The sequence below is a fragment of the Triturus cristatus genome, chromosome 6 (assembly GCF_964204655.1).
Source record: "Triturus cristatus chromosome 6, aTriCri1.1, whole genome shotgun sequence".
Classification (NCBI taxonomy): domain Eukaryota; kingdom Metazoa; phylum Chordata; class Amphibia; order Caudata; family Salamandridae; genus Triturus; species Triturus cristatus.
Window position 1 is genome coordinate 1184924279 of NC_140589.1, and position 72089 is coordinate 1184996367.

Below are 72089 nucleotides of genomic sequence, written 5' to 3' on the forward strand. Positions count from 1 at the left end.
AAATCCAACTTTTAAAAAAAGTTATTTTTCAGGTGCATATAGCAAAAGGACAACTTTACAATTGAATAGGATTAATAATAAATATTTTAAACCCTGGCTGAATTATTTCTGTAGCTTTCCCAAAAGCTAAGTTAGCAAGCATAGCACTTCTCATACAATCAATGACAGCCCTTTACACTGCGAATCGCTTGGGGGTCTAGTCTCTGGAGGACCATGGCCACACTAAATACTTGTTCTATAACTCTAAAATACTATGTATCCTACCTTATGGGCTACAATGTTTAACTAGGGGTGAATTAAATCATTTTAAAGTAGGGTTCTTTCCTGCCATGAAGGTTTTTTTTGTATAGGTTTGCCTTCAGGTACAAGAGCTGCAGCAGTCAGGCTACACATGTAGCTCTGAAGCAGTGGTAGGGGAGGGGCAGCGGCCAACCCCACCCCTCCGCTCTTCCAAGCGGCTGGCATGCGGCGACGCACAGGGACTGCCACAGGAGGCAACGTGTCTAGCTGCCCCACTTGTCTGAAGCATTGTTTTTCCTAGTCATCCTAGTGGATGGCACAATAGGTGCCCCAGTCCACAGGTGACATTTAACTATCCATGCTAGTGGTGTATTTATTAGAAAATTAAACCTGTCAGCTGAGGTTTAGCCAATGTTACCATGTTTTATGGGTCAGAGCACCTACACTGGGGACTGGTAAAGTGATTCAGTGTGCAGAGATCAAAAACCTAAAAATACCAGTCATCAAAAACTAAGGGGAGGGGAATCTTTGTCCCACAAGGGCTTTGGTGCATTAAAAAAAAATGTATTACAGGGCTGATGTTAATATTGCATATAATGGGATTATGCTTAACCTGTTCCTCTTCTTTATCAAAGTTGAACTTACTGGTCAAGAAATCATAAGTCTTTAATAGAATGACAGTGGTATTATATTTGATGGATATATGAGTTGTAAGACTCCCGGGAAGCAGGACCTTTATTTCTGGTTCTTACCTCTGGAAGGAAAACATTGTGGTAGCCATTTATACAAGGATTTGGATGGTCACTATCGCCTGTAGGCAAAAACGTAAAAAAACGTCACAGGGTCTTAGGAGACGACGATTCTAGGTCTTTAGTCAATTTTGTATCATCATACTCATTGTAAGAACAGATTAATTGTAGCTTTATCTGGTTCTTTCGAGTTGGCTAACAGAGCTATTTCTAAGTCTGTTAAATTTTTAGGGCCTGGAAGCAAGAGTGAGCGCCAACCAGCTCCAGTCACTAGGAGAGCTCTTCTTTGGTGAAATTAGCAGCAGTGTGTTTTGCCGGTCTCACAGTTGACAGTTATTAACAGGTTCTTGGAACAATCCCTAACTGGGCCGTTCATTTCTTTCAGATTTTAGATACTCAACTGTTTTGATTTGCCCTGCTTGTCAAACCCAATCAGGGGTTGCTGTTATCTGAAGGTTCACATTTTTAGATAAAAATAATTCTTTTCTGTGCCTGTTTTAGGGCTTATTTCCTCTGTTCTGTGATATTATGTTAGCATAATTCTTTATTTTCTGGCATCTGTCAGTCTAATTCCACAATTCTCAAAAACATTGCCAAGGATATAATTACTAAGTAGTGATTGACAATAGTAACCAATGATGAATCCATAACTTCACTGCCAGTAGTGGTGTTCAAAAGAGATAGAAATGAGGTCTTTGCTTTCCATGCGATTAAGGCGTGGAGTTAGTTCACCAGTTTACCATGGTCAGCATTTTGCATGGTCTCTTCTCCAACTCGTTGCCTGCTGAGTTGGTGCTTCCTGGCCATCATCCAATTCTGGTTTACAGTTAAGATGAATAACTGGCCTCTGTCACTGTTACGGAGGATCGAGGATTGGGCGTTCTACCCTCAGGGAAGGGGCAGACCTAGCTGCATGGCTTCTCGAGGCCTAGGACATTTTTAAGATATGTATGAAAGTGGTCAGAGATAGAACTAAGCTGTTATGCAAAAGCACCCTGGAACATCATAACCTAGTAGATAAGCACTGCAGGCTACACCTTTAAACAACCCTTCCTCAAAATGGGATAGTCACCCCAAGACACCTACCTTCCTTTCCAGCCCAATTCTCTATTGAAAACCTAGGGGACTCATAATAGATTGTAAGAGACTATATACAAACATACACAAGACTGACTTCAGAGCAGCCCTGTGAGTTAGTCTCCAGCCCATACCACTTCAACTAGCCACACTACAGCAACAAAACCTGCAGACTACAAAAGTAGGCATGCTGTTGAATGATCATCATCATCAACATTTTATTGTTTGATTAATTAAAATCTTTACAATTTGTACATTTGAATTTGCTGTTGAATGATTTGCCCAACAATGGTGCCAATCTGAATACTCTGGCATAGCCCAACACTGCAGATTCCCTCAAACTAAACACTCACCTTCGCTTTTCTTCCTACCGTGATGATCACATAGTACTGCATATCAGGAATTCGTAACAAATCTTTGTTAATCTAAAATCTGTTCAGACTCTTAATAAATTAGCGTGGTCCACCTTAACGCAGCAACCAACACACAAACGGGACCTAGATTGTTCTTGTTACAATTAAGATTGCTGCCAAGGCCCCTGTGGAGCTACCTTTTGCTGATGGCATCTCAAACATACATCTCACACCTATCGTTCATTCATAATCGTTTTTTACCATAGTGAAAAGCGCTGCGACCCATAAGATGATAACTACACTTTGATTGTAATTGCACATGATACGGAAACACTTTCAAAAGAGTTTAAATTCTAAAACACTCTTCCAGCTACACACCCTACATAGTGCATGGTGCTGCCTGTTCAGGCAAATATTTCAACCCCCTTATCAAGTGGGGTAAGCGGCAAGCGCCATATAAAAAGATACAATACTTGAAGCTGCCTCAGCTGTCGAGCATTGGCAGATCAATTAGATGAAGTGACTACTGCTGGGATAGTGTAGATAGATAGTGAACACACTTGGTTTCCCGCGTCCCGACCCCAAAGAATACATTACTTAAAAATAAATTATTAACCCCCCCCCCCCCCAATATATCAATACAGTAAAAGAAACATTCTGGCTGCTATAGAGTGTACCTATTTCAGTATTGGTTGTAATTCAACCAGACTTCGCCTGTGCAATACGTGGGTTGGTATTTTATGCAATTTCTAATCATCTGCACTGTGCAACATGAAATCAACTGGCAAAAGAGAAACGTTTCTATTTACATATTTCAAACTACATTATTTCAAGGTCAAAGCTTTTATTTATAATCCATTAATCAATCCACCTGAATATGCGTTTGATCCATCAGCACTGGGTCTTTCAATTGTGCCACAGACTTCTGGAGCTATGCTGCACATGTGTAAAGCATGAACAGATGCTATCTCTGCCCTGGGCTTTCATATTAAGCCAATTTACTAGCTTTAAACATGCAAGTGGATGGAAGTATCAGCAACTGTGCCACACATTTGGCATTGCTTGTTTGATTCCTTCCACAGTTAGTAAGTGCCTTCTCAACCTCAGTCAAAATGGAACAGGATGAGGAGAGGATGTGGTCCGTCGGCTAGACTGCAGACTTTGGTGCTGGAAACCATATTGCCAATATTGGCAACACTCTTCAGTTCTCATACAGCAACATACATAAATAAACCCCAAGACACCTTGTTAGTGGAGAAAATTGCTGCAGGTTTATTTGCATAACAAATATGTCAACATGGTGGGTTATCTTACGAGCGATCCAAGGGCAGGCCAGCCCCTATGCCACCTGCTGAGCCAAATTACACGGTGGCCGTCGCAAATCGGTGGTTACCAATTTTGGGAGGGGCCACCCCTCCCATCATTGGACCGCCAGCCCACGGCCTTACTCACGCCCCCCAAAAGGTGGGCGGAGCATTCCAGGCAGCCCCGGTTGCTCAGACAAACAACCGCCCGTAGGACTAACAGGGCGCCGTCGTTCTTCCAGGGGACAACGCTAAGACATCCCTGGGTATCCTTGGCTTAGCACCCTTGTTGTGCTGCTGCATATAGTACCCTTCTGTACCTTGCAGAGTCTGGATCACCCTGTAACTCCTCCACAGCTCTGGGGGTGGCCACCGTCACAACCAGGGCCCCCCAACAAGGTAGGCATCTTTACCTACATCCCGCTGATTACTGGGCCTCTCCCAGGTCCAGCCAAAACAAGTCCAAGCCCATACAGGAAAGGGGGCCAGCATGTCCCTTCTGGACAGGTGCCCCCATCCTTTCTAAACTCCTTGTGGACTTAAGACTGATAAAACGAAAACCCCTTTTTTCAGGGATGGATGCATAACTTACACCAGGGGGAATTCAATTCTGGCAGCAGGACCCTCCTACCCAGGAAAGTCAAATCATTGCCTCCCAGCTGCCAGACCCCAGTGGTGAGAGGAGAGACACCACCCCCTGCCCTGGCTGCTGCTTCTACAGAAGCTGTTCCAGCGCCTGCACAATTACACCACCCCTCCCAGGGTGGCTTACGGACGGTTGTCCCCTTAAATGCCTTGGGATTCCATCGCCGCACCTCTTAGCATGTCCTGCTGAGTCTGCAACTCGAAGGGGGACCCAGTATACGTGGTCCCCGCCTTGCCCAGCCCTTCATGTATATGTGCCCCGGATGACCTAAAACCAATAGTTTAGTGTTGGTTCCATGTTAACATTGCCTGGCTGAAAAGCAATACATTTGACAAGCCACTCCTGACAAGAAGTGTCAATGCGGGAGGAAGTAAGAGTTAACAAGCCCGCCTTACTTCCTCTTTCACCCAGTTATCTGTGTATAGCACTTGTCGGAGTATGTCCATCGCATTCAGTCAGTCACTACCATAGGTGACTCCTTGCCCTCCCTAACTTCTGCTAGTATACCAGGGAGCATACAGGACAGTGTGAACCAGAGGGAAACCATAAGTATAAATACCTGCCCTTTTCTGTATACTGGGAAGGCCAAGTGTTCTTTAATACTTTGTAGCCCCATTTGTACTTAACCCAGAGGTTGCCCCAATATTTCAGTCCCTAGCACACTCGATGGATGACAACTTCCACAACCTGCATGGCTGCCCACCAAGGCTATAGGGCGGGAGAATTTGCATATGTTATTGTTACTAATCTCAATGGTACCCGTTTCATCGACCTCAGAGGGATGAAATGCTAAGTGGACCTACCAGGATCTGAACCTGTGACCAGAGGTCAAACCCAAGCCCCTTTCAGTTCTGCCGCTCCACATGCCTGTGAACTTGTAACCCAGGACAGACTTCAGGCCCCTTAACCCATACTTGGACATTCCTGCGCTAGAAACACACATCTAAAAGGCCTGCCGACCGGCTAACCACCAAAATTGCAGTCTGAATGTTCGCTGATAACTCCCAAGGAAAATTTGCTTAACTGAAGCAACTGGTAACATGCCATCAATTTAATCAATTTAACCTTAACCATGACTGCAAAATGTGCTCTCGTAGTTGTACGTATTAGTGCTCCATCCCCTCCATATCAGAACTATCAAGGCAACCCACACCCTCTTGGGAATGGCACCCTTAGCCCCAGCTGACAGAAAGTGCCTATTCGTGTGTAGCCCATAACCTTACGTTTATCACTGACGGTATACTAGGATTATGTTGAAACTCAGCTAGCTCTGCATTGCACCATCACAGGTATGTCTTTGCCTATTCAGTTTCAGGCTGCAATGTTTGATGACATTGCCAGCCCCAATCCCGGGCAAAATAAAACAGAAGGTTTACTGCTACCCCTGTGAGCCGCTGCCGGTACTAATGATGGTCCAAATCGCACCGGTAAACTAGCTGCTGTACTAAAGCAATAGGGGGCCATTGCAGCACTAATTAAAGTCCATGGCTAACCTACTCCCAGTATGGAAGAGACAAGAAAGGCTGGAAATTAAAAGCCCTTTGAGATGATCGTTAGATAGACCCAACAGGGAGTGATCCTGTGAAATAAGGTAGGGACCACCACACCCCGATGTGACTCAGCCCAGATTTATTTTGCCATGACCCCTACTAAGCCTTTAGAGATCACCATCAGCTACCTGCAGTGGCCAGGTGGCAGGCACCCAGCAGGACCTGCAAGTCCTATTTACTCACCATTATGTTTTGAAGGCTAATTAGTTTGAGTTCTCCTCTTGACAGCATCCCTTCTAACCACCAATGTTGAGTAACCACTCAAGACTGTTTCTTGTCCAAGTCATCCCCTTAGCCTGGCACTGTTAGACCAAATGAAGCTTTAGAAGCTCCCTCTACAAAGGTATATAAAGTATTGCGCCATTTGGGACACTATTACTTCATCACTACGTACGTTCAAGCCATGACAATACTGCCAAAGGTACCCCCACCTTAGTACCTGTTTAACCACTCAAATACTGAAGGAGGGAAAAAAAGATTACAAGTGCACCTTGCCTTGGACCTAAAATTAACTGACAAAGTAAGGACCCTCATGTGTGAAGCTGCTAGGATGGGTGTGGGCAAAATTTCACCGATTGTCATTTTGGGTCCATAATTGACTGTCCTAACCGTCCGGAGTACGTTAAAGGAGGCGCATAGGCACATGTGGGTAGTATAATAGTACCTGAACAGTCTGGTATGCCATGGCACTCAGCTATGCCCCACTAATTTTATCCGGTATCCCCAGTGCTAAGATGGAAAATCAGCAGTGGAGGTACTCTGGCCCAGAGTACCTGCTTGTATATAAGAAGAACGTATGTCAAGCCACCCGCCAGTCCAGTGATTCTGGCCTGTGCGATGGGCCTCTCTTAGCGTGGGCTCACATAAGGCTGCTATCTTTCCCTAGCCTAGTGCGCCACACAGAACTGGCTCACCTGTCAAGTTTCCCTCTAATTAAACAACCTGTAACCTTTGGACGCATTGCCAGTCCTAATATTGCCTTTGTCAAAGGAAGATAGTTGCCTAGGCAAATAAGCAACAGATATGGCTTCCTAGAGGGAAATTGAAAATTGCTACAGTACTGAATCATGAGACTGTGCAAGATCTAAACTGCAATTGCTAGAGGTTAATCTGTCTCCCACTCCCCCCTTACAACTTTGTCGCAGAGTATCTCCAGTGCGCGCCTGCTGCATGTGGGCCACTGCTGACACCCTTGACGCCCCAATCAATTGCACTGTTTTACTAATATTTTCCATGCAACACTCCACTCTTGGAAGTGCCTTTTTGCAACTTTTAATTTCCAGTGTACAACTTAATTGCGCATTTCCTTGTAGTATTTTTGTCATATTGGACCTTTTTCTTTATATACAACCCCCTCAATTCTACTTGTTTCTTATCTTGGAAGGATGAAATCCTGAGTTGGCACTGCCGGGGGTACAGAGAACATAACATACGTGTTTGTAAAGTGCACTTACGCCCAGGGTGGTCCTAGCACTGAATAGCAGCTGTTTATTTTTACCCATCTCCAAGGTACTGGTTTTTCATATTGCTGTATTCCCTTTCTACGTTTACCACAAACCATCAGAAACACCGTGGACTGGTCGCCCTGGGACCAGCTCCAGACATCTGCCTTCTTGTTAGCTGCAGGTCTTGGAAGCTGGTCTAGAACGTTTTAGTACATCTAGTACTATCATGTTAGACATTTTCGTATATGTACCACCCAGCTAAACTGTGCATGTTTCTTACTTTCACGAGTTGGCACAACTGGGGTTGCAGTGAACATAATCCCACATATTTGTAAAGCGCATGTCCACCCCCATCTAGGCACTGGATAACGGGTGCTTATTGTCGCCCAACTCAATGGTACTGATTTTTTTTTGGTGGGGGGGGGGGGGGGGGGGGGGGAAACAGCCTGCATATTCTACCTAGAAAAGTGTCTCAAATCGATTGTACCATTCTTTTTCCAATCTCAGAAGGATGAAAATCAGATCGGGATCTGAAACCTGTGACCATGAGGTAAAAACAAGATTCCTGCGGTGTTTGCCTTGCCACAAGATGCTGTTCATCTGCGAGATAACCACAAACCAACAGCCTGCGAAACTTGCAGCATATAATTGCCTCCTAACTGTGCACTCCGCCTTTTTCCCCTTGGAGCCTATAACTATTATTCATAGGTCGGTAAGTCAGTGTATAAGAAATGTTACATCAGGCAGGGGTGGGTTCACCTGTTCTCTATGCAGGTGGGCGGTATAGTTGAAGAGTACTTGCTCTGGGTCAGCACCAAACTCTGAATCTAATATGTAATGCAATGGGGCACGCAGTTCTTTTGACTGTTAATCGCTCCCTGTAAGCGCTACTAGCATTAAGAGGTCTCTGTCTGCATGTTACCTGCCCAGGTCAAACAGGATTACTTTAGAAGCCATCCTAGAGTCCTCAGATGATCATGCAACTACATTAGATGTCATTTTCACATCAGACATCATCAAGCTCTTGAAGTCATCAGCAAAGCTGAAAAGCGCAGCCTGATGATTTGAGGATGACTTGAAAAGGAGTATCTGATGACTTTAGTAGGTGTCATTATTCGTGATGATTTAAGGATGACTTGAAAAAGACTCTAAGATAACTTTACAAGCTGACATTGTTCCTGATGACTTTGGGCTGATTTGAAAATAAGTATTGGATTACTTCAAAGGTACTATTGTGTTTTCAATAAGATGTTTTTGCTTCTGGTGATTTTAACAGGAATTGCTTGTCAATTTAAAGAGCACGTCCACCACTTGGTTTCAGGTTTCCAGAAAAATGTAAACTGTTGTGATTGCAGATAAACGCAAAATGACATACAAGTTTTCTATTATACACAACTGAGCATACAATGTGCTTTAGCAAACTATGTACAAGTTAGAGGTTATTTTTTTAAAACATTTATTTTTGTCACTTTCTTTTTGTACAAACCAGGTCAAATAATCATCCACTGTAAAAAGATCAATGCCTAGCATTAACCAAGATGAACATTAGCCATTGTATGCATGGTCACTGAAGTTAAGGGACAATTAAGTATGAAAATATGTGGCAGAATAAACTAAATAACGTAACAAAAATAAATGCTACACATTATGCAATCACTGGAGGCACATTATGCAGCCGAATCTTTATCTAGCCATCTGATATTTGATGATTTCCACCGCAAAACAATACACCAAATGAGGGAAACAAGCATCCATCAAACAAATACACAAATTATGAAATATTTCATTGCAATCACAAATAAATGCAAAAACAAACCCAACATTTATCTTGTAATGGGAAGGTTTAAGTTTTCTAAAATCAATTGAGACCACCCATTGGCCATACTGTATTGTATTTGATGTACTTGCTCTGCTGCCAAATATAAATTTGAGGATACCAAATGAATTTTTAGCCTCCAATTTCATATTGCTGCACATTTATAAATACATTTTTGAATGTTCTGTTGTACATTTTGCTTCTATATTGATATACACTTTATTATTTGGCCAACATTACTATGTTTTATGAGCAGTCTAGGACCCCTGCGTAGGTGTCGCGGACACCTTGGTGTCCTTGGAGCACAGGTTAAGAATGCTTTTCAAGATGATTTCTAATCAAATGCACTATAAAAAGAGACATGCATGTAGGAGGACTTTCTAGCATGATTTGCCTTAATCTATTTGAAATCGATTTGGCATTTCTCTTACAAATTATTCATTTTCTGCCTCAATGTAAAAACAGTCACAGTTTTTCATTGATATCCTGCTAGCTGTGATGTTGTTATTTACTACAACCAGATAAACTGGTTCCCTGATGTCATAGGATTCACACTTCAGTGGAACCATGAGTGCTAGGTTAACAGACATGTCTGCCTGCTTACACTGAATGAATCTAGTCACCCTGCCATAGGCAAACACTCCAGATTCTGTTACATATTTTATTACACTTTGGTCTCACCTCTGAATACGAGTGTAATTTGAGCTGCAAACAAGAATATTACTTTGTTCTAAAAATATTTTGTTGTAGGCTACTACATTGGAGCTTAAAATATTAGTACTCTAAGTTACTGCTATATATTCATCCTCTGTTAAGCTGTAAGGGGTATGTAGAACCAACACTGTAAATGCAATTTTCAATTTTTAAGTATCGTCTGTTTCTCTTATATGAACACATACTCTGGTAGAATTGTGCCTCAACACTATCAGGAGGCAAATGATTTTCCATTAACACAGGTATTACTTGTATCATATTTAGTGCATCTAGAATTTGTGTTTCTATACCTACTGTACCATGCACATGTTGTAAACGGAAACCATTAAGATCTTCAGAAACAAAACAATTAGCAGTAAACAGAGGCCCTGCTGCTCTTACACTGTCTACTAAGTGGACCAATTGATGACCATTAATTGTCAAAAATCGTTTTTCATATAAATCCTTAAACAGTTGCACAAACAAAAGTAAACACTGTTCTGCTATATTTAAATCTTCCTTACTAATGTCATCATTTAATAGCTTATGAATTGCTTTCATAAGTACACAAAAGTATAAATAGCGTGATCTATCTAAAACATGTTTTAACACCGGCATTCTATAACATAAGAAAGTTTTGAAACTCTGAGGCCTTTCAATATGGTAGTTCATCAACAGACCTTGGAACTCTACTAACATCCAGTGTGGGTTTTATCTGTTTCAAATAGCCATTAACTACTTTGACTTTTTCATAAAAAGGAGTATGAATGATGCTTATATTTTTTAGTGAACCAGATGGTCATTATCAATTTCATAGTGCCACTACATACACCATGCATGTAATCAATCACAAATCCTCTGCTTACACAAAAATGTTTCAAAAACATGACCTTGGATCCCTCTTACACTGTAATCAGAAAGTCCACTCTCGATATTTGCTATTGCACTGTTTACATCTGATTTAGTACTATAGAGTGTCCTTGGTGGGCCTTTTGGGTTTTCAGCATTGTAAGGAAATACTCTACAGTGCCCTTTTCCTGACACAGTGACTTGAACCTCTTGTAGACATTGCCAGCACCCATTAAACTGGGTGTTTGAAACAAGACAACGAGCTGGTAAATCACATGTGATTGTCAGAAGGGTAGCGTGGCAAGTAAAACTACAATTGTTGTGATCTTTAAATCACACTCCACTTTCCAGCTGTGCAAGTTCAATATATAATGACTAAAAAAAGACCACATTATTGGCTTTTTTGCGGAAACCCAAATACCATATAGTAATATATTTTCACACAGTTTTCTTTGAGATGCAGGCAGCTCGTTTACCATTAAGTACACTGGCCACATTGATATTTTGGAAATTTTAAATACAGGAACACCATCTGTGTTCATTGCAAATGAAAGGCTGTTAGGGTTTTTCAGGAATCCACTCTTGAATAAATCCAAATACATTTCCCCATCATATACATCTTTCATTGTTTTTTTCTCATTCTTCATATAGTGATCAAATCGATGTTTCCTACTTTCCTCACCTTTTCTGTAAAATGTTTGCCTAAACATAGTCTAACTGTTCAATTAGGCTGTGCTGAATGAAATAAGACACTGAGTCACTTTGAATCAAATCTTTCATACAGTGTTGGTTAGGACAGGTCTGAGTGTTTTTATCAACATGTGTGTAGCAAATGGCACAATAGTAAGTAATATTTGGGGCCTTAACTCTTTTTTGGACATATTTGTGAAGGTGATACATAGTTTTGAACATTCTATTATCACGTGGCAAGAGCAAATAGATGAGATTCAGCATATAGCCAGCTGCCTCATCACTCAAGCGAAAACTAATAATAAAGCGACAAAGCAATAGTATGACCACCCCTAAGCATTTGTTGGAGCCCTCAAAAATAGGTGATGATTCATCTGTGGTATTAGTTTGATCAGAACAAATTTGAATTTCTTCGTACTCATTTTGAATGGTATATCCAACTTGATCCAAAAGTTGTTCCAAATCAGAATCCGAGTCATTAATTAAATCAGCTTTAAGCAGAGCATCCATTTCACCTTTTAAGCTGCTACAAAGCGTATCCCAAACAGCGTCAATTGGATGTTCATCTGTGTCATCTACTGGTGGGGTATAATCTGGTATTGCTGTACAGTTGTCTGAATGCAATGTACACTGATCTGCAGAAGGTGATGTATGAAGAACTATAACAAAAGAAAGTATGTCAATGTACATTTAGTGAGCAAAATATGTTGTAATTAGATTGTAAATGTATTATACGTCAGTAACCAATTACATTTTTCTGTGGCGGAAACTCAATGTGGGTTGATTAGGACCTTCATTTTTGCAAGTGATGTGCTTTCAAACTATATACTTTCATACATCGAATTGTTAATGCAAGCAGTATAAAAAAGAGTTTATAATTTCATACTGTACCTTTGGGGATGATGTCATCTGCTGTGTTTGAAGTCTGCAAGGATCCTTTTTTTACTTTCTTCGGTGCTGCATATTGTATAATGTTGTCATCTGCTTCTTCAATGAAATGTTCTGTCTACTCATGCAGAAAAAGGACCAATTAATTCAATTCTGCACTTGGTCACGTTTAGAACATCTTTTTGTTACTTCTAAAAGTCCCCCAGTTGTTGATCAATTCTTGTACCCACAGCAGTCATTATTTTGTGTCTTGTGTGCATTCCCCATATATGCATGGCTATTAGGATGGAACATGAGAATGAACAAATACTGTTTCGGTACAATAATCTCGAGTTGGTTGAGTGTGGTGGTATTGATTTGGCTTCATGCAAATCAGAGAAGCTGGTTTGGTGACTTATTATGTTAATAATTTATTCTCAAAAGTGAACATTATAACTTTGTGATCACTCCAAACTGAGAAACAGACGCACGTACACGCTGCCGGTTACCGAGCCGGTAAGATGGAAAGGAGTACTTCATAAGTTGTCTAAACAACTGACCTTTTTCAGACTGATGATTGAATGTCAACAATGAAAGTTCTAGGATATATTTTGGAGCCCTGAAGAAGTCCCGGAGCGGGACAAAACGTGTCTGCTATGGTCATTGAATTTTAACAAGAAATTAAATAAAGAACTACTTTGAACAAAAAGAAACTACTGAGGACTGGGAGTTTTTCAATGTGCACACAGACTGTTTTGATTAACTTGATACATTACTCAGTGCTGAACCTACTGTGTTTGTGTCAGATTAGGAATGTTCATTTCCTGGTATTTGAGTATATAAGGGTTTACTCCATGGTTCTTTGCACTGTTTTATTGCTCACATATTGTATTGTCAGGTGTGGAGTGTTATAAGCCTCAACCCTCTGTCTGTTGATATTAACTTTGTGATCACGTTAAACTTGCTGCACCATTTAATTCCACAACGCAATGCTGTGTCTCTGCAGAACATGAATTAGATGATAACAGTAATATATTAAGTACATAGCTAATAATGTAATTACTTACATGTTCCTTCTATTAATGGCCTGCCTAGCTAAACTATCACAAGAAAGAAAACAGTAGGGTAAAACAAAACTCATGCAGTGCAGATTATACTCTTTGCAAGGAAGCCTGTTTCACACTCTTGCCTCAACAAAGAAAGAAGAGACATCTGTAGCACTGTTAACTGCATCTTAGTTGAAAGTGACTGGTGTAGAAAGCAGACTTTAATAAAAATTGTCATTATAGAAGAGAGTGTCTCCTGAGGTTACTGACCGTTGAGTAAATCTGCTTTGTAGATTGAAGTGTCCTCTGAACAAATTTGGTGTAATGTTTTATAATTTGCGCTTACCTCTAATAACCATTTTTAGTATGGCCCACGTTTCTTTCCTTTTCCAAGTTGTCCTCCTTTATTCACTGGCATCATTGTTTCTGCTTCCAATAGTCTTTAAATATGGAAATTGAGCTGTGGTTCTTTCTCGCACAGACAATACTTTGACTCCCTCACTTGGTATTTTTTTATGATGTTTAACATCTCAGTTCAGTATTTTCCTGGCTAATCGAAGGCCGCTAAAAGGTATTTACACCCGACAAACATACAATGCTCTTGTAGTGGCGTTTTCAAGATTTACATTTGTCAGGAATTACTGATATGTCCCTTGTAAAGTGGTATATCATATACCCTGGCCTTGTACTTGCAACGTAATCTGTGAGCTTCTAGCACTGATTACGCCAATATAAAGTAGCCTTTCAAACCTGTCTCAGGTCTGCCATTGTAGAGGCTGTGTGTGCAGTTTATTGCAACTTCGACTTGGCATTTAAAGCTACTTGCCAAGCCTCAAAATCCCCTTTTATCTCATATGTCACCGCAGGCAAACCTTCGGAGCAGGGCGTCATGTAAATAAAGGACAATCAATCAGTCATTTGTTAAGCGCACTACATACCCGGAAAGGGTCTCAAGGCGCTGGGGGGGGGGGGGGGAGGAGGGGGCTCTACTGATCGAACAGCCAGGTCTTCAGTGTCCTTCTGAAGGTCAGCAGGTCTTGGGTCTGTCATAGGCTCAGTGGGAGGGTGTTCCATGTCTTGGCGGCGAGGTGAGAGAAGGATCTCCCGCTGGTGGTTGTTTTTCGGATGCGTGGGACGGTGGCGAGTGAGAGGTCGGCGGAGCATAGCTGGCGGTTGGGGGTGTAGAAGGAGAGCCGTCTGTTGAGGTAGGCTGGGCCAGTCTTGTGGAGTGCCTTGTGTGCGTGGATGAGGAGCTTGAAGGATATCCTCTTGTTGACGGGGAGCCAGTGCAAGTTTCTTAGGTGGGGGGTGATGTGGCCGTGTCGTGGTACATCGAGTATCAGTCGTGCCGAGGCGCTTTGGATGCGTTTTAGTCGATTGCGGAGGGTCTGTTGTGTTGCTGTCTGTTGGGGCTGTCTGGGTGTTGATACTTGCCCCAGCAATATTGGTTGAAGCTCATACCTGGGAGAACATTCTTTGAAGCTTATAGTAATATTCGTGCTGCCAGAGATCTTTGACAACTAAGGTATGTGCCTGCTGAAGTTTGGTCTGTGTATTGCCCGACATAATGTACGTGTTCGAGGGCTAGGGCGTCTTGTTGGAGTCCACAGTACACCTTTTAATCAGTCTCATTGTGTGATGTCGGGTGGTTGCTTGATAAGCATGTAATTTGTTCTCTTGGGAGTCATATTGTTTTATGAAGAGTGTAGTGATGCTGGGAGCTGGCTGAGGTCATCTGACCTGTTTTGGATGTGTGCGCACTGTTCTGACTAATGTGTTCTTTCGGACAACATGGTTCTTTTTGTTCCGGATGGTGCGTGAGAAAGAGATGGGACAGGTGTGATGGCAAGAAAGGAGGGAAGAAAGAAAAAGAGCAAGAAAGAACGCAAGACAGAAAAATGAAATAATCTGAATGAGAGCAACAGAGAAAGTAAACGAAGCACGTATGTAAATAAAGAGAAAGTCGGAAACAAATAAAGAAAAGTAGCATAAAAAGAAGATCCCAGGAGAGAAAAAGTAAAGGCTCGCTTGCAGCGCTCAGTGCAGTATGCCAATCATTTTACCCCCCACCAGTTTCAAATGTTACCAGGTGCCAGTGCATGGTTGTGCGCAATGACATAGGTCTGTCTCATGGATTGCAGTCTTGTTGGATCAGGAGAGGTGCTTAAAGCGCTACTCTCATAGCTGTGGAAGGCTACTGCCTTCAACAAAAGTTAAGCAGCACATGTGTGGTGGCAGGGGCAGCCGCATACAGTGTAGTGCTGATTACAAGTAAACAGGCTTTTTTAACCTGTGTCACTAGGAGTGAGGCCTGCAGAGTCACTCACCTTTTTGAAATTCTGTTACTCTGTGTGTACCTCACACTTAGCCTACCTCAGGTAGATGGTGAGTGCTGCGCAGTGCAGGAGTAGTGACTGCAATAGACGTATGTATGCTTGGGAAGGGTACAGGACAGGTATAGAGCAGTACTGTGTAGTACATGTATGGTCAGTGCATGTACTGAGGGTATGTGTGTTTGCCAGGAATACATCACATGAGAGTCCGCTCTGGCTGTACAGTAAAACCTGTTCACCCTGCCATACGCCCAGTAAAGGAAATAAAAGTTAGTTAATTTAAACTGGGCATTCCCAGACACGTTTGGAACTTATTTCAGAATTTTTGACCAGTCTGCCTCCTGGATTGGACCTTTAGATCTTCGTCCCATTTCTACCTGAACCAAGTCAGGGGAGCACCGATATCCGCTCTGAGTGCCTGATAGAAGCACATGATCGCTCTATGAGTGCCTGCAGATGTGCAAATAAGATGACCGCTCTGATATTTCTTAATCACTGCTATCACAGCCCTATGCAATAAGGACTGACCCCCGGCAACTCATACTCCAGCCGCAGGTCTGCTAATTGGAGCAGCACCCCTGAACGAAACAGACTGCCCACAGGAGTAATACCAGTGGCCACCCACTCCATCAACCCACACCAATCGCCACTGTGGGGTATTAGTTCCAGGCACTGCGGAGGTATATCGGGAGTATTCGAGCCGTGCAAGTGTTTTCTACAAACAGTGCATCCAACAATGCCTCATTCCCATGAGCGCTCTTGGAAAACCAGTGAAACAACTAGGGATTCAGAAGCAGGTGAAATAACTCCCAGGGCGTGGGAACGAATGGCAATACTGCTGGCCCGCGAATCAGGCAAGCACCTTTCCATGGGCCGTATTCTTTACCATAGCTTTGATCTCTAAAAGCGTAATATCACCGCCCAACAACTCAGCTTCCTCAAGGGTAATAATCAAGAGGGCCAGCGGTTCTAGAAAAGTGGCACTCCGATGTAGCGTTTGATATGGGGCAAGACCAGGTTGTAATCGAAAGGAATCCTAGCCAGATTTTCAACATCCTGCACTGGGTACAAAGTAATGTGTGGAGGTGGACATGCAACTCGTGTATACCCAAAAAGAAAAAGTGATCCCTGGTCATCTGGTGGGTGCGCCTCCATGAGTCAATGTATCCTCGCTGGAGCTGCCAGCAAACAAACTTCTGGGCCTGTCTGATAAACAGGGACTCTTGTAAAGGCAGGTGAGACCTATCCGGAGTGGGGTCCACAATACTATTAAAATCTCTGCTGCAGTCACGGTTATTCGGTATATTGGCATAGTGCCCTATACTTCCTTCTGGCAAGGTAGCTCCCCTGTACATTGCCTGACATTATATAGTCAGATGTAATTTATGATATAGCTTAAATGGAACTGTAACTTAACAAATATTGTGGGGTAACATAAAATGAAGCAAATTAGGAGGATGTCGGGGGACGAGATTTTTAGGTAATGTAGCGGAGGCGATGGATTAACAGGCGGTATAGGACAAAGGGTATAGTAACAAACAACCGCTGGCAGCAGAGTGCTTGGTCCATATCATGTTGGTCTTTTTCAGTTCAGTGCATGGGCTCAAGTTGATGAAACATAACCTTTTATCAGCACACTTCTGAGAGGTGGTGGAGCAAAGATGTTGTGACCATAATTGTAGAGGTGTTACAGTGAGACTAGCCTGTCTCTTGAAGCGAGGTCTTCAAAAACTTAAAATTAAATAGCTAAAAACATTCCAAAGTTAAAAATATTTAATTCCAAATTAATTCAACAGTGTAAGGTTACCCTCTGATGTATAGCACTTTGTATAAAACATGCTACTGCGAAACAGATTGTGCGACGGAAGAGATTGTAAAAACACGATTGCAGTCCTACATTGTCTAAAATTAAATTAGTTTGTTTTATAACTGACAATATGTAAATCTCCTCAGTGCAGATTAAATTAGCAAAAGAGCAAAACATGCATTGTGCTTTGTGTAGGGGAACCTTCACATAGACACACTTGCAAATTCTTAAAATAAGAACCTTGTACTGGATAAGCCACCAGAAAATAGGCAGTATTCAGCCTCAGCCTCATCAGAAAAGAATCTAGGATTGTTATTACCCAAATAAGATATGGTTCAGTGACGGGAGAAGTGCAAATCGTGTTATAGTTTGAGACTGTTGATTTTCCACTATACAGTCTCATGGCAGTACAACATGTGAACCTCTGTACACACAGCCCTGACAGAAACCTGTATATGTGAATCTCTGTACAGAGCTATATCTCCAGAGTAATGTGCACCTATGAGCCTCTACAGCTATTCCATGACAGGAACCTGTACCTGTGAATCTCTGTACACACTGACACCACAGGAACCTGTACCTGTGACCCTCTGTGCACACAACCCTGGCGCCACATGAACCTGGACCTTTCCGATACACTCTCCGAAACTAGAGTAATCCTTCCACCACAGCAACAAGAAATTCCAGTGCCCACGGAATCCTAGTAAAATTGCAGACTGCACGGTTGAGCTGCTTTATGCAGAGGAGACATCGGGATTACACACGGCCATCACTTACCTTCCATACACTGCCACTTCTACTCTGCATACAGTTTTTTTCCCCACTTCTCTCTGCCAAAAATACATGGATTACCTTCGAGGAGACGGCTCTGCTCGTTTCCTGTTGCAGCTGTTTAATTGTTCCGAGATGTTTTTCCCCGGTCAGAGCAGGAATCGGAACTGCCTACACTGGTGAGTTGTGTGAGTTCTGAGGGATCTCCACTCTTCATTCGAATTGGATGAGGTTCTCGGGATTGGCAACCACGGAGGCATCTGAATTAAGCCGGTGACCATGTCTTGCAATGCTGACGCAAATCCGGGAGCACCGGAAGTGACGTCCGTGTTCTGCTGCAAGAACGAATACCGTGCGAGTGCAATGGCCATAAAAGGGAGACGATGGCTCGGCCTCGGTCTCTTTATTTTGCCACTTGACACTACAAAAGCAAGAAAACTTCAGGGATTCCAGCGAACCCAGTTAAGACATGCTGCAGCTGATTTGGGGTGAATTAATATTAGATTATCCCCAGATCCCGATATGTGAGGCAGAAGGCGGAAAGCATGAATGAGTAAACACATGGTAGCTGTTTGCTCCCTTTGAATGACAGAGTTACTGTAGTGCCCAGCTAAAGTGAAAGGAAGATGTTGAGGCAGTCTCTGGAGTACCTGCCCCAGGAAGGTCTTACTACCTACACAGGTTGGGTGTATTACAGGGATAATACACTCTGTAAGGAACTCTCATTTGTCCACATGGACACCAAACGGAAATGGTTTTATAGTGTTTTGTTTGCAGAGGGTATTCTAAAGGATTTTGAATTGGTCATTTTTGCCAGGCTCCTCAGTGAGGGTGTGCTTAGGTTGACTTAACGGAAAAGGAGAAAACAAGTAAAACTATTTTTTTCTAAATTTGAACGTCCTTTATTTTATTCTGTGGATATAAACACTCACCCGGTTAATATTCAATGATGTATTTATTATATATTATAAACTTGTCTAAAGTCGAAGGAACCTGGTTTACAGGAGAAGTATTGACATATTGGATTAAACTAATGTGTTGATGTGCTGATGTTTGGAGAAAACTATTCATTGCACATGCATCTTATTACAGTGTTGTTCGTGGTGGATCCATCTAAAAGGGTTGCCAAAATTACATTCTTCAGTTAACACTGTACAAGTTAAGTGAATCACCAATTAATCAGCTATCGTTTCCTCATGCGTTAACGGATAGACCTTTGCCAATAACCTCGGAGATGTTGGAAAGTTAAACAAATCAACAGGTTATATGCCACAGTACGGGGGCTTAATGTCACCCGGCCAAAATATTGTATTGATGATACTGACCGCCAGCATATCACGAAGATAAGTATGTATTGAGGAATAAAGGCTTACTATTCTTAACTTAACATCTGCTTACCTTGACAATATGATGGTAGTTCGATAGTTTAGCAGGTCAGGTCCCTTGTGTCCTCTAGTTCCTCACTTTACTATTTGTAGTTACCTGCTGTGTTGTCCTCTTTTCAGTTTGACTCCTAGTCTAAGTCTCCTCCCTCCCAGTGCAGCATTGGCATTTTATATTTGGCTCCAGAGCAGGCCTCACGGTATGCTGAATGGTAGTAACAGCAATCCCTCTGCTTGCACTGAGTAAGTCTAGTACTATGATACCCTTATATGTAACTTATTTCCTTTTGTATCAAAACTTTAGTCGTTTGAGTTCTCCCGCCAGTAGTTGGAGACTTTGACTATTCATAGTATGGTCATGAGACGCTATGCACCAGGGATTCCTGGGTTTTCTGAACACCAGCCTGCAGGAGTGTAGCTCTTTCTACTCACCACCTTCACCCCTTTGTATGAATCTTCATTACCATCCTTGACTCAACCCTCAGGAGGGTTGAGTCGACCTCTATGTGGCGAGATAGAGATTGGCTTTGAAATACACTTTCTCAAATTGCTGTGTTTGTGACAGATTGTCATACCCAGAAAATGGAGTCTGATACCAATGCCTTGCAGGCAGTGGCACACGCAGTAAGTAGAATCCAAGAGGTTCTTGAAGTCACTCATCAAAAGCGTGATTTTCTTCTAGAGATATTGACTCAGGTGATCAACCCACCATCAAAGGGAGAAGGATTGAATACCACTGCTCACTGTGAGGTCAACCCCACGCCAAATACAGGAGGGAGTAATTTAGTCATGACTCCTTCATGCACGATGACATATGCGCCCTCTGTTTTAGCGCACCTGAAGAGTTCACCTAAGACCTATATCATTTCCAGCCTTTTATGGCTCAGTGTAATTTGCACTTTGTAGCAAAAAGTCAGAGGTTTATAGCTGGTCAAGCAAATGTGACTCTTGCGTTATCCTACTTTAGCAAAGTCCCTTTAGTCTGGGTAACTCCATCAATTTAAAACCAAAGCCCTTTGGTGTGGAGTTTTGGAATGTTCGTGCAACAGTTTATGGCTATTTTTGGTAAAACACAGAGTCCTCAACTCATATTGCTTTGCTCTCCTTTTGACAGGGCCAGGAGGGATCTGGCTTTCTATGTTGGCCCTTTCCAGATTTCAACTGCAGAGATTGTCAAATCTAGAAAATATCCAGAAAATATCGCAAAACCAGCTCCGATGTTGACATTAGCTGCCCCTCTTTCAAACACATTCAGAGCATGTTGGAGATAAGTGGCAGAAACATTGTTTCTGGTGGGCATGGTCATAAATCTATGCTAATTTGCAACAAGTGGGTGCAGTATTACAGTTACACTGTAGGTATTATCACTCCAGCTACCAATGATTACAATAAGTGCTTGTAATGCTCCACGGATTATGAAATACAGGTAACCAGATTGATGGATATTTTTACCACATTTGGCATTGCATAGAGTTTTACAATGGGCCCCGTAGGTACTGTTCAGGTGCATGAAACCTCAGATGACAAGCACCTGCTTCTTCAGTTGGGGCTAGACCAAGGTAAGGGGGCTTTGCAGGCTCCTACCCAGGAGATCCTGCCCTGGAATTAACTTGCAGCTCTTCCCTTGCGAGAAGCTGGCAAATGAGGATATTTTAGGAAGCTGGAAGTGTTCAGGAGTGTGTGAAGATGGCACTACCACTATGCAGTGTGAGAACCCTGACCTGAGTATCATAATTATGGAAAGTACTCCTGGGCAGTTCTATGCGATGGCCCAGGGGCTCTGTAAGAAGCTGACACTACGAGAAGATAACTTGACGGCCTCGTGCGAGTGGCTGACTCTGGTGGTTTGAGTGCCTGCAAGGTACCGTCATGTCTAGGCGCTGTCAAAAAGATTGAAGACTGAGGCGGTTGCATGTCAAGCAGATATCTGTAGCAAGCTTTTATCTAACTGAGCTCTTTTGGTAGCATGAGTAGAGTGCAGTGACTGATTATGTGATTAGCTGAGGCCTTGTGTGGAGCTGGTACACTACAGATGAGTAGTGTGATATACTGCTACTTGGGGGCACTGGTGATCAGTGTGAAAAGATGCTTCTGACAGAAGGTGTGATAAATTGCCACTAGAAGATCAAGAAAGAAACTGTCACTGGGTGGCAGAGTGAGAGCCTCATGTCTGTTGAGTTTTGCACAGTAAAGTGGTTTAGGGAGCAGCACTGGTGATCAAGGTGAAAAACTCCCACCAATAGGCAGTATCAGAGACGTAAAGTACAGTTCAGGGTTACTTAAGTAGGCTCCTGTGGGCAGTTTGAGGCATAGTGATTGGTGTGTAATGAGAGACGCTGCCACTGCTGGGTGTGTGAGGAATGGCCAGCGGTGGGCAATGTGAAAAGGTAGCACTGCTTGGCCTCTGATACTGGGTCATGCTTGACATTGTGAGAAGCTTTCAGTGGTGGACAGTGTGAGGAGCTTTCAGTGGTGGACAGTGTGAGGAGCTTTCAGTGGTGGTCAGTGTGAGGAGCTTTCAGTGGTGGACAGTGTGAGAAGCTGGCACTGGAGTGTAAGTATGGAATCTTGCCATGATGGCACTAGCTGCTGTCATGACAAACTGGCACTCCAGGGCAGTGTGAACATTTTTTACTGGTAAGCACTGTGAGAATGTTTCTATGATGGGCAATGAAATTATGTATTATGTGAAAAGCCAGCACTGTAGAGCAATGAAGGTTAGTAGATCAAGGAAAAAGTGGTAGAGAGCTTCTGTCCAGCACTAGGTGCTCTCTGAATGATAGTTACCCAACCAACATTACAATATCACTTTTATAAGAGGTGCCTACAAAAAAAAAGGGGATGCAATTCCATAGTCTCAAAATTCATTAATTAGTAGCACTATATCAATCTCTTTAATAGCACATCAATAGATTGAAGTGCGCGTGCTGCTCCCTGCAGGTTTGAAAAAAACATTTCTACTCATTTATGTTGCATTTTTTTATTCAACCCCAGCGTGTTTCCCTCGTCTTCATTGCTTAATGTTACTCTTGTGAAGGTGTCACTCATTGTCATTGAAATGTCATTCATAATTTCACTGAAAATATGAAACGTCACACATAGCAGTCTGAAACCTTGGCTGCTATGGGGCTTTCTCTGGTATGTGTAAAGGGAGTGGGTTGCAGGCTCTGGCCTTGTCCTTTGACACAGGGACAAACCGGCACAGTAAAAGGGGAAGTGTTTTAAATGGGTCTGCACTTCAAAAATACTCTTCTCTTCAGTAATGGGACTTTTGTTTTGCAGTTTTGTAGCAGTACAGAGGTGTTAAAAATACTACAATGTTCCTTGTATATTGAGCAGTTTTCGGGTAACACACAGTGTCAAGTAAACTCTTTACCTGCTGGAGAGAGATGGGAGTTTCATCTAGTGGCAGGTTTCATTTGTGTGAGGTAGCGCAGGTGGTTAATATCATAGCTGCCAAGTATTCACATTGCTAATGTGACATTTCCATTGATGCAGTGACTTATGAAAGACATTCCACAGCTTGCTGTACTAGAAGGTTGCCTGCTCTAACCGTAGGCCACAGCTTCCCCATGTGAAAACACGCAACATGTTCAACCTTATATACAGCACAGTGATAGTTGCTCATTTATCTTCAGCAACCTAAAACCATTGACAAAGCCAATAGTCAGTGTTTGTTTCATATGTAATGTTGCGTTCAATGTCCAAACTAATGGACAGAAGCAGCAAAATTCCACTGCATGTAAGATACAGATTTTGGGCTTCAGTAAAGTGCCAGTTCGTTTTTAGTTGTTTTTTAGTGAGGGGGAGCCTGCAGGCCAGGGTGAACCCCGATTCTTGCCAGCACAGGGCCTTTCAAAAGAGAGCAGGCAGTCCTCAGACCGGGCCCCTTGTAATGAGGAGCCATGTTTTTGGTGGTATTGATGCCGTTTTACACAGTTGCAATTTCCCTTAAGCTGTTCTGAAATATGCGGCATGTTAGGGTGGGGCTTTCAACAAGAATAGCGCGTTGCCCTAACTTTGTTCATAAACATTTTATACCAGCTGCTGTTGCCCTGTGTTTATACCATCCCAATACTTCTGTTCTGTTCTCTGCCACTTTAATTTGCTACCCTGTTATTAATATTATACATATATACCCTGCGGTTTACTTGTACAAAATAACAATTTTCATAAGTACTTCGCAATTCACTTCTATAAATATGCTTAATAAATGTGTTAAAACTTCCACACACACTAATGTAAAGCCTAACTAAAAACGTATAAGGTCCCAAAGGCGAGACCTATTGGCTATGCCAATGCTTGTTTCCCCAGCAAACAGCATCAGAAGTTTTTTCCCGTAGTCCTGTAGGGCTCACACTGGTCTCTTTCTACTCTTAGAAGCATGTGATAGAATGGATGAGATGGGGCATGGTTTAAGCTGTGCACAGCTGTATTGCGCTACCAAACACCATTAATTTCATTGCTTTCTGCATGCTGGCAATGAGTCAGATTATTGCAGCTCCATAGGGATCTGCCTACCATTATATCATGAATTGTAATCCCTTTAGCACATACTGGATTATCATGCAATTTCCTCAATGGCCTTCATTGGATGCTAAAACACTTCTTTGTAGTCCAAAATCTATGCATATTAGATGTAAATTGCACCAGGTCAGTGTACTTTTTGGGACCCTTTTCTCAAATTAAATAATCAGTGAATCAGTTTGATATGCTTTGTATTATACCTCTGAAACTTAAACCAGACACAAACTAATTCCTGATTTTTATATCTAGCAGGACAGAATCATGGTTTCATTCAACGTCCTATTTTTCACTTGCGATCGTTCTGTGCGTGTTAGAAAAGATGGTGACTTTCTGCTTTCGGACAATCCCAGTGAAGTTCATTGTAAATGGCTGGTCGAAAATATAGATGAAACTGGTCGGCCAATCACCGAAGAGAGAGATTTTAAAGCTATGATTCTTTTCCAATCATCTGGTAAGCACAATAAGAAAAGCTTTATATTAAGTTTGCAACTGCAGGATAATGGCACAAATTACCAACCTGATTCATTATAAACCTACATTTGAGAATAAATTAATCCAATAATTGACAGTAAAAATGAACATCCATGTCCTCACATATGCCAGAAACAAATGTAACACTTATGAAAAGGGCTGAAACGTTTAGCTTGGCCCTACTATAAGGCAGCCATTTGTGGATAAACTTTTATTTAAGCAACTTTTTTCAGGAGGTTAAAGTTCAGGCTTACAACCTGTACTGTCTAATAAGGAAAACTTACTTTGTTATGGATAGATTGTACATTTGTCCTTTAATATCAATACCTGTTTATTTATATATTCTGGATAACGCGTGAAGATATATTGCAAGTGATCAATGTGTTCTCGGTTTTGAAGTTTATATATAAATATTTTTTTTCTCGTTTTTTTTAGTGAAGAAACAGTGTCTTACGATTCAAAATATTATTGAAGACTTATTTGCAAGCTATTCTGGAACAACAGAGGGTCTAAAACAGGTGTTACTTCAAAGGGCACAGGAGGAAAAGCAGTTGATAATGGACTGTCGCAGTCGGGGAAGCGCTGGAAGACTTAAGAGGGTGTTACGTGAACTCCAAGAGGAAGAAATTGCAGAGAAAAGATGCAAGGACAAAAAAGCCAAGCAGAATGGACTGGATTATATAAGAGTTGGTAACCAAGCTCATGCCGAAAGTACCGCTTCTCGGCCTGGTGATGCGATGAATTTGCAGAAACTTGAAAACCTGGCCCTTTTAGCAGGGATGGCTAGGGTCCTTCAGCCAAAATCCACAAGTAAAAATGATTCAGTAGAATGTGAAAATGAACTTGTTTTGGAGTCCCCACTTAAATCAAAATATCATGGACAAAAACAAGCCTCATTTTCTCCACGTCACCAGTTAATACCAAAAAAACTATTTCCTACACAAGAGCTGGCTGTTTCGAGCAATGCAGTAACACCTACTAGACCCTGCAAACAGGATCCCAAATTTATGGTACCTTTGACACCACAAAGTTTTGTAGCTCACAGTCACACAGCCTGGCCTACAGTGACTTTCCATCTGCAGTAACACCTGTGGGTGTGAACCGTACCCCTTTCCATGATGACCCGTTTGCAAGCAACAAAAGCTTTGACCATAATGTAAGCAGAGCTGAATGAGTGCTGCCATTATACACATGTGCATATTGTGAAGCCTGTATGCCAGCCTTTTTTCCTTGGTTAACGTAACATGCCTTTTGGTGCCAAAACCACAACTTCTACCTGTTATCTCTGCAAACAGCATAGATACTTATTAAAACATAGAATTAATATGGTGCATTCATTCCCTCAACAATAAGGCACATATACCTACCTGTTGAAATATGAATAAACAAATGGAAAACTGTTTGACATGATCAGTATAAATGAGGGCCTAATGGTTTCTTTTCTTTTTCCCACCCTCAGGACAATGAAGAATCATTTAATTTGATGACGGAGGAAAGTCCATCATTCAACACTGGGGTAATGTTTTTTTTTTTTTAAGGTACCTACGAAATTGCATTTCCACTTGTATGGCCTAATTATGATTTGCTTCCTCTAAGAAAATGGTATATACCTCCTTGGCGATAATTAATCAAAATGAAAGCTATCCTGTTGGCCCTGGTTCCTGTCTGAATGAGGAGTGTGTACGGTTACAAGCTGAAAACAAACACTTAAAAAGGTGCGTGCTTGATATTCTACCTTCCCACGTAAACTGCAACAAATTCCCATTAATAATCCTTTTTTCCACCAAAACACATGCATTGCCAAAAGTATTCTTGTTATGTGAATATTGTATTTCTCTACTGCCTTTAACAACTGTTTTTATTTGATTGCAGCACAGTTGCACTTGCAATAGAGAGTTGGCTATAGAGTATTTGCAAGCTGCCATGTCTGCTTTGAGCAACTCAAGGAACTTAACAGATACAGCAGCTTCAAAAATATGCAGTCGATCATTCACTGTACAAAAGGTACTTGTTTTCTTTGCTACTCTTTAGCACAGTTAAAGTTTATATAGGACAAACCTTGTAGATTTGCTGCATGACTACTTTGAAATCTTTCTGCATGCAATGTTTTGAAATATGGCTGGTTTATACTCCTGGAGCTAACCTAGCAAATATCACATTGTTAGCCGTGTATAGATGCCAAATCAAAAAAGCACTATCTATATATATATCTATATATCTATATATCTATATCTATATATCTATATATCTATATATCTATATATCTATATATATATTCACTTAAAAAACCATAGGTTTCACACGTTATAGTTAGCTGTACATTTCACTCGTAAAAAACCAATGAAATTCCAGGTTATAGTTAGATCAGGTAACTATAACTTGCGCGCCCACAATAAACTGCTGATGACGTCACATATTACATCACTCATGATATGGTCAGTGACATCACTCATCACATCAATGATGACATCTGAAATGACACATTGTGGATTGCGGTCGCGCAAGTTATAGTTACCTGATCTAACTATAACGTGGAATTTCATTGGTTTTTTACGAGTGAAATGTACAGCTAACTATAACATGTGTGAAACCTATGGTTTTTTCAGTGAATTTGTACGGTTTTTTAAATGCTAAGTTATGTATTTATTTTTTATTTTTTTTCTGGTTTTTCACCGTGCGCACACCCTTCGCGCACCGTGCGCGCGCTGTGGGCACTCGGTGCGCTTGGCGTACCGAGCGCCCACGTTGCGCAGTTCATACCGTGCGCGCCTTGCCTTTTTTTACACAGTAACAATATTTTTTTTTCCCTTGCGGGTCCTTCAATTTATTTAATAAATGTGATTGTTATTTCGTTTTTTTTTTTTTTTTTTTTTGCCGTGCGCGTACGGTAGGCTTACCGTACGCGCACTCCGCGATTTTTAAAAAAAAATATTAAATGTATTTTTCGTACTTTTTGGTCCTTCGTGGACGCCCTGACAAACGCTAGGGGGTCTGCAACTCTCTCCGTTGCCCCCTTTTCACGTTATCCACCTTTGTTTTTCAGTGCGAGAGACAGAAAATGGCGGCTGACACTTTCTGATTTCGACCGATTCAAATGTTTACAGTCATGTAACCACCAATCAGAATTGAGCTCGCGCACGGTAAGCTTACCGTAAGCGCACGGAGCGCGCCTATAGATATATATATTGATTTAAATGCTATTTTCTCAGGACCTACTGAACAGATTTACACCAGACCTGCAAAAGGCACATCTCTGACCTGGGGACTACCTCTCTGCCAAATTTCAAGTAATTCTGTTCAGCCGTTCGGGCTGTAGCTCGGACTAAAGGTCCTATAGGAAAATGCATGGGGAAAACGTGTTTTGGGACCCCCCTTTTTTCTCAGCCCCCGCTTGACGAATCCCCCCGAGACTTTCAGGGTAGGAGCGGAGCGCCCCACCTGTTTTGAAAATTTCGCGAGGATTCGTCAACCGGCGCCAAAGTTATTCCAAATAGAATGTTGAGGATTTCCTATGGAAACACGGTCCTAACTATAACTATCTACTGGCGACCGCCAGTAGATAATATCTATATATATATATATTGTTTGGAATGTAACCTAACATGATGGCAAATAGTTAATGGTTGTGTTACTTTTGCAGACTGATATGCAGCAGTTGGTGAAGGACTCAAATGATCCTTCACAGTTCAGCGATGTTGTTTTTTTTTCTTCTTTTTTTTAAGTCCTCATTCGCCAATAGATAGATCAGAGCTGGTAGAATCACTCCTATGGCCTCCCTCTTAGACAGCACCAATTGGAGCGCTCTGTAATCAATTGGAGATGCTTTACACAAAACCTCAATATAAATATATAAGTTCTGTATCCTGGACACCCTACAGAACCAAGGAGGTAAATTATTTATAGTGTAAAGGCTTAATCATTGGACCCGTGTCTTCATCAATCACGATTACCCAACCAAGACTGACACGGTTCCCAAAAATCAAAACTATTGTTCCTATTGTTATTCATGATTTGTCTCTCCAATTTAACTCTATCTAATCTCATTGTATACCTAATGGAAATAACCCAATCTAAAAATATCGGGGATACATCTCTTATCCACTTTTTACAAATTTCTCTTCTTGCCAACAAAATCAAATACACACAACTAATTTTCCCATCTAGAGAGCAACTTATATTCTGGTAAAATACCAAAAAATACTAAAAAAGGGCTTACCTGAATGTCCAGACCCAATACTTCTCCAATACCTTTATTAAGCTCCTCCCAAAAATGGTGTGACTTAGGGCAATTCAAGAACATATGAATATCATCTGCTTCAGCAAGGAGACATTTTGGACAATTTGGAGCTGGACCTTTTGAGAACTTCGAAAACTTGTGAGAAGACCAATACACTGAACAGAAAAAATATGGTTCCTTCTCAGATATGCAGGCTGCTCCGTAGTATACAAGATGTCATGGGATACTTGCCATATATCATTCAACGGAACGCCAGGCAAGCACTCTCCCCATAACTCCGTCTGTAAATTGAATTCTCCTTCCTCCAGGTCCAGCATTAACCAATAATAAGTCAATATCTCCTTTTTCCCAATTTTTTTCCAAAGTGCATTTTCTAATTCATTTTCTCTGCCCACCTCAAACCCGCAATTCTGATGCCAGCTTCTTAATTGCCAATACTTAAACTTTGAAAGTCTGTTCTCCGTAAGCATACAAACATCTTGCCATGATAAAGATTCTCCTGATACTAATTGACCCCAACATCGAAGACCAGCATCTATCAGGGGAGACGACATAGAATCTTTAGTCCATCCCGGTGAGCCCGGAGCGTTCCAAATGGGAGCAAAGGCACAAAAATAACTAATCTTCTGAATTTTTCTGATCTTTGCCCATATGGCGGCAAATACCCGTAAAACTTTTAATCCGACTTTTTTTTTTAAATCTCGGGTCCCCATATTTGTATAGAAAACCTTGACTTCTATTATCAATGTCTAAATGCATCACATTAAACATCAGTCCTACATTGGAGTCATCCGGAGTATCCAAAAGTAATTTTCCTGCCCTCAAGGAAAAAGCCCTAGCATAGAGAACTAAATCTGGTAGGCATAGCCCCCCCCCTTATTCTTTTTCCAACCTAACTTTTTCCATGATATTCTAATCACTTTTGAGGCCCAAATAAAGGAATTAAATTATGGCTGAAGAGATCTTAAGCTTTTTTCATTAAAAGACAAAGGGATGTTCTGAAATAGGAAAATTAACTTTGGCAAAAGCATCATTTTTATTAAATTTACTCTGCCTATCAAAGTTAATGGCAAGTACGCCCATCCTGACAAGGAATTTTCTATTTCCTTAGTAATCTTTTGAAGATTTAATTCTGGAATCTCATCAATATTTTGAGATATTAGAATATCCAAGTATCTAATTACCTTCTTTATCGGGTACACACAAGTACTCACATTCCATACCATACATTCAGTTTTTGTGGCGTTAATTTCATATCCTGATATCTTCCCAAACTTTCTTGCTTCATCATATATTAATGGGATTGAAATGTTTGGGTCCGGAGTAAAAACCATTAAATCGTCAGAGTATAAGGCCACTTTTTTATCCCATCCCTTAAAACTGAAAGATTGTATATCTGGGTTCTGTCTAATTTTCTCAGCTAGAGGAGGCTCAATATATAGATTAAAAAGCATAGGCCTAGTGCCTCTTTGAATCTTAACCGAAGCAGAAAGCATCCCATTCACTAAAATTCTTGCCATTGGTGCCTTATATAGCAAAGAGACAGATCTACAAAAGTTATTTCCTAAATTATATTTTTTTAATATAAATTGTAAATAAACCCAATTAACTATCGAAAGCTTTTGTAGCGTATATCACTATTATGACTAAGGGGAGTTTATATATAGTGGCTAGATCTAATGCTCCAATCAAGTTATAAATTAGATCAAATATTCCTCTACCTTTAACAAAACCCCTTTGATCCCTATGCAAAAGACACTCCGTTACCCCATTCAACCTCTCTGCCAATATTTTTGCAAAGATTTTATAATCATTATTGAGCAGAGAGATGGGTCGATAGTAATCACAAGATCTTGTTGATTTAGAAGGTTTAAGAATTAGGGAGACAGTAGCTTCATTCCATGACGGAGGAAGGGCTCCCCCTTTTTCAAATACATGGGCAAATAATAACCTCAAAACCGGAGTGAGGACCTCTCTTAAAAGTTTATACAATTCTGCAGGTAACCCATCCGGGCCTGCGGCTTTCCCGGATTTACCCGAGTCCATGATTCTCCCAATCTCAGTCTCCGAGATCGGTAAATCCATATTCCGTGAATTATCATCAGGAATCTCTTTAATAGAGGTGTGGCCCAGCCAGGCTTCTATCTCTTCTATTTGAACCTTGCAATCTTCACGATATACTTCTTCAAAATGAGATTGAGGAGCCTTTTCAATCTCATCTGGGGAATCAAGTGTAACTCCTGGAGTGGAAGAATTCAATTCCCTAATTATTCCTCTGGCCAGATCTTGTTTAGACTTCCATGCCAGGAGTTTCCCACAATTTTCTCCATATTCGAAGTGGGCTATTTTGCTGGCTTCCCATTTCCTTTTCAGTCTTGACTCGAGAATTGCTCTTAAGTCTGATCTTTACGATTGTATGCTGGTTAGCATTTTATTATCTAACAAGGAAAGTTGGTGTGAGTTGATATAATTCTCACTTACTTGTATTTCTTTTTCTATTCTGTCAATTTCCTCCTTATATTTTTGTTGTCTAACAAACTGTATAGATGTAATTACACCCCTAAGAAAACATTTATACACATCCCAAACTATGTGAATTGGGCGCTACCCATATTTATTTGAAAAAAAGCCTCTGTTTCTGATCTTAAACTCTCAATTACTTCTTCCTCCAGAAAGATGGCACGCTCTTACGTCCATCTTCTGGGGGATAACCTAGCTGGAATGCTAAGAGTTAGAGAGACAGAATGATCGGAACGATGTTCCCCAACATGAGTAATAGCCTGCACCCATTTCTTTAATGGTAAACACAACAGAAAGTAATCTATCCTAGATTTGTGATTGTATTTTTTATTATGAAAAGTATATCCTCTTTTCTTACCCATCTTGTTTCTCCACACATCGTACCATGCAAATTGTTTCATTGTATTTCAAATCAAAGCTGCCGTTTTATGATTTACAATGGCTCTACTACTCTGTGATTTATCAAGAGTCGGATCCAGGACAGCATTAAAATCACCAGCCAAGACTAACGGGTCTGTGTATTTCAATAACTCAGACAACAGACTGGAGAAAGGTCCTGGATCATCCGTATTTGGTCGATAATATCCTGCCACTGTAAACTTAGATGAATGGCATTTAATCCCAGCGATAGCCTACCTCCCCATTTTATCCACCGTACTATACTCAAGGGATATAGCTGGTTTTTAAAAAAAAATGATAGTAACTCCTTTAGTAGGATGTTTCTGAGAAGTACAAACAGTTTGGATCCATTTTCTAGGTCGACAAAAGAGATCTCAACTCATCCTCTAACAAATTAGTTTCTTGCAGAATGAGAATCTGCTCTGGAACGTCTCTTAGGTATTGGAATATTTTTTCCATTCTATATTTTGACCTCAAACCATTGAGATTCAAGGAAAGCACCTTCAACTTAACATTCTGATCAACCTTAGGGCCGGCCATTTCTTTGGTTACTCATCCTTCTAAAACTGTTATAATAAATTGGCGATTTGGACCTAAACTATTTTTTTTTTCATTTTTCCCGCTGCTCCCCACCCAGTGCTCCGCCCACCCCTTTTCATGTGATTCCCCCCTTCGAAGAACCCCCCTTTATCTCCTACACGGCCACTCCCTAGGCCTATGGGGCACCTCTTCTGGGGTCAGGAACTTAGTTATTTAAATTCTTACATTCATTCATAGGCTAAGTATTATTCTTTTTACTTTTCCTTTATCTTCCCCTGAATTGCACTGTAAAAAGTATACAGCTTCATCAACTCTTCTAAAAGTCCTCATGCTATTATTGTGCATTACTTTCAATGAGGCTGAGAATTTTTGTTGTGCAGTGGCACCCACTTTTTTTAATGGTTCCAACAATTTCCCCAACTCCCATTGCCGTGAGGCCGTGATTGCAGAAACACCTGATCAAATCTGAAAAGTTATATCATCCACAACCAAAGAATTTAATTTTAGTGCCTTATTAAGAATTTCCCCTTTCAGAGTGTACGTCAAAAAATGCACCAAAACTTTCCTTGGCCTTTTTTTATTAGGATTGAGCCTAAAGGGATCCTTATGTACCCTCTGAATATCCGCCATTAAAGCCTCTTCTGAGCACTCAATCTGTGTTGCTTTCTTTATTAGTTTTGCCACGTACTCTTATATATTACTTCCTTCTACTCCTTCCGGAACTTTGAGTAAATGTATATTGTTTCTCCTCTGAGAATTTTCTAATGATTCTAACTTATCTTGTGTCTCTAGATCTCTTCACTTTAAAGCCACTATAGTCTTTTTATTTTCTTCCACCTGATTTGTTAGCTCGGTTACAGATAATTCTAGTGCCATTGTTCTAGTAGCAAGTGAATCGATTTTAACTTCTAACTTTTCACATGAGTTTTTAATGTCCACTTGATTCCCCTTCGAGATGGCAAATCTCTCCATCTCTTTAACAAGGGCTTGTAACATATCGCACATGGAGCTCGATACATTTTCTCCCCAAATTTTCCAGAATCTTCATATAATAATCCGGGGGCTTGAGAGCTAATACTGGCGTTCTCCTTTAGATCAATACTGTTTTGGAGTTGTTCTGTAGATTGAATTGAATTGAAAGGGCATTTATAAAGCGCATGGCTACCCTAGAGCATCCCAGCGCTATAGCAACTCCCAGAGCTTGTACAAGAATTACGGAAACAGAAAAGTCTTTAAACATTTACGAAACAGAACATAGTTGGATTCAGATCGAATGGTCAATGGTAGGCTATTCCAAAGCTTCGCAGCATTGTAACCAAAGCATCGTCCTCCACTACGCATTCGTTTTATAGCGGGGACTAGGACAAGATGTTTATTTTCTGATCTCAAAGATCTAGCCGGACGATAAGGCTGAATAAGAGATCTGACAACTCGGGGGCCCTTGTTAGAAAGAGCCTTGTGAGCAATACATAAGGCTTTAAAATTAATCCTTTGGGGAACCGGCAGCCAGTGAAGTAATGCAAGAGAAGGTTTGGCAGACATCCACCTAGCAGAATTGGTGAATAGTCATGCTGCACAGTTCTGATTGACCTGGAGTCTATTAATGGCCGCCAGAAGGGCTCCGAGATACAGAACGTTTGCATTGTCCAGGCGCGACAGAATAAGTGCCTGGACTACTGTTCTTCTAACAGTAAGTGGGAGTAAATGAAGAATCTTCCTTAATATTCTGAGCAATCCAAAGCAGCCAGCAGCCACCTTACTCGCTTGCTTCGTAAAGTTCAAATCATGGTCTAGCCAAACTACCAAACTCTTAATTTCTGTTTTTGGAATCGGAGGGGGGTCAAGACAGTTAGGCCAGAAGGGAGCTATGGTGGATGGGGAACAATTTCCCAGAACAAAAGCTCCGTCTTGTCCCCGTTGAGTTTTAGGTAAGAGGCATCCATCCATCTTGACACTTCTTGCAGACAAAGCGCAAGACTAGGAGCAGACATATTTTCTTGACTGAATGATACTACTAGCTGGGTATCGTCTGCGTAAGTAATGATCTGAATGCCATGAGGGATTACCAATTCAGCTAGGGGACTCATGTACACATTAAAAAGAGCGGGGCTCAGGGACGAACCCTGAGGGACCCCACAGCCAAGAGGCAGTAGCTCAGAAGAAACATTTCCATCAAAGACCACAAATGAGCGGTCCTCAAGATAGGACTGTAGCCACTTTACTGCCATACCAGTAATTCCAAGGCCCTTGAGCCTTTGAATTAGAAGCTGATGGTTCACGGTATCAAAGGCTGCGCTGAGAACGATCAGAATCAATGCCGCACAGCCTCCATTATCCGTGATTCTTCTTAAACTTTCCGTCACAACTAACAAAGCTGTTTCCGTACTTTGTTGAGCTCTAAAGCCCGTCTGAGTCTGGTGGAGGCAGCTGTTATTTTCCAAGAAGGATGAAATCGTAGTGTTAACATATTTCTCTGCCAGTTTGCCAATGCCCGGCAATAGTGAAATAGGACGATAATTCGACAATGTCTCAGGATCCAGGTTGGGTTTCTTTATTAAGGCTCTGACCATAGCTTGTTTCCACAAAAGGGGCACAGAGCCTGATTCTAAGGAGGTATTAATTACTTTAAGAACAATCGGAGCAACGGTTTCAAAAACTCGGTTTAGGATATTAGGGGGGCAACGTCTGAAGGAGCCCCAGATTTAACTTGGTTAAAAATATTCTGAAGAATAGTCAAATTTATAGGGGGAATAGTCTCTAGTTGATAGCAGAGCGTACAGGGGGCTTTACCTGTGATTCTGAGACCACAGGGAACGCTTGATAAATAGCTTGGTTTTTTTTGTTAAAAAATTTAGCAATTAGATGACATCGTTGGAGAATGTCCTTATCAATGCTGGGGGGGGGGATAAAAAGATTTGGCAATTTTAAAAATTTCACGGGGCGATTTTCAGCTAAAAGAATTTCTCTTTCGTAAAAAGCGGATTTAGCTAATTTTATTTCATCCTTATGGCTTCTGATTGCGGTTCTATAGTCCGCTTTCCTGTCAACTGTCGGAGCTTTCCTCCAGCGCCGTTCTAGCTGCTTGGAGGTTTGTCTAAGAGTGCGTAGCTTGGGTGTATACCATAAATTATGGTGCCCCCTCTTTTTTTGTGCATACGTTTTTTGGGTAAAGCCATATCCAATGATGATTCTAACCATTTATTAAGCTGATCGTTGGCAGTTGCTGGATTAGAATCTACTCTGGGGACTGATTCTTCTAGATGCCTCATCCAAGAGTGGTGTGACAATTTTGCCCAAGGTCGTACTGACCTGGTACTTTTCTTTACCCAAGGATCAGTCTCTTGAATTTTCCATGAGAAGGAGATCAGGAAGTGGTCCGACCAAGGAAGGGGAATCGGGTCGGCCACCGTTAGGTTAGAAACGTTAGAAAAGATGGAGTCAAGAGTATGTCCTTTAATGTGAGTAGGATTGTTACTCAGTTGTTTTAAATCAAATATTCCAAGACCTTCGGTAATCTCTACTACTAGTGGGAGAGAGACCTCATCAAAGTGAAGATTAAAATCTCCAAGAAGCATGAAATTAGGAAGCGAGCTGGCCAGACTTGCAACATTGTCAAAAAGATGTTTACAAAAATTGCCTGCCGGGCCAGGAGGGCGGTAGACTAAAATGCCTGAAAACGTATTAGTCTGTGATAAACTGATCGTAAAAAAGATGCTTTCACAGTTAAGTAATGGACTAGATGTGGTGCGACATTTAAAGCTGTCCTTATAAATGATAGCTAGGCCCCCACCTCTGCCTGTGGTCCTGTCAAGCCTAGATATAATATAGCCTGAAGGCAATGCTTGAAGAATCCCTGGACCCCCCTCTTCATTCAGCCAGGTTTCTGTCAAGAAAAGTAAGTCAGGCCTTTCTTTATCCAACAGTACACAGATTTCCTCTGCATGTTTGGCTAGAGAGCGACAATTCAAAAGCAACATTTTAACATTATTAGTGCCAATATGTCCCTCCGAGACGTTAGGAGTCACACGTAGTTTATAATTGCATGAAGAGCACTTGTAAAATATATTTATCAGGTTCCATTGTATGAGCACACTGATTAAGCGTTTTGGGTCTATGGGCCATATGTAGGTAGGCTGTGTTTTGCGATTCTCTAATTGCAATTTTGAGGGAATTGCAATTAGAGAATAGCAAAATGCTATGTAGGTAGGATTAGCAATTTTGTTTGCGAATCCCACCTATTCCTTATTTGCGATTCTCTAATTGAGAATCGCAAATAAGGAATGCCTTGCCATTCATTCCTATGGGCTAAAAGGCCCATAGGAATGAATAGGAAGACATTTTCAATTTGCGATTCTCAATTAGAGAATCGCAAATTGAGAATGCAATTTCAAGGGTGCAAGGGTGTCAACATGACACCCTTTTGCACCCCTGTAATGAGCAAGGGTGCACATGTGGCGCACATACATGCCCTAAGGGCATGTATGTGTGCCACATGGCACTTTGAATAATGCAAAAAACTGCATTATTGAAAGAAATCGCAAATTACCATCAACCTGAAGTTGGTGGTAATTTGCGATTCCTTAAGCCAAAATAGCACAACTTGGGTGCTTTCTACATTGCATTTAAGGAATCGCTATTTGGGATTCCTTAAATGCATTTGCAAAATAAGGAATCGCAAATTTTGCGATTCCTTATTTTGCATGCAGATTTTCCTTCCTACATCCCACTTAGCAAAATTGCGATCGCAAACGCCGAAATTCGGCGAATTTCGGCGTTTGCGATCGCAATTTTGCTTTCTACATATGGCCCGATAAGTCTTAAACTCCTTGTTGGGTTTTTGGCTGGTACCCCAGGGATCCTGGCCCCTGGGCCAGGCCAGGCGTGGACGGGCGCAGACGGGCTTGACTTGCGCGCGTCATCGGCACTGATATAGCAGAGAGGACGTGACCTGCGCATTGGAGGCAGCGAAGCTAGAATGCTGCCCTTGCTATAGTGCGCGTTTAAAGTGGCGAGTGCTAGGTTCAAATAAGCAAAGTAAACTTTCTTTTTAAAATGATTAAAACCCCCGCAAGGAGCATTGAACACAGCTCCTGCACCCCACAAAGTAACACAATAAAATACAATTGCTTGCTTTTATCAAAATACCGGCTCTAGAGAGTGCTGCTGCGCGGTCGCGTCATCAGCACTGATATAGCCGAAAGGACGAGACCTGCGCGTTGGAGGCAGCGAAGCTACAACGCTGCCCTTGCAATAGTGCGCGTTTAAAGATAACTCTGTAGATTTTTCTGAACTAATCAGGTCAGCCTCCACCTCCACCTCCACCATATTTTCAGGTTTATTGATTTTATCAACCATCTTCAATGCTGATACTTCAACCTCGTCCAATAAAGGAGAGTATCTGTTGTCAATAGGAAAGTTAGACAATAGGGCGTTTTGGTCTAATTTATCTAAGCTGACCAACCGATCTAGTGGCTTAATACTAAAGTAGTGGGAGCTATTTTAAAATAGCTTTTTAGAGAGGGTGTTAACTTGTGGGGGTCTCTAGAAGAAGCAGTGCTTTTTCTTCTTAGAACTTGCCAATTTCGCCGGATTTTTGTCTTTTACAGTTTTGTTTTGAACTGTCGGATTCTTATTCCGTTTAAAATGATGATTTCCCACCTTTTCTGCAGTTTTTGAATCTGCATCTGCTGGATAATCAACCATATGCGATTTTAATTTAGCACTCCTTAAGGAGTACCTACATTGCCTCCAGCCCGAATTTGTTGCATCTGTTAACATACAATGACGGTTAATACCCCCTTTTGGTATAACCTCTGCTTTTTGCTCAGAAGGTCTTTCAGAAACACTGCACCGCTCTCTAACTTTACACCCCCCCCACCTCCTTGCTCTGCCGCCACCTTAGTCTGAAACTGACCTTGATTCATTTTTCCGGCTGTGCTGCCCCTGCCTCTCCTGCCCTGGAAGGACAGAAACAGCACTCCTCCCACGATGTAGCTCCCGTGCAGCTCGTGCCCAAAGCGGCTCCAAGGTCGCACTTTACCTCGGCAGCCCCCCACCGACCTCGCCTGCAACGAAACAGGTAACCTGATGTCCTGGCAAAACCGGGACTCCTCCAATCATCGGCTCCAGGCCAGCAGGAACACGCCGAGAACCACAAAGGCTCCCGCCTCCACAGAAAAACCAACAAGGGCTGCCGAAACCGCAGAATCTGCTCAAAAAAAAATCACTGGACCACCCGTGTCCTCTCCTCTCCTCTCCTCTCTACCCAACCTAGGTACGGACCCCGTAGACACTTTCGTTTTCTTCCAATTATATTTCCTAGTTTTCTCTTAAATAATGGCTAATAAGCATCACAGTAGATTCCAGGGTTGACGAATCATACAGCGCGCAATGTTTTTTCAAGCATGAATACTTAGACTCGCATCTTGTTCCCGACCCTCAGGAGCCTCCGCGACCCGCTACTCGCCGGCCGCCATGTTCCTCCGATCCTATGCTTGGTTCAGAGATGTTCTTGTTCCAAAGAGAAAATTGCACACACTCTTGGAGGAAGCCAAGGCAGCTCGGGACAGTGCAGGTTTTCTTCTCAATGGTATCAGCGAAATACTTTTTTCTCCAAAAGAACTTGCATCTGCAAAAGGTGTAACAAAGGCTCATGCTTGAACAGCTGTCCTTGATGAGGAGAAGGTTGATGCATTATTTGGTAAGATATTACAAATGTTCAAATTAACATTCAACCAATCTTGGATGGTGACAATTCATTATTATACATTGTTTTAAAGCTTTGCATATGTGGTCTTGTATCATATAATCGTATGATGACTCCATCATTACTCAACAGATGTCTGCAAGAAGAACAATGGGGGTGGCTTATAATTTATTAACAATTTGTGCTGAGTTTGTGCTACAAATGGCATGCAAATCTGGCAAAAAGCCTTGAGTTGTGATTTTATTTCTGAATCTGTAGGTCCAGGTGAGGGGCTCAAACTGGATGAAGGCATGATAGCAAACTGAACTTCTAAAAAACTGTGCTCGCAGCTTTTATTTAGACATCTTCAACTCTCCTAATAATTACATCAGTTGGTCCTGTTCCTAGCACTTGGTTGTAGCTCCAATTTTGATTTCTGTTCACTATGCTAGTTTCTTCGACTGTTTTAAAAAAATGCTACTTGGGGCTATAACGGTCATTAGGTACCAGGGGCTAAACAACAGTTGTATGGTGGCGCTTTGTGTTTAATTTCTGTTGTCAGTCAAATTAGCTCTTTTATAATTCTCACATTTAGTGCAGATTTTGAGCTACAGAAAAGTACCCCTGCTCTGAGCCATGCCAACTCCTGCTGCCCTAAGTTTTTTATCTGAAGTTTTGAAGGGGACCCAGCCTTTTATCATCAGGCTTCCCATTGCACAAAAGCTAAGACATTGGTTGAAGGTGGACATTTCTGTCCTCTTCCTGAAACTCCAACAGATTTCCTGAATCCACAACTTGCTGCTTCACTCTTAAGTTCATAAACAAACTTTCTGTCTTCACCCTCTTCCCCCCTCTATATCAATGCCTTGCTCTCACCTGTGCTTCTTTGACCAAGTGCACTTAATGTTACACTTATGAACCGTTGTAACCCTAACCATATCTCATCTGGCACTCTATCTGAAATAATGGAACTGAAACTTTTGATAGGCAGCTCAGCCATATTAAAAACCAAAAATAGTGATGGTAACATGACACTGATGTATGCTAATTTGTTTTTCCAGAGTTTATGATGTCTGTGTGCAGGACCAACGGCTGGCCATCACTGGACAACAGAAGTATGAGAAGGAAGCTGTCTATAAAGATTTGCAATGCTAGGACAGGACTAAAGAAAACTCTGAATCTAGAATCAAAAAACGAAGTTGCTGGTTTTTGTTAAGCCATTTGTTCTGGTTGCAATAGTCGGGCCTTTTTTCCCTCCTTTTTTTTCCTCGATTTTTTTCTCATGTTTGGTATCCTCGCCCCTATGGGGCCAAATATGTGCTTTTGATAAATAAAATTACATGTTGACACATACCCTTTGAACATTTTTCCTTTAAGCACTGTTTTGTTTAGTCTTTTGCCACTGGTCACCAAGCCAAACAGCTTCAGATAATGATATGTACCTCAAAACAAGGCAAGTCCCAGTGAGTCAGGAGTATGGGAGTAGCAGCACACGTTGTTAAGCTTATCTGAATGCAAAGTAGAACTTTGTTGCAGACCACTTCTTTTGTATGAAGGTGCTTGTGGTATTTCTGCAGCACAACCCTAGCCCAAAATAGCATTTCTCAGATTTATTTTATACAGGTGTCTACCTCTCACTGTCGAATTTAAAAAAAAGTAATCTTTCCAAAGCAAGAGAAAATAATCAGATTAATAGGACCAGATTTAGAGAATTTTTGTGTTTGGTTTGCTTAAGTTTTATAATGCAGACCTGAATCAAAATCCTTTTCAGGATTTTCAAATCAGAGCTAATTGGTATTTGGTACAACACTCATCCGAAATAGGAAAGGTTGCACATTTGTCTAGACATAGTATTTTTGGGTCCAGAAGGGTACCCTTCCAGTATGAAACCTAGGCTAGACTCTCACAGACAACATTGCATTATAGTGCAGTGGTGCTAGAGAGAGGAATAGACATGACACTTCCAAGCTCTCTCCCCGTTTTGCAACACAGCCAATTAGGCTGCTGCACTGCGTTCAGTGACAGTTTTGTAAATCTGGGCCTTACTTTAGAACTCGCGGCATTACAAACAATTCTTGGTATTGTGTAAATATGGCATATTACATCCAAGTGGCCTGTTTTCAACAGGGAAGTACACCGAAGAGGTGGTCCAAAAAATGTTTTCCTACCAGCAAATCCATAGTCCTAAACTACTAGTGGGACCCTGCAAGAGAATACTGGCAGTCGGCTAACATGCTACTAACATGGAATTGTCAAGGTGTAATCCACCCGTAATGATTTATTAGTGATCCACAATCATCTGAAAGTTCTTATGTCCTCATAATTTAGTAATCCACACTCATTCTGTTGTTGGCCTTAAATAATCCAGAGTAATCCATGCTCATTTTAGAGCGGTCATCAAATCGTCCTAGAGTAATCTCCACTCATTCTGAAAATATCATGGGGACATTCTAAAGTAATCAATAGCCATCCTGAAGTGGTCATAGGACCATCCAGGAATAATCCACACTCATCCTGAAATTGTCATGGGATCATTCCAGAGTAATAAACTTCCATTCTGAAGCGGTATTAGGATCATCCAGGAATAATCGACAGTCATCCTGAAATTGTTGTAGAATCATCCTAAAGTAATCTGCAGTCATCCTTAAATTGTCTAGAACCCATCCTGGAATAATTCTCACTCATTCGGAAGTTGTCAATTAGTATTCGTGGATTTGTAAAAGGTAATCACTCCCTGCCAGTGGAAGTCATCAGAACACCATGCTAGAATAGTTTTTGTGATTACAGTAAGTGATCCCATTTAAATATTTTCCCCTGTAGGCATACTTCAGGATGGTTTGGGATGACGTCCCCAGATAATTACAGGAATAGCTCAGCTGAAGTTATCAGATGGCTTCAGAATGAGTCCAGGATGATCTTCCTTTTTGACCAGGGTGTTTTGTGCAGCAGGCCTCCTAACACTCAGTGCTGCATACCGTGAATAGACACTTCCTCAGAGCCAAGGTTCTTAACAGACAAGCCTCTGCTCTCGCCAGGCGGAACGTTAATCACTGTTTCCTGAACATTGTTCCCCACAAATTGCTGGAAACAGAAATGGCAGCAGGGCCTTTTATCCCAATATAACTGGCAAGACAGGCGCCTGATGCCAGGTCAGACCTGGTGCGGTCAGACCGTCCCAAAGCCGGCCCTGAGCTGAGCAGCAGCTCTCGCGCTGCTTAGTGCCGGCGCTGACAGGGGTAGATGTTTGTTCACCGGACAACATGCGGGGTTGCCCGAGCGCTCCGGTTCCAATTTTATCTCAAGGTCCTTCCGCTCTGACAAGCAGGCATAACAGAGGGGCCTGAAATCAGCCCCCGCCAAAAATAGGATAGGCAATATGGCACGGGCCTTTGTGCAATGAAGGGAAATAAAATACCCATTCCCACGGTTGCTGCTTGAGTTATACACTACAGCAGAAATAGGTTCCGAGGACTCCGGTGTCGCTGCGCCCAAAACAAATATATATATCACACGTCAGCCCTTATTATCGACCAGTTACGGGAGATTAAGCAATTTGCCCAGAATTACGGAATGTTAGGCGTCCCTGCTGAGAGTCGAACCCAGCACCGATAAAGTATCGCCAGCCAGCCATTCTTATCAACCAGTTACGGGAACCCAATAATTTATTGTTCGGCACGGGGAATTTTAGTGTCACATTGAAACCGCTTGCACTACCTCGTACCGGGGCCAAGACAACTAACTCGGTTCGACTAGTCATTAGCGTGCGAGAACAGGTTTTCCCGCTTTGCTCAAGCGAAACCTAGCTGGGTTTAAATAGCAGTCGGCACGTGGGACTACCTTCAATAAAACCTTAACCTGGTGTAGCCTAAAAGCGTGTTTATGAAACCGGCCCCCTGCTAGCTGGACGGTGGTGTGTCTATCTCAATACGAAACCTCTAACGTTCCGAAACGTGAACTTACAATCAAGCGCTCCGGGTAGCCCCGCAGAATGCCGACCTGCACAGACTCTATGAACCAATTAAACACCTTTAGCCCTTTAAACTTTATATTCTGCCACAATAGGTCGCGGACACGCTGACCTACAACTTAGTACCTTCCAGCTGGCTATGGCACTGGCATACCTCCCTCAAGTGCGTTCTTTGTTTGGACGCGGCAAGCCCAGAGGGTATTTAAGACCGCCCGTTGTTTTGAGCACACGCCCCGAGGGAACCAGAGCATTTTGTCTGGGTGCCTGCTGCACTACCGACGGGTGTCAAGCCTGGGGGGTACCAGTATATCTATCTTTTTGCTCGATGTGGCCTGCGCGTGAACAGCAGCATAACTCGATACTGCTGCACACGCTTTATTCTCGCATTATCAGGGTCTGCCCCCGGAGCTGCTGGCTGCTCATCACTCCTTGCCCATTGCGCCAAGGCGGGCCGTGGCGTGTCGGTATTGGAAAGCATGTCCTCAAAGTAAGCTCTTCCACCATCTGCCTTACCCTTTTCTATCGCTGCCCTGTTCCCACCGGTTTGTCGGCCTGGAGCTGGGGGTCGTGTCTCGCGTCTCTGATCCCCCTCAGCCTTGGCATTCCAGGGGTGATTGTGGTAGCTGGGTGGGTGCCTCCATGGCAACTTGCTTCCCGTGACTTAACTCTGTGCGGACCTGGTGCAAGGGGGATGGGGCTAGTTTATCTGGGACCCGCGGGGAAAGGGAACCCCTAACGGCATCCTTAACTGCTCTGCTGTGAGAGCGTGAGCACAAAGCACCACTGGGGTCGAGGCACACTCCTCCACCCTCCCGGTTCCACCCAAGCAAAACGGGATCCCCAGCAGATGGGCCAGAGCCAGGACCACAGGGGAATGAGGGAAAGAACATGCCCCCGCCTGAAACCAACCCCACCGAATTGCAAGACCAGGGGGCACAGCGGTGTGCTGGATGGAGTAACTGGCAGCAGTGGGCACCGGAGTCTCCGAAGGGATGGAGCCAAGCAGAAGCGCCTCCCGGCACCATACCTGTGCGGGCTGAGGCACTGGTGATGGCCCAACCACAGTAATAGTGCTACAGAGGGGGACTCCGACGGAATCAAGAGGGAGCCCCAATCGCTTGCTGCTCCCCCACTTCCAACATGTCCGCGCGGACCTTTGGCCCGTTATCAGCACGGCTAGCATGGTGGTGCAACGGAGGTGGGAGCCACGCGGCTCTCTGCTCCCACCCCCGCCTCTCGAGGCCCACTGGTGGGCCGAGGCCCCGTGGTGGTAGGCAGCACAAGTTATGCCTAGCCAGCGCTACCAGGGGTGGAGGAGATGCAAGCACATTGCGCTCCTCCCCCACCACTTGATAAGTGCTCCTGCCCCAAGCCGCTCGGAGCCTGGCTACATTCACTGGCCTTCTCGGCCCCCGACCCCAGCCACACCGGGCCGGGTCCTGCCCTGAGCCGCGCGACAGCCTCAAACATGTTTGCAATATGCTACCCGTCTGTTTAACGAGGGAAGACACCGCCGGTGACCCTTATAACGTACTCCAAGAATATGCCAGAGATAAACAGGTCAGCAGTATTTCTGCTTCCTGAGGGGCAGGCACTTGATAACATGCATTTTGGGGGCGGTGTGAAGTGTCTTTTAGCTTGCGTTTGCTGCAGCGAGGTGAGCGCGCACAGCCACAGACCATAACCTCCGCGTACCCTGGATGCCAACGCTGCCTTTGTGCCTGGACATGGAGTTCTCCCCCCAGCGCCCTCCTTTCCGCCTCTGAATCGCTTGCCCATATCTAACCTACACTGATCTAATGGCCGGAGTGTTTCTAATAGCAGTGCGCATGAGGGGCATGCACATCGTGATCGCGCACCCCTTAGTGCTCGCGCCGGAGCATCTAGCCACCCATTTGGGGCCCAGGATCGAACAGGCCGCGGGCCTTCCAAATGTGTTGCTCTCCCCCCGCCACCAGGCAAGACTGTGCAATATGCTGTGGCTCTGGCCACACAATCAGTCCTCACTGGGCTCAAAACAAAACCTGTCTCTTCCAGATCGGGACCCCGGCACGCGGTGGTCAAAGCACACATCTTGGGGCTCGGGCTCAAGAACTTGCCATGAAGACCTGCCTGGGCAACCCAGTGATTGGGTACCCGTATGCCACGGGAAGTCTTAAGCGGGGGGGAGGTAAAGGCCCATACTTACTGCATCAAACTCGACGCCCATGGTATCCCACAACCATACAACGCGACCCTCCCCGCAGTTTGGACACAGCGTGTCCAGCGGGGAGAACACGCCGTTCAGTCTTAAACAGCGAGACGGGCAGCAGTGAAGAGACTGCACAGTGGGTGGGGGAAGGCATTTGTACTCTTGTCTCCCCCACTGGCCAGAAGTGACGCAGCCAGCTGACCCCCCTGGTCCCTAGCCCAGGGAGCCTAGTCTGCTGACGGCTGTGCCTTCCTGTGGCACTAAGGCGGCCGCCCTTTTGGAGGGTCCCCTACGTGGCTGCCCGCCCCCCCCCCCCCCCCCGGCAGCCTTGGCAGGGTTCCAGCCTCGGGGGTCGCATCCACATCCTGTGATTCTGGGCAAATCACTTAATCTCCCCGTGCCTGAATGTGTAACGTAACCGGTGCTCATGTAAAGCACTCCAATACCTTCGGGTTGAGTTCACAATATATATATATATAATCTGAAAAAAAAACCACACATTTCTGTTGCATTATTAAACAACATTCTTTCTACAGCCTGTTATTAGATAGATGGAAGTTCTATTGGAGTTTGCACAAAAACCTAGTGACAATTTAAACCATTACAACAACTTTGAGGTGGCTCAACTTTTAAAAATAGTGAATAGCCTCTGTTTGTTATATCCATAATTATTTTTTTTTGTTTTTTCCTTATGGTAAACAGTCTATGGAACGTCGTATATCAGTATACCCCTCCAACCCCCAAAACATTGATGCCAATTTTCCTATTGCATATTATGGTTTTATTAAATTTACAGCCTTCATCAACTCATGAATAAAGTCTGGCACATGTGGCAATTTAGTGCAACTTACACTTCCCACATAAATCTCACTAAGAGTAAGTGAAGATAGAACATTTGTTAAGATAATACTTTCCGTAATTATGAAAAGGGAACTAGACTCATCACAGCATGCATTGCCAAAACATGGGTTATTTCAGTACTTACATTGAATTTGAATTAATTACCAATATAAATCGGGGAATAGGTTAGAATTACAGACATGGAACTGTCTGGGAGAACCGCCAAGGACTGTTTTTGGTTAACAAAAAAAAAATGTAAACATTTCAAATCTATTGTTGTACAAAAAGGATTATTTGGTCAATTAACCAGCAGCAAACTTGAGGCTTAGCCACCTCATCCCAACGAATGCTCTGTACAACTGGTCTCTTAGCAGGGGTGGTTCATCCATAGGGGCGGAGGAGCGTCCCCCCCACTAATGCTGCAAAGAAAGCATAAAAAATAAAATGGTGGTAAAATTTGTATAACCTTTTTTCCCTCCCCTCCCCCTGGACCTGGGCTTTCGTTGTGCAGCCACCACTGATTTGTCCAAAGAGCTGTTATTACTGGAGTCTGACAGGGTGGTGGTTGAAGTCCCATTTCCCAGTATAGATGACACCTCCGGGTAGTAGTGCACATTTATTATACATTTCTATTTCATTTCATTCATTTCAAAGGCTATTGATTGGCTGGGGATAACTTGCATCTCCTGGAGGAAATACACAAGCAGGCATACTATCCCGGATCCCTAAGCAACCTGGGTGTGGGAGATCATTACCTCCATGCTCCATCTTTGCTTTATCACCAGATGCCACATACCTCAAAGACAAAGTTTCTGGAACCAACGAGGGTAGGAAAATTGTTGCCGAATCCCCAATCTTTCCTATGCTAGTATCGCTCTGGCTTGCGGTCAGGATTACTGTAGGTGTAGCCAGTGATGTCTGATCCTGACAGGACCACCAGTACGTCTGCGTCTTTTGCCCCTGGTGACAGTTAAGAAGACCAGGATTGAAAGCTGCTCTTCTTTAGATTCGATAGCGTTGTTACCTCAGGCAGGCTGCTGCAATTGCCTCTTACAGGTGTTAGGATCTAGTTTCCCTCTACCCATTTACTCATCGCCTTTTCTCCCATCTCTTCTTTCACTCATTGCTTCTTGATTGTTTGATGCCTGTGTTGTAGCCTGCACACCAAACCGAGCTACTCCGGCTGAGAGAGCTGTCATTGCAGGTAGGGGTCTAGTTTTTTCTGTGTTTGCCCCTCTGCTTGCCTTTTTTTCTTTTTACTGATTCTCTATTGGAGCGAACGCCACAATCCGCACTCAAAACAGCTTCACTGACTGCTTTGCGATCTCCGCCGATAGAATCAATACAAGGTTTCAGACCACATCGATCTTTTAGAGACCACGTCTAAGACTACCACAATGCGAGTCACCATCTCTCCTCTCCCATTTCTCCACCATCACAACAGGCTCCCCCTAACACCTGGATCCATCGCGTTGCTCAGGTATTCCAGCATACAGACGAGCTATCAAGGTGAGGGCAGAGCAGTGAGCAGCGAGGAGAGTTACACAGACACCATCTTGCTCACAGCAGATGGGGGGGGAAAAGGGAGTGGGAGAAAAGAGAGCTCCCAACAAGATGGATTTGGATGGAGAGACACTCAAATTAAGATGGGATTATTCAGCGACACAGCTACTTAACCAAGAAGGTGGAAAATCGGAAAAAGCAGTCTTGGACGGCAGGAGGTGCTGGTGGTGCAGTAGATTCAGAGCCACCCAACATGGTAGAACCCTCTCCCTCTACTATTTTGTCCTCCAATAAACAGATGCAGGAAGAAGTGAAGCGATAATAGTTGGGCCTGACAAGCCAAAAGAAACTGCAGGGCACAGTAAGGAAGATAATAAATATACGGATATAGCAGGGAGAATGACAACGATGGAGGCCCACACAGAGTCCCTCGAATCGGAGGTCACAGAATTAAAAATGTACAGGACATCCCAAGATAACCAATATGATGTGGAAAAAAAAAAAAAGAAAATTGACAAAGAAGACAGAACTTAAGACTCTTAGGGATACCCGAAGGCAGTGAAGGTGGGGGGATGTGAGAAGATGTGTAATAAATCTTTTGAAGGATGCCTTTCCAGATCTGCCAGGTTGGGACTGGGATAAAGAAATTCAAAGAGCACATTGTTTCCCCCTAATGCTTAAAAATCAGCACGCAGGTAACCAAGAATGACCCTGAGCAATACCGGTACATTTTGGCAATTTTTTGCTGAGGTAATGTGTTTATGCTCAGGCGTGCCCAATTGTCAAAAAAAAAAAAAAAAAAAAGAGTTTAAAGAGGTTTACTTTTTTGCAAGACCATACTTTGCTCATGCTACGGTGGAGCACAGGTGGCATCTGAGGCAAATGTTCACACATTTCCAGAAGCTGGGAGCTGAGGTATGTATACAAAACCCTGCAAAACTGAGAAAATGTTAAGGGGTGTACCTGTAGTTTTTTTTCTGAGATTCAGGGCAGAAGTATCTAAAGGAACTGATGGTGGAGGTATGATATTTGAGATAAGGTCAAAGAATTTAAGCTTTAAAGGGGGCAGAAAGGAGAGATTTATGGTTTGGAAAGGGGGAAATAAAAACCTTAAGACAAGAGGAGATACATATCCCAAGGATATATATTTTTTTTAAACTGATCGTGTATGGCTTGTGAATCATGGTGTTATTAGGAAAGGTAGTAGCAGACAGATGGATCATGAAGAAATTATAAGGTGGGGATTGACTAGAGTGTTAATACAGACAACCTCACACAGGCTAGGCTTGATTTCTCAAATGTTGGGGGAGGGTGGAGAGAGGAGGGGCTTTGGTTTTGTAGGGTGGAGACACCCAGGGGTTAGGGGTGGGGAGGGGAGGGAGGGGGGGGATCCCACACCCTCAGAAGGGAAGAGGACAGAACAATAAACTGTGTAATGTGAATTATGGTGGAGCTTTACTCTAATTATATCTGAATAGAAACAAGTCTCAAGTCTCAGCCATGAAAATCAAGTAATGGGAGCGCAAGGAAAGGTGCGTATTGCCTCTATTAAGATATGCAGGCTGAATTAAATCAAAAAAGAGCTAGAGCCTCATTAGGTCTTCAAACTTTGAAAGCAGATATTGTTTGGTTTTCAAGAGACCCATATTGAAGGATCACAGAGAGATGTCTTAGATTCTCTTGGCTACAAGCTAATTTGGGACCACACAAGGTGTATGAATGGGGGTGACAATTTTAGCTCGAGGTAACAAGATACGGTTTTCGCAAGTGCGAGTTGATAGACAAGGTAAATAGGTGATCTCAGGGTGTCATTCTAAAAAATTTAGCTAAATTCCCTCTATGTGTATGGGAGCATTCTGGATGATCCTCATTTTATCGATTGCTTATGTAATCAGCCGACTTACTGGCCTTTGCCAATAATTTTATGTGAGAACTTTAATATTAATTTGCCTTGTGATTGGGATATTGGCAAACATCAAAAATACACAGGTCGGAAACCCAGAGTATTTTGTACCCTAGAAAGTATCTGTAAAGATCATGGGCTCATTGAGGTTTGAGCAGGAAGAGACCTCTAGAGCACAGGTACACATATTACTCTGCCACGCATGGGTCGCAAGCCCTTTGGAATATTTTTTTATTTTGAATACACTCACAATGAACTGTAGGATTGAACAATATCTGTGTTTTCTTTTGGAGCATGAATCTTTAGTTATGGAGATTCAGGTGGTCAGGAGGGAAATTAAAACTAACTGGAGTTTTGAGAGGGCCCTGATTGCAAATGAGGATTACTGTAGATATGAGAAACTAGATTCAGATAATTTAAAGAGAATATTGGTAGTGCACCAATAGGAGTTGATTGGGACACCCTGAAGGCGTGTAAAAGGGGGGGGAGGGAAGAAAGAAAAACAACGTATTCAAAACAAACAAGATATTCTAGCTGCTGCTAACGAGAATTTGTTAGAGTAGTTCAAAAGGGAGGATAAATAAGGGAGTCTCAAATAGGGGTGATTTCAGCAAGGGTGGCACTTAATGAGATATTTGCAAACAGGGCAGCATAAAAGCTTACAGTTTGGAGGGAAGATATGCATGAATGTAATGAGCGAGCAGGGCATCATCTGGATAGGAGAGCTAGACAGAGAAGTGTAGCAAATGAAGTTGGAGACATTTGAGACCCCTCTTTTGGGTAGTTTGAGCCCAGCAAGACCAGGGATGCCTTTAGGACATATAATCATATTTTATATACTGAAAAAACAACAACCAGCTCAGTGCAGATAGACTATTTGGAACAGAGTACCTTTATACAAATTGACCACAGAAAAAAAGAGAGCACCTTGAAAGGGCAGTACAATCAGCTGAGATCCATTCTGCATTGTCTTGCTTATCCTCTGAAAAGGCTGCTGGGACCGATTCAATCCCTGTGGTATTTTATAAAATATTAGCAACCCAAATAAAAGATAATATGGCTGAATTATTCAACCAAATCTATAGCGGAGCTCCCCTTCCAGGTTCGTGGTCTAGGGCCAAAATCTTTCTTAAGAAAGAATAAAACGGCTGTAGAACTTGGCTCATATTGTCCAATAACTTTAATGAATGGGGACGCAAAGGTCTATTCTAAAGGTGCTAGCAGCATGGCTAGCAGAGGTGATACCAAAGATAGTGTCCAGCCGAGAACATGGTTTTATAGCAGGGAGGGACAAAACAGATCATATTAGGAGAGTGATTATGCTGCTTGATGTAGCACAGGTGTCAGGGTACCCAAAGGCCTTGATGCAGAAAAGGCATTTCATAGGGTCTCCTGGCACTTTCTCTGGCAGCCGATCGGTATCGGACGAGGGTTTTTGAAGGCTGTAAAAGTCCTATATTATAAACCGGAAGCCAATTTTTTGTCTCAGGTGACAACAGAAAACATTGAGATTACAAGGGGGACCAGAAAAGGGTGTCCCTGCCACCCCCGTCTGTTTGCAATGTATATCAATCCGCTTATACGCAAATTAGAGCAAAACACAGCAATTCCACCAATGGTAGTACATGATGCGATAATAAAATTTTTGCATGCAGTGACCATATAGCCTTAGTCACCCCCAAGCCAGAAATGGCTCTTAAGATAATTGGAAAGGAAGCTGCCCAATTCAGGGAGATCTCAGGACATTCTTTGAACAAAGACTAGACCTAAGTTGTCAAGAACGATACTTGATGGTTGAGAAGTGAGAGGTTAAAAAAGCGGTCTATTTGGGTAAGCCTGGGCGTAGTTTGCGATGTAGCGCTACGCATAGCTACGTGAAGTGCACTTCGCACTATGCGAGCTACGCGTAGCTTCGCAAACTGTGTAGTGCACTGTGCAAGACGCTGTTCGCACTGATTGCACAGTGCTGGGTGCTTGTCCACACTGTGCAATCAGTACAAACTGCATCTTGCACAGTGCAAGCGGTCGTTTTCTCCCGCTCGAGTAGATTTCTACTCGAGCTGCAGCTTTCTCAACGCGGACTGGTAGTTTCTCGTCGCAAGCATACGCGACCACTTGCAATGAGAAACCTGTCCTCCCCGCATTGAGAAGCTCGCTGGGAAGTTTATTTTCCACGCTCTCGATCGGCAACTTGATGCTGCTGATTGCGAACGAGGACAAAGTCTCGCCGGGATGTCATTTTGCTTGCTCGCGGCCGCCAACTTGACGTTGAGGACCGCGAGCAAGCAAAAAATGACTGCTACGCGTGTTTGCACTGTGCTACGTGCAATTTGCATAGTGCGAAGTGGTGCAAACTTCGCAAACTACACGAGCGTAGCGTAGTGCTTTGCCCATTTGCATTTCATCGGAAGTAGACAAAATTGTCAAAGATAATCTGGACCCTCTTATGGAGAAAACAAAAAAGGAGCTTGTCCGATTGAACAACCTACATTTTAAAGTTGCGGAAGATGTAATATAATCAAAATTATTTTCTTCCCTAAAATTCATTTATATCGATTTCCTTAGAATTTTCAAATTATTGGTTGAGGATACTTGAGGTTGTGTTCTCAAGATTTTTATGGGCTTATTCTAAACCTAGAAGGGTACTAAACTATCTCTCATTTTTGAAAGAAAAAGGAGGGAGGGCTTTACCAATCGCCAAACTGTATTATTGGGCCACTATGTTACAATATAGTACTATATTACTTCAGGAACCACACATTAACAGGGTGCACAAATATTATTCCCTCTACTTAAGAGTTATTAATTGACAATGATGCATGGGGCTGTTTTTAGAGATAATTAGAGTTTAATTACTATAAGAAATGCACATTTTAAATGCCTTCTGGGAGCTTATAAGGTGTGGGCCTTGGTGCATAAACCGATGGGAATAGGAAGAATGAACATCTATACTCTTCTTCAGAATACCCAGAAATTTCCCTTTCATTTTTAGGGATCAGTGTATCCAAATGGTGATCACAAGTAGGCATTGACAATTAAGGTTTTTGTTTACTCTCCCTTCGGCGTGGTTACATTTGAGGATCTAAAGAATGAGTTTGGTATTAATCATGGGGAGTTCAAGTATCTTTAAGTTACGGAGTATCTTCTGCATGAGGGGAGTGGCCCTGTGGGTTTTGGTAGAAACAAATTGGTTGAGAAATTAATATCTCGGAGCAATAGTAGTCTTGGAAAATGATGTCACTCCTGAATTCCGAGAAAAAGGATGATCTAGATAAGTTCTCTTTAAAATGGCAAGAGAAATTGATAACCGATTCAGACTTTTATAAACCTCTTACTCGATCACAAACTGTTTTTATGTCAGCTAATTTGCAAGCGCAGTTTTTTAAGACCTGCTTTTTGTTATATTATACACCTGCCAGGTTAGCTAAATGGGTTGGGGGCTAATGAACTAGATGTCCCCACTGCTCTGTGTCTTGTGCTGGCATAGTCCACATTTGCCACTTGTAGCACCCTGAATTCCTTAAAGAAGGAAATCACAAGGTTTCATTTGTGTAAATGGTAAATAAATGTAAGTCTGACCTCAAGCCTTATTCTATAAGGAGTGTAAAAAGAAGAAATCTCAAAGGAGGTAGAGTATTTTCTTGGTGTTGCAATGGCCATTTTACGACTGACAATAGCCTCTGCCTGGCTGGAGCTGAACCCACCACCGTTTCAACAATGGCTGGGTCGGCAATTGTCAGTTTATAATCTGGAGGAAGCAGTCTATGCTAGAAAAGGTAGACAGGCAAAGGGGAAAGAAATCAAAATATGGGCACCCCTAATTAATTGGGTTAGATTAAGCAACTAAAGGTTGGTGGTAAATGACGAATAGGTGAAAAAAAGCATTTTTGTGCACGTTTAAGTGTGCAATGTGGCAGACATACATGCCCTTAGGGCATGTATGTGCGCCACATGTGCACACATGCCCGAATCAGGGGTGCAACAGGGTGTCAATGTGACACCCTGCCACCCTTGCATGTGCTGTGCTCCCCCATTACCGAATCGGTATTTACCGATTCGGTAATGAGGCATACCTTCCCATCAATGGGAAGGTATGCCTCATTACCAAATCGGTAAATACCGATTCGGTAATTACCGAATTTTTCCGATTCGGTAATATTTACCGACTCATTACCTACATTGCATTTACCACTTCATAAATACCGAATCGGTATGATTCGGTATTTATGAAGTGGTAAATGCCAGCCCACCTACATGAGGCCCATAGTGTGCATAGAAATAGTGACAGACCGGGGTAAAGGTGGGGCTTGGGTGGCGGGGTGCCTTTCACTTCAGTATATTTGTGCATATAGTGTGCATAGGAAATGTGACCGGGGGGGTGACATGGTGCCACTGCAAGGTAGTAGAATTGGCCTGCACCAGTGTAAGAAAGCAGCCCCTTAACTCAGACAGGAAATGCCATCAGAAATGTAGAACCGAATGCAGAGAGTAGTGAGGGGAGCCAAGGGTCAACCCGCACAAGACAGTAGGATGAGAAAGCAACAGATTCAGAGAAGCAAAGACATTTTCACTGAAAAGTGTCGAGGAAATAGGGACAGCTGGACCTTTGAAGCCTAGGGCACAGAGGCAAGTTATACTCATTATGACCAATGGAAAAATATAAACTCATACTGGGGGTGGGTGCGTTTGTTAAAGAGCTGTTCTGAATATACAAGGTCCGTTTATAAAAACACAGTTTAGAGCTGCATTGATTCAGAAAGTCACTATAAGTATTGGTTTTCTGTTAAGGCGCTTCTATGCCAAGCATTCGATACAGAGACCAGCGGCACATAAGGATGTGGTATAATGGCCAGAGCCGACTACTTTGGAAACCAGGTTCAAGTCCCAGCATCAGCTCAATTTCCTATGTTTCTCGGCACATCACAATCTCCTGTGCACAAAAAAATGAATGTGTCCTTGTGTAATATAACGGGTGCCCACGTAAAGTGCTCCAATAAACTCTGGTTGAGTTTGCGCTATATAATACTGTACATATTTTGGCCAAGTTAGCAATAAATGAGGGGCCACTAAGCAAGAGGAGACTGACAGAAGAGCCACACTTCTAATGGCACATTCAGCCATGCCCCAAGTGATATTTAGATATGCTTATCAGTTGGCAGAGGGTGCATGTCCCCTCTTTAATAGTGTGCAACGTTTGTATAAATGGTCCCTGCTATTCTCAATTTGCAAAATGTGCTTTTTCTTGCGCCTAACAATTCCACATGTCATCAACCGCCACTTACGAAGGAAAACCTCTCTGGAACAAAGCACACCATATTTTATTTTATTGTGCACATTGCCATGATTTCATTTGTGTCTCACAAAATCTATCAAATAGGACCCATCTTCTCCCTTTCACCCTTAGACTGCAGGCTCCCTCTTCAGCAATGAATGTTGGGACACTTGTCACTTCCACACCACATATATGTCACCTTTTAGGTCTCTCTCACCATCCATCATTTTATAGGCAAATCGCCAAAGGCACAAGGGGCCTGATTTAGAGTTTGGTGGGTGGGATACTCTGTCGCATATGAAGCGGATATCCTATCCTCCATATTTAATGTGCATTATTTCCTAAGAGTTTGGTGGGTGGGATACTCTGTTGCATATATAGCGGATATCCTATAATCTATATTTCATGTGCATTATTTTCTAAGGCACTTGTTATAAGGCAAACACGACATCAGCCATCCTTGTGACAGAGAATCCTTGCAGCCAAACCTAAAATCAAGCCTGTAGTAACGCATTCGAGTCACATTATAGCTAGGGGTCCTGGTATTACGGTATTTAACATTTCCGTCTGTCTTTATCCATATTTTTTTTTATCTGTATATATCCGAATTTTATTTGTCACAAGCAAAAAAAGACATTGCAGCTAGTATTTTTCCACATTTATTTAAATAGACAGTGCACATGGTTGGTATAGGTTTAGCTATATGTTTATATGCACCAAATTATGTAAACAATACAGCCATCTGCAACTTTCTTTGTAATACAAGTCACAGTGGTGTCCCAGAGATTACTTACAGTAATATTAGTCAACTGCTGCTGTGTTACAATATTGAAAACACAGTCACTAGCCATGATAATTAGATGTAAACACATTTAGAATTTAGACGAGTGCACCTGTGCACTTTCAGTGACCTGGCCAAAGACGTCATAAAAGAGCTGTCTACTTTCATGATAAATTAGAGATATTGGATGCCTCGTTCTCCCTATTGTCAGTTCCATGCTCGTTCCTGCAGCATGCTCTGTGGTGCGCATTGACTATCCATGGGCTGAGAGAGCAAACAACCTCCTCTGAAGCAGCAAGCTCTCATTTCAGAAATAAATTAAAGACACTTGCATTAGTCCTGCCAGGCACTATTTCCCTCACATTTCTGAGGCCTAAAATATCCAACAACACCCATGTGAGCTGGCAGCTTTTGATTTACATTTTTTTTAATTTAAGTCCTTTGCTAATGCAAAACACATTTTCCATAAGTTACAGTCTCTGCCTTGAAGACATTGGGCGTGTATCACTTGTCTTATTTTACTTTCTACTGCCTAGTAGCATTTGAAAAAATTACTTTAATACAGTAATCCCTCACAGTTTTGCTGCGGCCACAGTTCTTCCTCGCGCAATGATGAAAAAAACTATTTAACTTGACAAGGGCTTACAGATATGCCCCAGCTGTCTCTGTCTCTCAGGAATGTTTGTGTTTCTTCATGGGGTGCTAAGTCATAGAGGAAAGTTTAAATTTTAAGGCCGGAGAGTATCCGAAAGCTAATGCAACCTAATTTGCCTAATGTGTTTATGTCCCAAGTCTTTCTGACCTTTTTGGGTCACACTCATTTTCCCGTGCCTACCAAAGATTATTGGCCCAGCAGGTGTTAATGTGGGCAGGCATATACCACAATCAGGAAGAGGGGCGTGCCGGGGCAATCCTGGGCGGAACACAGATTGACAAACAATTTTCAGAATTCCAGAATCCGATTTGGTCTTATTTTTCCCTTTTGTATTTATAAATACAGACGGAACAAAAATATTTTTCCATCTGTATTTATATGTAAAAATGTGTTTAAACTGAAAACCGGGAGCCTTAATTATAGCCCACAGACTAGGGCTTTACTCATTGTTAAAGGCCTTGAACCCAAGTTATAGGCCCTATAAAGAGGAGGAGGACCTTTAACGGTTATAGCCAGAGGCAGATGGGCTGTAAGGCTACTAGAACATTCCATCCACTGAGAGGGAATGTTCTTAATTAAGAATGGAGAAACAACAAAAGGCAAATGTTAGCATGTTGGAGAGGAAGTCTTATACCAGCCATTATTAGACCTGAGCCACTTTCAATATCTTCAACATTTGGAAATCCTATTATTCAATATGGTAGGCATACACTATGCCAAATGAGTCATCCATCCATACAACGGAAAGCCTGAGCTACACCAGTCAATCGAGTTAAGGTATGGCTTTGTGTATTTGCTTGCATTTTTCACAGGCTTCTATCGAGTTAAGGTATGGCTTTGTGTATTTGCTTGCATTTTTCACAGGCTTCAAGCTAGAGCATGGCTTGGACTATTACCATAAAACCTGACATCCGCATCTGAATAGAGAAACTAAAGTGGTGTAAAATCTGGCTAGGCTCTGCACTTTAGAAGTGTTATTTATTCATATGGTTTTAAATACAAGCATTAATGAATGTATGTTATAACAAAATAACACAAATAGTGGTGAAAATGACATAACAAGAGTGCTAACTGAAATCAGATTAACTATTGTTTTTTTTTTATTTGTTGTTATTTGGTTTTGCAAGGAAAGGTGACTAAATAGCACAGTCGCCCTTCAGAAAGATCCATAAACCTTGGTCCTCTTGCTCCACAGGCTACAAAGGAGTCTGATTTTTTGCAGCCCACGCATTGCATACAGCTGCAGATCTGAAAGAAAAAGTAACTGGTTTGCAGACTGTCTCCTGAGACCATTAAAAACAGGATATCTTGATCATGATCCTTTGTACACAGTAGAAGTGGACAGGCAAAATTTACTTTTTCTTGGAACTTTAAGATGCCGGTCAGTTGGAGGCAGACATGCCTCATTAGTAAGGACTGAAACGAGGTAAAGTGGCCTAGTACTAATGGATATTACCAAAAAGGAATTCCAATATTGTAACCATTGAAAAATGCAATATTAAAATAAATAAAAGCTTGATTTAAAAGTGGTTCTCAAATTGTAAAAGTTATTTTGTTTAACTGGGGGTTAATCTGAATAACAGGCTAGAATTGGTGTCCTAGTTGCAGCGATTAAAGATATGCTTGCTCAGAAATGGGAATATGTGCTTTATTTATGGGTCCTCTGTAGCTTATCACGGTTTGCCCAGTTTGCACAACTAAAATTGATTGCATGCAACACCAATAATGTTAGTTTATGGAGGAAGATTCAGGGTGCAATACTTTAAATCTGCAATCCCACTTAGGAAACTGGACAGAATATGCACACTGTGCGCCCTGGACATGGAAATTTTAGATCACATAATTGTAGCTGCCTCCTTGGTTCCCTCCTCTATCCCCTATTCCCCCACCGAGTGTATGTTTCATTGCCAATAATATACGCAAATAGAAAGACAAAGAATTATACAATGAAAAGAAAATTCTAGATCTTACATTAATCAGTCAAGTGACTTAACACAAGAAATTGTTATTAGCTATGATACACAATTGTTACACTCTATCCACCTCCCCAACTAATCTCGTTATTCTTTATTTTGTTACACGTGCTTAAGCTGTGAAGTCACATATATCCATAGTTTGCCATGTTTGACTGTCAGGCTGCCCGGGGTCCACGTAGAGGACACTTCTAACAGGGCAGCCACCTTAGTGCCACAGGAAGGCACACAAGTCAGTGTAATAGTGCCCCCGGTCTAGGGACCAGGGGGTCAGTCGGCCGCATCACTTCCGGCCATGGTGGGGGGGAGGACAAGGGTACAAATACCTTCCCCCGCCCACAGTGCAGCCTCTTGTCTGCTGCCCGTCTCGCTGTTTCCCGCCCTACTGCTTACCCTGTAGACAGCCAGAGGGTTGTGAGTGGAAGAATCTAACTTCTTGTTTTGTGTTGCACAGGAGGAGTTGCAGGGCAATCCAGAGTCTGCAAGGTACAGAAAGGTACTATATGCAGCAGCACAACAAGGGTGCTAAGCCAAGAACACTCAGGGATGTCTTAGCATTGTCCCCTGGAAGAGCAACGGCGCCCCGTTAGACCTATGGGCGGTTGTGGGTCTGAGCAACCGGGGGCTGTCTGGAACGCTCAGCCCACCTTTTGGGGGGCGTGAGTAAGGGCGTGGACTGGTGGTCCACTGATGGGAGTGGTGGCCCCTCCCAATATTGGTAACCACCGATTGGCGACGACCACGGTGTAATTTGGCTCATCAGGCAGGCAGGCAGCAGCGGGGCTGGCCTGCCCATGGATCGCCCGTAAGATAACCCACCATGTTGGCATATTTGTTATGCAAATAAACCTGCAGCAATTTTCCAAACTAATATGATGTCTTGTGGTTTATTTATTTATGTTGCTGAACGAAAACTGAGAAGTGTTGCCGATATTGGCACTATGCTTTACATCCAAGAACATCGACCTTGTCTCAGGAACTGTAGACAACATTTTACAGCAACTAGTATCATTTGAAAACTCTATTGGATGAGCTAACAGTGAGAAATCTTTACCCTTAAAATAAGATTGTTGAATGTTTCAATTTTGTGTTGTAGGGTGTAGAGCAGTAAAGGAGAGAACAAACAAATACCCTTTTCACAGTTTTTTAAACAGTAATTTCATTGCCAAATTGATTTTTCAAATCAGTCAACTTTCTAGCCAGCTCTTATATGAAGTGCACTCTACTGGGCTAGTGTGTGGCGCTACAACCTGGGGGCCCCTGTGAAAATGCACCCTCTCTGCTCTATTGATTCTTTGGCCCTCTAGGGAGGCTACGGGTCCATGGCTCACGTTTTCTGTCCCTTGTCATGTGAATGTGGGACAGGGGACAGAAAACATTTAGGAGACGGCACGTCACTTCCGTTCCCAGTGTTGCTTTGTTGGTGGGCTATTTATGCCCATGACGACTTGGCATTTCTCTATGGGCACTCCCCAGCACAACTCACATCAGGGAGTGTATATTGCAAGAATTTTCATGGTTGTGACGGGCTTTGCCCAATGCCTTCTTTGCTTGGTCACATATGATACCTCGCTGCAACTGGGGCATTGGCATTAAGTCAAGTGCCATTGACTTTTGTCATGTGACTTAATTCGCAAATGGCTAAGTTGTGCATTGGGCCAGGGTGATTAAGGAACGTTCCACGCAAGCTGACTTGGGGAAGGGGGAATAACATGTTTCATCGTGATGAAGGGCAGGACAGCACATTGTTGGCGGGGCCTCAAGTGTATGAGGGCTGTGATCACCCCTCAACGATACAGGTGGTTTCACATGTGTGGTCCGAGTAGATTAAGAGAAGTAAGTCCCAAGTGCTGTGGCTTTCATTTTCCCCATGTTGGACTCACGCAAAATCTGTAGATCTTGATATGACATTTTTTTAACCCTGTATTCTTAGATGAGATGTAACTACAATGTATCCTGTGTAATTTCCTGTGTAAATTGAAAATATTTTTTGTCAAGCTCGATTTTTTTTTAATGGTTTGATGTGAATAAACATGACCCGCTAACCAAGCAAATATTTGAGTATGCCTGTCATTGACTTGATTAGGTGAGGGGGGGGGGCGTAGTCCAACCTTGGGGTCTCCAGGTTGTATAACTATTTTGACTATTATCTACATTCCTATATGCAGACTACAATAAAGATAATTTAAAATGAGTTTTGTGCCCCATTTACTTGTGGTCAGCCCTTTCTCAGCTGTAACATCTTACAAAGCCTCATCAGGACAAACACTAATGTGATTAAAACTTTAACAACCTCCATTTTATGCAATCTCAGAAGCATGGACCAATCTGAAAAATGAAAAAAGCAGAGGAGATCCTGTGACAATATAGAAGCGTTGACGTACTTTGTAGGACATTACTTTTTCATTACGATGAAGCAAATTATAGATATTTCATCACGGTACATGAAGCCAAGGAAAAAGAACATTCTTAAACAAACAGTGGTGTTTCTCGAGTAGTAAGAGCTCAGTGTTCATCAGCTATGTGTTTTTGGGAGGAAGTTGCATATTAAGTATCAAAGAAGAAATAGTATTATGAAATGTTATGGGTGAAGCTGTGGAAAAGCGCATAGAAGCTACTAAAAAGGAAAATCGCAGTATAGTTGGAAACATCCTAATAAATGCACAGTTTCCATAACTGTCGCCGGCCTGGAAGGCACTCGAGCCAGGTGCTAGCTGGACAGAAATAGTTCATTTATATACATTTTTTTTTTTAAATGGCATTTGTTTACGAATTTCAAGGTACACGATTTAGTTTGTCATTAAGGGAGTTGCTGGTACCTACCAAAAAAGAAAATGTTTTGTTAGAGTTGCATAATGCTTCAGATGTCACCTTGCATGTACTTCATTTACATTCCAAAAGTATCTGAATCCTCTGCTCATTAGGTATGCATACGGATGTATGGCTAAGTGTTACCAGACGATGTGCATTTGTAAAGCAGACCACCGTGGCACTGAACAGGGGAGTGTTATACACCTCAACAGTATTGATTTTATCGACATCGATACTTCACCGCCACTTTATTCACTATTAATCTTCAAAAAGATTACTAGTTTATTTTATAGAGAAATTAATCTCAGAGCAGGTAAGAGGTTTAGTTTCACTCCATTCTTTTCACGCAGTTTGAGAACTTTGTTGTGAGGCTTGGGGCACTTCAGACGAACTGCCAACTCCACCACCCCTCAAAAACAGACAGATCTTTAACCGAATCCAGATAGATTTATAGGTTACCCAAGGCCAGTAGAATTATGCAATTTGGTAGCCTTGGGGTTACTGGATTTTCCACGTGAGCTACAATACTAAAATAAGTCCTTAGTAAACATGGTATTTCGTATCTTTGCCACAAAAGTCGATCGTCTGCTGATTTTGACCAAAAATGTGTCTAGCTCAATCAAAAGTTTATAAAAAACAAAACGAAAATTACACTTGTTACCATTTGGAACGGCGGACTGGTCTTTTTTTTTTTATGTCCCGGTTACTTACCGGTATTCTCGATTACTCCGGGACCTGGTCTTCCTCGCCCCAGTAAATACACAATAAACTATATATACTGTGGTGAGGAGGTAATGAGGGCCTCGGGTGGTTAACATGTTTGGATGACCAGAACAAAGTAATTTCTATCCCCAAAAAATGTGCCTCGTTAGCCCGCCTAATCAGGCCCCTTGCCCTTCGCATAAATCAAGGTGCCCTAGCAGGCCCGGCTCCAGGAATTTTTATTTGGGTGGGCCAAGGGTACATTCGGGTGGGCCACTGCTGACCCGATTTATTGCTTATATATCTAGCCAGGCCTGCTTCTGGGCCCTCCTTTATCTCTCCTTAGTCTTACAAGGCACAGTATACGCACTCTTTTCCAAGTCTCTTTCTAAATGTTATCACTCTCAAAAAGTGCTTTTCTTCCATGTAATGTCCCTTTGATGGGAAGAGGAGGTTTCTACGGTGGGAGTATCAAGCAAGTGACACTACTCAGGCTCCCTCTGTGCGAGCCTTCAGGGAGAAACTCTCTTCATTACTACCTCCACCTGACCCCTGACTCTGCAGTGCACTCCCTTACAGGCTTGATTACCCACTTTTCTATCCTACCCTCTCCATTAAACCTTATCTCACAGCTGACCTTGGGCCCCAACTCCATATCAGCCGCCATTCAGTTCCACTTTCATTATTCCCAGTAATAAACAATAGTAAAATCACCTTCAAACTCGAAACATTGAATATAGCAGTAAATGTAATTAGCATGCATGTTAAAGTATGCTCCACAGTTGTCCTAATCACCTGACTTAATTAAATAAACGAAAACAAAGGCCACGGCAGGGTCAGCTTTAGTGGCAGACTTTTGCTGGTGCAAAAGTCTTTTTGACCTCTTTTTTGACCTCTTTCTCTGTAGATAACTTAACTTCCACCCTCCAACAGTGCCCTTCATCTCTCCGTAGCCACTCCCCCTCATGGCCTCCTCCTCAGACTCCCTAACTACCACCCTCCACCAGTGCCCCTCATCTCTCGGTAGCTCCCCCACACCCCATGACCTCCTCCTCAGCTTCACTCACTGCCATCCTCCACTAGTGCCCCTCATTTCTCTGTAGCCCCCCTGCCCCATGACCTCCTCCTCAGATTCCCTCACTGCCACCCTCCACCAGTGCCCCTCATCGCTCCGTAATAACCCAAACCTGTGACCTCCTCCTTGGATTCCCTCACTGCCACCCTCCACCAGTGCCCCTCATTTCTCCATAGCACCCCCACCCCATGACCTCCTCCTCGGATTTCCTCAATGCCACTGTCCACCAGTGTCCCTCATCTCTGTAGCTCCCCCCCACCCCATGACCTCCTCGGATTCCCTCACAGCCACCCTTCACTAGTGCCCCTCATCTCTGTAGTTTCCCCCCCCCACCCCATAACCTCCTCCCCGGCTTCCCTCACTACCACCCTCCATTAGTGCCCCTCCTTTCTCTACAGCCCCCACCCATGACCACCTCTGACTCCCTCACTGCCCCACTCCACTAGCGCCCCATATCTCTCCATAGCGCCCCCCCCCCCCCCCCCCCATGACCTCTTCCTCGGATTCCCTCACTGCCAACCTCCACTAGTGCCCCTCATCCCTCCACTAGTGCCCCTCATCTCTCCGTTGCCCCTCTCTCATATCCATGCCATTTGTTGTATGGCGCTACTCATGTGTAGGGTGTCACAGTACTTCACATAACACACATTATGCAGAGACAATAAATCAGTCTATGGAGAATGTCACTTAAGCCAATGAGGATTACAAGGTGTAGAAATCACATGTCAACCTTCCTGGTGGGCAATATATTTTACGGGGGTTTAGTCTGGAGATGCCCAAACTCAGGATTTAAAGAGTACTCCAGTGGTTGGGGGTTGGCTTTACTGATAAAAATGGATAACTGCCCAAACAAACTCTTTTTAGTAACATTAGAATAATGAAAGAATGGAGAAGTTCTAACTATATCACAACACAAAAAAGTGAAGTTTGTATGCAGCTCTTTGATGACAGTTCATAGGTCACAGTCCTAGGTTAGGATAGTATCTTCTGAACTGCAAGTAACACAAGGATATCTGTGGCAGAGGTAGTAACCCACTGAAATACCAACAGACAAATGGTTACCCTGCAACAGGATCGTAAATCACCAGTTATCTGAACAGTTTTTATTGTTGTCGTACATCGGTGGCAGATTTACTGCGAGGTCCAAGGCTCATTTGTTTGGGGTGGGCCAAGCTCATGTTTGGGTGGGCCTGGCCCACCCTCTAGAACCGGGCCTGTGTCCTAGGGATAACCAATCAAAGCTCTCACGGGAAGGTACACGGGAGTCTGCGGATGGCGGATAGGATTACTGGAGCACCCCACGAAAACTCTTTGGAGACCGGTTGATAAGCTTTCCAACATATACAAACAGTCCCTGAAATTCTTTGTTAATTTTGGCGAGCAAGAGTTTACTTAATCTACTCTGCACAGTACCGCAAGCTAAACTGCCGAGCGCGCCCTTTTTATACACGTCTAAAAAGCTTCCACGTGAAAGCATTTTGGAGAAAATGTAACCTATTTTCAGTGCACGCTCTCGACCCATTAAGGTACATCTTTTTCACGCCCCGTTCCCAACAGAATCAAGCAGTTGACTGCGGAGCACCCCCCTCGAACCGACACTTCCTGATCCACTATGAACGCAAACAGCCCAACAAACTCAATGTCGCACAGCATGATGAAAGAACGTAATTAGATGCAGAAAGGAACGTGTTTTTCACGAAATTAACAAATCACTTCCTTCCATGTGAATTTCACAGGTTGTTATAATGTTTGTATTTTAAAATCCCAAAAAGCTGCCCACAAAAAAAAAAAAATCAGAAAAGTGTGCATTAGTATGAGCCAGACTAACAAACAGCATGCATGTTACAATCTAAAAGTAACGTTCGGTTCCCAAAACTATCTAGATAAACATTCTGTCCGCCAACATTCAAACACCCTCCTTCCCCCATTGCAAACCGAGCTACTGGCGATGCGGACATTTATAGGTGGGGGGCGGAGCCTGACTGACCTTCCTCATTGGCCAATCCGAGTGAGAGAAACAAGGTGACGACTCAGTCCCTATTTTCTTTTATCATCTTGTCTTCATTTGAAATGTGTGCTGGGAGTCTGCAAAGCTTTATAGAGTAAACCTACCCCTTTATATCGATGAAGAAAGTCATATTGTAATCAGTGGTCGAAGTGGGCGGGATCGGGAGGGCACGGCGTGCCCCTACTTCTATGAATCAATAGATCCTGTGCCCCTATTTTGTGCATTTTAATAATGCGTCCCAGGACGGCAGAAATAGCCATGGCCTGCAGAGAAGCCTCGGCGTTCCTGGCCGTTAGGGACGGGCGGTGGGCAGGGAAGGAAAAGGACTCTGTCCTTTCCTTCTTGCCAGAGAAGACCAGGACAGTGTCCACTTCTGCTCTAGCGCTGGTAGCTGCTTCGCCTCCCTTTCTTCCTCTTACTCCCTCTTTCTGTCTCGCTCCTCCTCACAGAAAACCGGTTCTCATCCTCTCTTTCCTCCTTTCGTTTGTTCCCTTGTGAAATGGATCCAAAAAAGAAAAATACTTTTGCTGCAAATGTTGTCTTTTTCTGACATTATTCTATTCCAAAGTACAGCCTCCGGGACGGACAGAAATAAAAGGTTCAACTATGAAAAATAAAGCAAGACAGTGTTCACAAAGCAGCTAGATTGATTTTATTAACACCCAAACACATTAGCGCCACTGTACAGAGTTTGCCAGTGAAGCGCTACTTTTATTTTATCTTTTCTTTGAACAGCATTGTTTTCCCTGAATGAGTAAGTGCACCATTCCGGGAGATACCGCAATGATGGGTGGATTGAAAAACAAAATGCATAGCACGACTCGGTGTTCATGGATGTGTTTTTTTTAAACCATACTGCTTGCGTTTTGTAAGGATATAAGCAATGGACATTGTAGTGGGTCCCTCTAGTCATGTCCTTCACTTTTCAGGCACAAGTACTCACTGATTTCTGAATAGTGAGTGTAAAAGTGTTGAGATAACCATGTTGTTCCTGCTTACATTTTATATGCTTAACTTAATATTGCATTCCCTATGACGGTTTGCTTTTTTGAAGATTTGTTTCTTTTTTTAGGCAGCGTATTGCTCTTGCCTAGTGCGTAATTTGAACTGAGTCGCATCCAGGTATGTATAGCAGGGCACAATTCGGTTGTAGTTAAAGGCCGTGCACGTTTTTCTCAGTAGGGCAGTATGGTGTTCTTTGGGGGAGCGGATGTGGCACTATGGTCAGAGCTGCCGAATTTGGAACTGGGGAACCAGGTTCAGCCTTCCTGACCAGTCCTCTCTCCTGAGGGAGCACATTCCCATGCTAGGCCTAAGAAGGACCCGCAAGACCATAGAAGCCCTGGTGTCTTAGCATCAGCAGGTTTGCCCTAGTGGGGGCAAGTGTGGGTTAACCTTGGAGGCCTGTCCACCACAACCCATACTGAAGTTCACCTCTAGTCTTGCGGGTAGGCTTATGAAGCAGTACACAGTATAGCAACAGTGACTATGTCACTGAGGTCACAGGACCCTTGAGAAGTGCCAGCTCTAGGGCGGTGTGACCGGTGTGTTCACAGTGGGTGCTGACTTAGGGTGGCAAGTATATTATGGTTTTAAAAGTGCTTGCTGCCTCCCTCCCGGCCTCCAGCAATTTTTGGCAACTATAAAAATGTTATGATAACTCCGTTGATTAATGTTCTTCCAAGAGAGAGATCAAAGTTTTGTCTAGTGGATGTTTTGATTCATGGAAAGGTTGCGCAGTGGGTTAAATGTGCCTGCTGCAAAGAACATGTACCATGCAGATTACAAAGTGCACATAATGTAAATAGGTCAGTGGGCTACTGCTTTTGTCAGACAGATCTTTGGTTACTTGCAGTTTAGAAGTTAAAATCCTAACATAGAACAGTGAGCTATTGTCATCTAAGAGCTGCATGTAAACTGCAAGGTATAAATGAGAGCGTTATCGTTTTTTCCCCAGTCTTTGATTATCCTAATGTTGCAAAAAGTGTTCATTTGAATAGAAATCAATTCTGATTATTAAAGAGAACCCCCAACCATGGTATTACATTTTAAATTCTGAGTTTGTGTTTGTCCAGGCCAATCACTATTAAACTATACTGCCCACTAGTATGGTTGTCATGTGACTTCTACACCTTTTAGTCCTTTGTCTTATGTAACATTCCTATACAGTGATTTACACACGTATAATTAATTGTCTCTGTGTAGTGTGTATGATATAAAGTGCTCTAAAACCCTACACTGGTATGAGTGGCACTGTAATTCAAATTAAATGCATCTCAGAGAGAGTGTGGTTATGGAGACTTGAGGGGCACTGTTAAAGGGTGGAATTGAGGGAATCCGAGGAATCCGTGGCGGAGGAGGTCATTGGGGGCACCAACAAACATTGTTGCACAGGGCGCCACGAGCGCTAAAGCCGGCCCTGCCCTTGAGGCCAGTCCGCCTCACCCATTAGTACCTCCATTGGCCTTGTTTCAGCAGTAGTATCTGCAACTCACCAGGGAATGGCAAAGCAGGATTTGCACACACACGAAACCAAGTTTGCAAACTTCACATTCTCTCTGCTTCATGCAAAAGCACTTTTAAGACATGCTCCCTGCTTTGGGGCCATTGGAATGATGCAGCAAAAGAAGACAAAATGACACCAAAGTGATGATTATATTATGCAGCAAAAAAAAGCTGCAACGTAATGCAGTCTATTTTTTAGCACTTTATTATTTTGAAATTTTTACACATGCTAACAGTCTCTGGAAAGATTTTACCTTATTAGTACCAGTGTAACATACACATGCAACAGTGAGAAAGGTGACTAGGCAACCTCTGCAAAGGGCCGTCCACTTCACAGCAGCACATGTCACTTTTTTTGTAACTTTTGATCCGTTTGAGCTGTAAAAAAATTATTAGTTAAAATTGTCAGATTATATAGCAGATGTTGTATTATTTGGCAAATATGGCAGAGCCATAATTATTTAGAAAACTTTTGCAAACTAGGATATTTTTCCATTCATGTTTGAACTGCTCTTGTGGAAAATGGGAGAAGTGCTGAAGACAGAAACTCCATGGATCAGAGACAAATGGCTTGTGCTTCCACTTTTAAGCGTATTTGGGACAGTCTTTGATTGGAAACATATCCCACTTCGTGATTGTATTTTAATGTCAGTAACTCATATTAAACCTTAAATATTTAAGTGTATCCATTGATTTAATTAAATATCATTGTTAGCTGTAACTGGTCAATGAAATGCCACACAAATACTAAAAAGTGGGATGTTTTGCACAATCTGGCCACACCTCCAACTCCGACCACTGATCCAGTTCTCAGGTTATTCCCGACCTCTGATTCTCCACCCACAGTTCCCCTACTTTTTCCCCCCCACTTCGACCACTGATTGCAATGCCAGGTATGGACACAGCAAAGTCACACAGTACGTCTCAATGTTTCCATTTCCAAGTGTGAGTAGCCCATCAAGTCCAGGTTTTTCCGTTGTATGCCGGAACTTGTAGTCCACCTGTTAAGTACATTATAATACCAGGATTGCAAATTCCAGAATTCAAAAATAATTTCTGGATTGGATGAGATATTCAGGTAGGGAACGGGAAAACCTGAGTGCCCCAGTTACAATAAACCCTAAAGGAAGCAAGGGAAATGCCCCCCATCCTTTAATGCATATCTGCCAAGTTTTACAGGTCCATGAATGACTAGCTTTCCAGTCAGGGTTTCATCTTTGCATCCTGTGACTTACCCAGGGCACAAGTCGGGGGTACACGCGGGTGGACGCATCCACCTACTTTTTTCACAGGTCAGCGCCGTCCACCCTGCCAAGAATTGGGGCCCCACTGAATAATGCGCTGAACTCGTCCCGGTGTAATTTCCAAACGCCGGGACACTTTCAGCAGCGCCTGCACGTTGTCGGCTTTCCTTCTGCAACAAGCAACAACGTGCAGACAGGGACAGGATGGGGATTTCTTATTTAAGACTCATGCTGGGCAGGGCCGAGCTGTCCGTAGCGGGCACCAGGCATTTCCCCGGTGGGCCATTAGGGTGGGGGCTGGTTTTGGGCCTCTGGGGGCCGTTTTTGTTACTGGGGGCCTGCAATATCGGCCTCTGGTAACAAAATCGGCCAAAACTGGCCCTTGCAAACAGCTCAGCCGCACCCCCTGTTCTGCTTGGGTTTTCGGATCAGATAGAACCCGCTCATCAGAGCCTCACTAACCCAGCCAGAACGTTACCCCCTCCCCCTCCTTAGGGCCTATTTACAATAGGTAACCACATATATCTACCACCTAAGGACAGGGAATTCCTACTCATACATACCAAGACCTCTTATAATCGGCGGCCTCGCGATCCCATACGGATCCAGACCTCTCTGCCCATACGACAGTATCACAAGTGGCGGCCTCGCGATCCCATACGAATCCAGACCTCTCTACCCAGACGGCAGTCTCAGCACAAGTGGCGGCCTCGCGATCCCATACGAATCCAGACCTCTCTGCCCATACGACAGTATCACAAGTGGCGGCCTTGCGATCCCATACGAATCCAGACCTCTCTGCCCATACGACAGTATCACACGTGGCGGCCTCGCGATCCCATACGAATCCAGACCTCTCTACCCAGACGGCAGTCTCAGCACAAGTGGCGGCCTCGCGATCCCATACGAATCCAGACCTCTCTGCCCATACGACAGTATCACACAAGTGGCGGCCTCGCGATCCCACACGAATCCAGACCTCTCTGCCCATACGACAGTATCACAAGTGGCGGCCTCGCGATCAAACACGAATCCAGACCTCTCTGCCCATACGACAGTATCACAAGTGGCGGCCTCGCGATCCCATACGAATCCAGACCTCTCTGCCCATACGACAGTATCACACGTGGCGGCCTCGCGATCCCATACGAATCCAGACCTCTCTACCCAGACGGCAGTCTCATACGACAGTTCATCCTATGATCACCATAACATACAAAAAGGTAATCAGTCTCACTATTCATCAGATCACACAAGGACTGCCAGTTCGAGCATAGCCTGTTCTCCGGTTCGAGGGGCTCCTCTTTCCCTTATTCAGTTACCACTTACCTGATCAGGGTTGACATCTGTTCATGTAGCCGCAGCTGACTAGAAGAATAGGCTACCCTCTCATACAAGAACACGCAGCACATGTTGGTTCACTACAAACTGGGTACTTTATTACTCATTACATACGCAATCACATAACATTACAATATAACACATAACCTGCAAAGAAAAGTGAAAGATTAAGTTGTGTACTCTAATAAGAAAGGGTCGACATCACCTTAGTAGTGTGTAGCCTGCACTCAGTGGTCATCTAGGTTCCCATCTCGTCTGTGCCTCGGCTCGCCTGGAAGTCACACCTCCGCAGTCACGGATACACATCTGCACCACTATGCGCTGTTCTCTTCACCCTTCTCCGAGTCACTGGGACCTCTTTCTTATCGGCTACTCTCTCCTCTCTGGCTATTCTGCTAGGAGAGTATCTGTCTCTCGGTTTTTCTCTGCCTCCAAGATGGCGTCTATCTTCCCTGGAATAAGTAGTAGTAGATTTACTGCTAACGGCTAGATGCCGCCTACGGACTGAACATGTAACTGCCTCAGACTTTCACTAATATAGAGGTGCGTTTCCTCATGGAAAATTCCGGCCCGTAACCTGCCGCCCACCAAATTCTTGTACCTCCCCGTACCAAGGACACGTTCCCAGCCGGCCGGCCTGATGTAGTGTCTTCGGCATGAAGAAAAATACAATCCTTCGATAAGGGCCGGCCTGAACCGGCTCTCTAAGCGAATAACACCTCATAACTAAAACATTACATTTGACCTAGAAGCATCCCAAGCTGCCGGAGCAGAAAGAAAGATGGAGTCTCTCCCGTTTGAGGCCTACCAGGCCTGAATTCAGCACGGCTCCATGAAATACCCTCACTACAGGACAGGTTATCCCTAATACTAACGAATCTATCCCCTAGGCTATGTGTGCAAGCCCTGATCTATGGGGAAGAGCACAGGATCATGTCGAAGTGCCTAGTAAATAGGCTCCATTCACTACTCTAACTCTTAGACTTGAATGGTAAGAGACTGAAGTCACATTCAATCACCTTTCCTCACAAGAAGGCCGGGAAAATCAAGCAGAACATTTCACCCTTGACTTCAGTCTATTATACATTCATTAAACAGAACTAATATCTGTGGAAGAATAATATGAAACAAAACTAACTGATCTATGTCTAGTACCAGGTGTGCAGAATTGAAGTAGTGAAGGAATACACTGAATAAAGCAACAGATAGAAATCAAAATGCCGATAGTAATCAGAATACCTCCTAATATCTGACGTAACATATGCAAATCAGGTAACCAATTAAAGAGCCAGTCAAACCAGCCCTGGTCAATGTGTTTTCTAACTTCTTCTGTCAAGTCATGTAGTTTATCAATGTGAGCTTGAATGGATTTTGTATGATCAGACAAGTTAAAACAACAAAGACCCTCAAAATCAGAACAATCGTGTCCATGTTTAAGCAAAAGATAATCAATGGCCGCTCGATTTTGCAAGATAGCTCTACGTTCACCCTGGGCGTCTAATAGCATGTCAGACAGGACTGTAGAAGTATGATTAATGGATTTTACCATCCAGCAGGCCATTTTCCCAATAGATTTGGCATTATAAACTGCCAAAGCAGGAACACCAACAATTGAAATAGCCAGGCTAAGGTATTCAGACTTGGAATATAAATGCAAAGATGAGTCACAATCCTCCTGTAACCTCACTGTATCCCGAATCACACGAGAGTTGGCATTCGGATGTGATGAAAACATTAACAAGCTCAGTCTAGTAATGGCACAAGGGCCTCCAGAAATATTTGCGGGGATATATGGCCAGGAAGTATTACCACATGAGAAAAGCCATCCGGCAGGTAGTAACATCGTGCGATAATGACTGGGGGTAACTACCAAACTCTTACAAGTCATGTTATTCTGAACAGAAGTACATGTTTTCGGTGTCCTTTGAAGGCACAAAGTTCGTTCATGAGCGGTGAATGAAGTGGCACCTTTCAATTTTAAACGCATACATTCAGAAATCGCACTAGGATCACAAGTAAGGAAAAAACGCAAATCACCCTGTGTGATATTATAGGTAACTATTTGGGACTGGATGGGGGGTATCGGGTCTGACAGTACAGTACACAAGGGGCAATACTCATAGGTAGCAAAATCGCCCAGAAGAACATTGGGGCGAGCATTCGATATATTAAAAATATGAGTCAAAGTCTCCAATGAAGCAGGGACAGCAACTAAACAAGTCGCTAGAATGTCAGTCACCGATCTCATCGGTGTCAAGCAGAAATGAGGGGCTTTAGTCACTCGTTTGGCTAACGTAGTCCAAAAGTTCGACGACGAATCC

At 43.0% G+C, this 72089-nt stretch overlaps 2 pseudogenes; one reads left to right on the top strand and one right to left on the bottom strand.

The window, feature by feature from the left end:
- Positions 1–9614: 9614 nt before the first annotated feature.
- Positions 9615–13746, bottom strand: LOC146821155 (uncharacterized; annotated as a pseudogene).
- A 10660-nt stretch (positions 13747–24406) lies between these two features.
- LOC146821156 (uncharacterized) lies at positions 24407–40213 on the top strand (annotated as a pseudogene).
- The last annotated feature ends 31876 nt before the right edge of the window (positions 40214–72089 follow it).